Genomic DNA, 72,089 nt, shown 5'->3' with positions numbered 1-72,089 from the left:
AGCTTTGTTGATAGGAATGCTTCCTAAGGCCCACTTGACTTCACACTCCTGGATGTCTGGCTGTAGGTGAGTGACAACACCATCATGGTTATCACAGTCATTAAGAACTTTTTTGTATTGTTCCTCTGTGTATTTTTTGCCACCTCTTCTTACTCTCATTTGCTTCTCTTAGTTCCATACCATATCTGTCCTTTACTGTGCCCATCCCTGCAAGAAATGTTCCCTTGATATCTCCAACTTTCTTAAAGTGATTTTTAGTTTTTCCCATACTATTGTTTTCCTCTATTTCTCTGCATTGTTCACATAAGAAGGCTTTCTTATCTGTCCTTGCTATTCTCTGGAACTCTGCTTTCAGTTGGGTATATCTTTCCCTTTCTTCCTTGATTGTCAGTTCTCTTCATTCTTCAGCTATGTGTAAAGCCTTCTCAAAAAACCACTTTGCATTCTTTCATTTATTTTTCTTTGGCGTGGTTTGGTCACTGCCTCATGTAAAATGTTACAAACCTTTGTCCATAGTTCTTTAATCTGTCTACCAGATCTAATCCCTTGAATCTATCCATTCCTCCCACTGTATAATCATAAGGGATTTGATTCAGGTCAACCCTGAGTGGCCTAGAGCATCTTACACAGATCATAAATAACTTGATGAGTAATATGATCTAAAACGGAAACATAGGGATCATTACTTGGCTGAAAAAATAGCTTCGATGATAATGTGTCCCAATTTAAAATGAGAATTACTTTTTTCCTCTAAGGTACTATCTGGAGCCTGATTTTATATTTGAATATATAACTCAAAATGACCACAACAGTTTTCAACCTCTTCTACTGTATGTGAGTTTCAAATAGTTGTATAAGATTTAGTAAAATCTACATGTCATATCTCATAGCATTTTTCAAAATGCCTAAATATTTTTCTGATTCAAGTGTAACTCATTTTCAGTGTTGAGAAATCTATCTGCATTCTGTTCATATAATTCGTAGAGGACTCCCCCTCTTCATCCAAGCTGCAATATGTTTAAAAACACCCGTGGTGGATTCAGGTCAATGTATGGCAAAAGCAATACAGTATTGTAAAGTAAAATAAAGTAAAAATAAAAAATTAAAAAAATAAATAAAAAATTAAAAAAATAAATAAAAACAAAAAGTATACCTGGACATCATGTGTTTTACCATCTAATAGACAGTGAATAGATATGAAACATATGATTATAACATTAATAGGACCAGAAATATAATGTGAGGGAAGCAGGTGGTATTAGTAGATTTTAGCTTAATGTAAAAAGGTTTTCTTCAATTTTAATTTCCCAGATTCTGTTGGGAGAGGGCAGCAGTGAAGGTTTATGATTAGAGGCTCTGCCATATGTAGAATATGTTACTGGAGAGCTTGCTTGGGTAGAGTCACGACCAAGATCAATGATACAGGATGCCATCTCAAGAAACTACTGGGGGAAAAATAAAGTAGATCCAACTGTTTGAATATGGAAAGATGAAGTAGGAGGTTCTTAGACATACAAGCAGAAGAAATGCAATAGTCTTACTGGAGACTTTTCACAGTTTCAGCAAATATTGGTGTAAACATCTTTTTTTTTTTCTTTTGCCAGACAGTTTACATTGTATTGATTCATATTGACTTAGTGTTCTCAACAACCCCAAGTACTACTTTATAATGATTATATGGGTGGAGAGACCGAGGTGCAGAAAATGGTATAAGATCATAGCAGGGCTGAAATTCAAACCCAAGCTTGTTTTATTCTAATGCTTTCTAGTGCACACACTGCCTCTCAACACCTATGGTATGTTATTTTGAATATTTGAATAACCATTAATGGTCATGTTTCTTGGTTAAAGGTAATCTGTGATTTGAAAATCAGTTCTAAAAAATAGGATAGATGACAATACAGCTTTTGTGAAACAATAAGAACAAAACAAAACAAGGTATCATCAGTTGATACTAGATATATGTGCACCCAAATATATATTCTTTTTCAGATTCTTTTCCATTACAGGTTACTGCAAGACATTGAACATCAAATAATAAGGACCTAATGTATACTACAGGAAGCTGTACTGAGGTCTGTAATTTCAGAAGTTAAAACACTTTTGAGTAGAGAATGTGCTTGCACTCTGAAAGTAGACATGTATTAGGATGAGTTTGCTAAAAGGGAAGAACCTGACTCTTTTGTATCCCTTAGTGGTTCTTGAAAGTCTCAAATATAGCACATAGGACACTGCACTTTATGCTGTGTTTACACATCTACTTCATTTCAATAGAGCCAAAATTCTTTGAAAATAGGGACTCTTTTGGATTGCACACCTCACAGAATGTATGTAACTTCAGAGGAAATAAACAGGTTAAGCAGGTTAGAATTAAACTTGATTCCAAATATTTTATTCTTTCTAATGTTTGTGAAATTATTTCTATTTCTCCTTATTAAACTTTTGGTTCTTTGGAGATAAAACCACGGGTAGTAGACACTAGATTTAGGTTTTCTAGGTGAATGTTTGCCTTTGTTCCCCACCCTATCCTTAATCTAGAAAATTCACAACATTAAAAGCTTTCCAAATTTTCTTTGACCTCTGAGAACAATGTGGTTTTATTTTTAAAAAATATGCTCTGCATGTGTGCCATGTGGACTCCCCACAGCTGCTTGAGCAGTTGATATAGTCTCACTTTTATGCCTTAAGTATGGAATAACAGTTCAGTTCAGTTCAGTCACTCAGTCGTGTCCGACTCTTTGCAAACCCATAGGCTGCAGCATGCCAGATTTTCCTGTTCATCACCGACTTCCGGAGCCTACTCAAACTCATGTGGATCTAGTTGGTAATGACATCCAAGCATCTCATCTTCTGTCGTCCCCTTCTCCTCCTGCCTTCAATCTTTCCCAGCATCAGGGTCTTTTCAAATGAGTCAGTTCTTTGCATCAGGTGGCCAAAATATTGGAGTTTCAGCTTCAGCATCAGCCCTTCCAATGAATATTCAGGACTGATTTCCTTGAGGATGGACTGGTTGGATCTCCTTGCAGTCCAAGGGACTCTCAAGAGTTTTCTCCAACACCACAGTTCACAAGCATCAGTTCTTCGGTGCTCAGCTTTCTTTATAGTCCAACTCTCACATCCATACATGACTACTGGAGAAACCATACCTTTGACTAGTCAGACCTGTGTTGGCAAAGTAATGTCTCTGCTTTTAAATATGCTGTCTTGGTTGGTCATAGCTTTTCTTCCAAATAACAAGCCTTCATTAAATTATAAGCCTACCACTTAAAACATGCAACATATTTTTCAATGATTTCATTTGTGCCACTTGTTTCCCACATGTCAATCGCTAATTGAGAAAGCTGAGCAGAACTGAGCCCTGAATTTTATAATTTGGGTCAAATACAGTGTTTTTCTTTATGTTGTTTTATTTACTTTAGCTCTGAAACAAGCATCTTGTGGTTTCTAAAGCCTATCCCCAAAGGAATAATTGTTTGGGGGCAGTCACGAATATAGTAAACAAAGCACACTGCTTCTTTTCCACTTCACATTTGTCTCTTAATGGTGGCACCATATGATTTTCGTTCACAAGCATCTCCCTCTTCGACATGATTAAGTAATTCATTACTCAGATAAGTGGTGCAAAAGACTGACAAAACATTTATTCTGTTAAAGTATGGAAACACAGTTAGAAAAAATTATACTTAGTTCCAAATGATGTATCAGATTTAATATATTTTCCTTGAACTATTATTTATTAGTTTTCAGTAAAAGTAGTTATTTGTGAGTCCTCCACAAATGTTAGACATGTATGGTTTAGTTTGGCTAGTAAAATGGATGAAGAGAAGTCAGGTGTTGTATGACCAGGCCACCCAACATGGCTTCTGTCTTGCTGTCTGTTCATCACCCTGCTCCACCAATGCATGCTTCACCTACACATACTCGCATGACTGACTTTCCTACATACTTGCCCCCACCTCAGGTGATGACTGTTTTTTATCAAAGGGGACATGAGGTACGTGCCCCTCTGCTGGTTTCCTTGTTTGCCAGTAAGCCAACCTGAGGTCACTTCCCTTTATAACTGATAATCCCCCCTTTCCTATCCCCTCCCCAGCAAAGACTGCCACTATGTCCTGCACCCCATCCATTGCACACAGGGCTGAAGTACTCTGGGAACCTTGCTTCAAACCTTTAATATCCTGCATCCATTAACACTGATGTCTCTCTCTTGCTCACTCTGGGCTCTTTCTTAGGTTTTGAAGTTGGGCAAGTACAGGGCCTGTAGGCCTGTGGGTTGCAGCCCAACAGGTACCTTTTCAGAAGTGATTATTATGTATCTGCAATTCTGTGAGAACATTTAGCAAATTGAGGCTTGTGACGGTCAATAACACTAATCGATCACTCAATCACACTTAGGTGACTGCTAATTAGTTATAACAGATAGGCATAAGCACAAAGAGTAGACTCACTTGATTGGCTACAAAGGGGAAACAAAAGCAGAAGCAGAAGAAAACCTTCTGAATTCATAGTCCAGACTGATATTAACCACAGAGTAGGAAAAAAGGCTTTCAAAACATGATTGTGAGTACAGATGTGTCTAAGTACATGAGACTGTAGATGCAATATTTAACTAGGATTACACCTGTCCCTGTGTTCTCTCCAAAGATAGCTTATTTGGATGCTTGGGGGACCTCCGTGGGAAAGAGGAACATGATAATCTTTCTAATATGTGCAAGAGGAATGTTTTTTTAATTATTCAAAATTAAGATAATTCTGGATTTTCTTTTTTTTTCCCCTTTCCCTATGGTTTCTGCATGAAGTAGGCTTAATGTAATATCTCATCATCTTTTCACTTTTTACATCATTCTGGAATTTAAATTTCTGACTAGAAAATAAGCCAAGTCTATTTTATTTTCTCTGTGCAGTGCTTTCTCTTATATTCTAAGACAGAGGTCAACAAACTATGAACACAGGCCAAATCTGGCCCTGTGGATTTTTTTTTTTTTTTTTGGAAATAAAATTTTATTGGAACTGAGTCAGGTCCTTTCACTTGTGTGTTGTCTATAGCTGCTTTCTTGCTATATCAGCACAGTGGATAAGCTGCATCAAAGACCACAGGGCCCACAAAGCTGGCAGTATTCAGTGTATGACCCAACCAAAAATAATTGTCAATTTCCTGTTCTAAGAGCAAACAGATAAGCTTAGCTGCCAAGAATGAGATTTTTCTGTAAAGATAACTAAGGTAATCTTTAGTTATTGAAAAGGAAAAATGGTTTAGAAATCAAATCCAATTAACATTTTAGGGCACTGTAACCTGTCATTTTCTCATTTCACTCTTCACAATAACCCTATGTAGTGGGTGTGACTAATTCTTTTATACAAAATTGGAAACTGAAACTCAAAGATCTGAAGGTATCCATTTGCCCAAAGTTGCACAGTTATGCAGTGAATAAGGCTGATATTTGAACCCAGACTTGTCTTACATAAAGTGTAGTGCTATTTAAACCACATTTGAAAATCTAACTAGGAATATAGGTGATGAGCAACGGGGGGAATATGAAGCCAAATTTCCTGATTTATTTAGCTGGAAGGATTTTCTATTTTCTTACTACTTAGCAAGAACAAGTAGAAAAGAATGACTGTGTAAACCCCTGTCAGGGAGAAAAGAACAGAGTTGTTGTTAAAGAAGATTTATGGTATCTGATTTATGAATGAAATCTGTACATGTTGCAATAGGAATAACATGATGGGAACATTGATCATGAATTCATTAGGAAACTTGTGAAGGAAGGGGTTCCAAAGAGTCTTGATTCTAGGACTGATGCAGGAAAGGGATCAAAGGAAAGAATTTTTGGAAACTCACCTTAGTGAAAGTGTAGAGCTCTCACACTTCAGAGCATGTGGGGGACACTGCTGCAGGCGTGGCTTCTTAGAAATTCCCTAGTGGTCTAGTGATTAGGACTCCACACACTCACTGCCAAGGGCCCGACTTATGCCTGGCTGAGAAACTAAGATCCCGAAAGCAACATGGCATGGCCAAAAAAAAAAAAAAAAGAGTGGTTTCTTTGTCATTAAGGATGACATCATTTTACTTGTCATCAGTTCAGTCAAGTTACACTAGGTTAGCTCTCCAAATTCCAAGGCTATTTGGGGCTAAAGTGGAGACAGGTGATTCCACTATGCAGCTGATTGAAATTCATAGTCTCAAGCAGAAAGCATCATTCTCATGCTTGCATCAGTGATTTTGTACAGGCTGTCTTGAATGCACTCTCCTCTTCCTCAGTCTGTCAAAACCCTCTTATCCTCCAAGACCAAGATCAAATGTTGTCCCTGACCTTTCTAGTAGAGTGGGTATATTATACATCAGAGTATGTATGGCCTTTTATCTTATTTTATCCAACTGTTGCTCACCCCAGACTGAACTCTGAGGGTGGGAACTGATTCTTATTAATCTCTTTTATTTTTTAACGTTAGACTCTAGGATAATGTTATACATATAGTAAACATTTTATAAATATTTTTTAATGAATTAACACTTTTGAAATAAAATTACTGTATATGTTTAGGCAGATTAAATATAGAATCCTTTATTAAATTGGAACTAGAGTGTCCCTTGGATTGCAAGGAGATCCAACCAGTTCATCCTAAAGGAAATCAGTCCTGAATATTCATTGGAAGAACTGATGCTGAATGTGAAACTCCAATACTTTGGCCACCTGATGTGAAGAACTGACTCATTTGAAAAGACACTGATGATGGGAAAAGTTGAAGACAAGAGGAAAAGGGGATGACAGAGGATGAGATGGTTGGATGGCATCACTGACTCAATGGACATGAGTGTGAGCAAACCCCGGGAGTTGATGATGGGCAGGGAAGCATGGCATGATACAGTCCATGGGGTCGCAAACAGTCAGACATGCCTGGCTGACTAATTGACTGAATACTTTGAATGCCTTGCCCATTCAAATCATGTGAATTTCAGGTGTCCCCCATGCCTAACCCCTCCACATGTGTACAGTGCATAAAGCTTTCTGAAACTATTAGTTGCTCAGTTGTGTCTGACTATTTGCGACCCCATGAATTGTAGCCTGCCAGTCTCCTCTGTCCATGGAATTTCCTGGGCAAAAATACTGGAGTGGGTTGCCATTTTCTTCTCCAGGGAATCTTCCCACCCCAGGGAATCTTCCCACCCCAGGGAATCTTCCCACCCCAGGGATCAAACCTGAGCCTCCTGCATTGTAGGCAGATTTTTTACCATTTGAGCCACCAGGGCCAGATCTATTTTGCCAGGATCAGTTGAGGTTAACTTTTCTTTATATCTTAACTCAGTGCCTGAAAAATACTTCAGGTTAAATAAATATTTCATAAGATATTCAATGGCATCATTGACTCAATGGACATGAATTAGAGTAAGTTCCAGGAGTTGATGACGGACAGGAAAGCCTGGCGTGCTACAGTCCATGGGGCAGCAAAAAGTTGGACACGACTGAGTGAATAAACTGAAGATATTCGTTGAATAAATGAATCAACAGAAGTAATTTTAAGATAAAAGGCACATACCACTGTCTTTGATGATATTTAAAAGCAGAGTTAGGAACCCAAAAAGTGGTTATTTAATAATCCTTAACATTCGTGAGCAGACTATCTGAAAGGGAAGAGCTTTGTGGATACAGAGGAAGTTGCTAATAGGGAATCAGAAATCTGGCAAAAACCAACTGAAAATAGGTTGCAAAGGTAAATGTTTCTGTCTGGCACAGATGCTAGTAATGCAGGCAGTGACTATTTGGAGAGTTACTTGACACATTAAGCTTGCATCTCTGGAAAGTGTCTGAGAAGTATTTGATTAAAGTTCTAGGAATCATTTTTAACTGAATAAAGTATAACTTAAATTTCCACATGCATTCTGCTGCCCCGTAATGCCATGATGACAGTTACTGCTCAGATAGAATCTATTGGGTCTTACTGGAAAGAAGACAAAGGCATATCTCCTCAGACACTGTTCCAAGAGTAAGAAAGATGTCAACAACATTTATGGAAAATTTGTGTGAGATTCCTTCACCATCAGCCTCATTCAGATAAGGCCATTGATTCTCTATACCTGAAAACTTAATCTCTGCACAGTGCCTGAATTAGATTTGAACAGGGCTTATTAAATTGTCACTATACCTGGGATGGGAGTGGTGGTGAATCATTCTGTCGAGTATAAACTGACTACATGGTGGGTATACAAGCCTGGTTTTAAACCAGAGTTTTGTAGCAGAATGATCTGGAGAACTTTTAAATCAAAACTTATTTTAAAATCTCTCATCTTTAACCACTCTCCCATCATCATCTGCCAAAGGGAAATTCTGATACACCCTGTTGAAGAGGGAAGTGAAATTTTAAAACATAAACTTTTATAACAGCAAAAATGACACAGATGTGTATAGCGGACTTTTGGACTCAGAGGGAGAGGGTGGGATGATTTGGGAGAATGGCATTGAAACATGTATACTATCATGTAAGAATTGAATCGCCAGTCTATGTCCGATGCAGGATACAGCATGCTTGGGGCGGGTGCACAGGGATGACCCAGAGGGATGTTATGGGGAGGGAGGTGGGAGGGGGGTTCATGTTTGGGAACGCATGTACACCCGTGGTGGGTTCATGTCAATATATGGCAAAACCAATACAGTATTGTAAAGTAAAATAAAGTAAAAATTAAAAAAAATTTAAATAAATAAATAAAAATAAAACAGAATCTTTTGAATACTCCTCAGGTGATTAAGGTGCATTTTCTTTGTCCTTCTGTTCCTTGAGAACAATTTGCACAGTATGAGTATTCATTCCTACAGGGCTCCCATAATCTCATTTGTGTCACTCACACCCATAATATTACTCTCATAAGCAGTTTTTTATGGTAGGAAAAAGTATGACTCCATATTTGAACCCAGGTTGAGGAATCTATTTGTTGAATGACCTTGGGAAATACCTCTATAACTTCAATTTCTTCATTTCTCAAATGTAAATAATAACATCAATGTTATAAGCTTAACAGGATGATGCCCAGGAGAGTCTGTATCAGCAAGAATTTAGTTGGGAAAATCAAAAGGAAAAGAATAGCTTTTCTTTCTCTTCAGTTTTCTAAATCTTACACAAAGTCCTCCCATTCAGTTCAGTTCAGTCACTCAGTCGTGTCCTACTCTTTGTGACCCCATGAATCGCAACACGCCAGGCCTCCCTATCCATTGCCAACTCCCGGAGTTCATTCAAACTCACGTCCATCGAGTCGGTGATGCCATCCAGCCATCTCATCCTCTGTCGTCCCCTTCTCCTCCTGCCCCCAATCCCTCCCAGCATCAGAGTCTTTTCCAATGAGTCAGCTCTTCTCATGAGGTGGCCAAAGTACTGGAGTTTCAGCTTTAGCATCATTCCTTCCAAAGAAATCCCAGGGCTGATCTCCTTCAGAATGGATTGGTTGGATCTCCTTGCAGTCCAAGGGCCTCTCAAGAGTCTTCTCCAACACCACAGTTCAAAAGCATCAATTCTTCGGTGCTCAGCTTTCTTCATTGTCCAACTCTCACATCCATACATGACTACTGGAAAAACCATAACCTTGACTAGATGGACCTTTGTTGGCAAAGTAATCTCTCTGCTTTTGTTTTTTTTTTTTTTTTGCCTTCTTGTAATGGTTATCTGATGTTTCTTTTTTTTTTTGTTTGTTTTTTTTTTTTAGTTTTTAGTTTTTAAATTTTAAAATCTTTAATTCTTACATGCATTCCCAAACATGAACCCCCTCCCACCTCCCTCCCCACAACATCCTTCTGGGTCATCCCCATGCACCAGCCCCAAGCATGCTGCATCCTGCGTCAGACATAGACTGGCGATTCAATTCACATGATAGTATACATGTTAGAATGTCATTCTCCCAAATCATCCCACCCTCTCTCCCCTCTGAGTCCAAAAGTCCGTTATACACATCTGTGTCTCTTTCCCTGTCTTGCATACAGGGTCGTCATTGCCATCTTCCTAAATTCCATATATGTGTTAGTATACTGTATTGGTGTTTTTCTGGCTTACTTCACTCTGTATAATCGGCTCCAGTTTCATCCATCTCATCAGAACTGATTCAAATGAATTCTTTTAACGGCTGAGTAATACTCCATTGTGTATATGTACCACAGCTTTCTTATCCATTCATCTGCTGATGGACATCTAGGTTGTTTCCATGTCCTGGCTATTATAAACAGTGCTGCGATGAACATTGGGGTACATGTGTCTCTTTCCATTCTGGTTTCTCGGTGTATGCCCAGAAGTGGGATTGCTGGGTCATAAGGTAGTTCTATTTGCAACTTTTTAAGGAATCTCCACACTGTTCTCCATAGTGGTTGTACTAGTTTGCATTCCCACCAACAGTGTAGGAGGGTTCCTTTTCCACACCCTCCAGCATTTATTGCTTGCAGATTTTGGATCGCAGCCATTCTGACTGGTGTGAAGTGGTACCTCATTGTGGTTTTGATTTGCATTTCTCTAATAATGAGTGATGTTGAGCATCTTTTCATGTGTTTGTTAGCCATCCGTATGTCTTCTTTGGAGAAATGTCTATTTAGTTCTTTGGCCCATTTTTGATTGGGTCGTTTATTTTTCTAGAGTTGAGCTGCATAAGTTGCTTGTATATTTTTGAGATTAGTTGTTTGTCAGTTGCTTCATTGGCTATTATTTTCTCCCATTCAGAAGGCTGTCTTTTCACCTTGCTTATATTTTCCTTTGTTGTGCAGAAGCTTTTAATTTTAATTAGATCCCATTTGTTTATTTTTGCTTTTATTTCCAGCATTCTGGGAGGTGGATCATAGAGGATCCTGCTGTGATTTATGTCTGAGAGTGTTTTGCCTATGTTCTCCTCTAGGAGTTTTATAGTTTCTGATCTTACATTTAGATCTTTAATCCATTTTGAGTTTATTTTTGTGTGCGGTGTTAGAAAGTGATCTAGTTTCATTCTTTTACAAGTGGTTGACCAGTTTTCCCAGCACCACTTGTTAAAGAGATTGTCTTTACTCCATTGTATATTCTTGCCTCCTTTGTCAAAGATAAGGTGTCCATATGTGTGGATTTATCTCTGGGCTTTCTATTTTGTTCCATTGATCTATATGTCTGTCTTTGTGCCAGTACCATACTGTCTTGATGACTGTGGCTTTGTAGTAGAGCCTGAAGTCAGGCAAGTTGATTCCTCCAGTTCCATTCTTCTTTCTCAAGATTGCTTTGGCTATTCGAGGTTTTTTGTATTTCCATACAAATCTTGAAATTATTTGTTCTAGTTCTGTGAAAATGCCTGGTAGCTTGATAGGGATTGCATTGAATTTGTAAATTGCTTTGGGTAGTATACTCATTTTCACTATATTGATTCTTCCAATCCATGAACACGGTATATTTCTCCATCTATTAGTGTCCTCTTTGATTTCTTTCATCAGTGTTTTATAGTTTTCTATATATAGGTCTTTAGTTTCTTTAGGTAGATATATTCCTAAGTATTTTATTCTTTTCGTTGCAATGGTGAATGGAATTGTTTCCTTAATTTCTTTTTCTACTTTCTCATTATTCGTGTATAGGAATGCAAGGGATTTCTGTGTGTTGATTTTATATCCTGCAACTTTACTATATTCATTGATTAGCTCTAGTAATTTTCTGGTGGAGTCTTTAGGGTTTTCCATGTAGAGGATCATGTCATCTGCAAACAGTGAGAGTTTTACTTCTTTCCAATTTGGATTCTTTTATTTCTTTTTCTGCTCTGATTGCTGTGGCCAAAACTTCCAGAACTATGTTGAATAGTAGCGGAAAGTGGGCACCCTTGTCTTGTTCCTGACTTTAGGGAAATGCTTTCAATTTTCACCATTGAGGATAATGTTTGCTGTGGGTTTGTCATAGATAGCTTTTATTATGTTGAGATATGTTCCTTCTATTCCTGCTTTCTGAGAGTTTTATCATAAATGGATGTTGAATTTTGTCAAAGGCCTTCTCTGCATCTATTGAGATAATCATATGGTTTTTATTTTCAATTTGTTAATGTGGTGAATTACATTGATTGATTTGCGCATATTGAAGAATCCTTGCATCCCTGGGATAAAGCCCACTTGGTCATGGTGTATGATCTTTTTAATGTGTTGTTGGATTCTGATTGCTAGAATTTTGTTGAGGATTTTTGCATCTATGTTCATCAGAGATATTGGCCTGTAGTTTTTTTGTGACATCTTTGTCAGGTTTTGGTATTAGGGTGATGGTGGCCTCATAGAATGAGTTTGGAAGTTTACCTTCCTCTGCAATTTTCTGGAAGAGTTTGAGTAGGATAGGTGTTAGCTCTTCTCGAAATTTTGGTAGAATTCAGCTGTAGCCATCTGGACCTGGGCTTTTGTTTGCTGGAAGATTTCTGATTACAGTATCAATTTCCGTGCTTGTGATGGGTCTGTTAAGATTTTCGATTTCTTCCTGGTTCAGTTTTGGAAAATTGTACTTTTCTAAGAATTTGTCCATTTCTTCCACGTTGTCCATTTTATTGGCATACAACTGCTGATAGTAGTCTCTTATGATCCTTTGTATTTCTGTGTTGTCTGTTGTGATCTCTCCATTTTCATTTCTAATTTTACTGATTTGATTTTTCTCTTTGCTTCTTGATGAGTCTGGCTAATGGTTTGTCAATTTTATTTATCCTTTCAAAGAACCAGCTTTTGGCTTTGTTGATTTTTGCTATGGTCTCTTTTGTTTCTTTTGCATTTATTTCTGCCCTAATTTTTAAGATTTCTTTCCTTCTACTCACTCTGGGGTTCTCCAACTCTTCCTTTTCTAGTTGCTTTAGTTGTAGAGTTAGGTTATTTATTTGACTTTTTCTTGTTTCTTGAGGTATGCCTGTATTGCTATGAACTTTCCTCTTAGCACTGCTTTTATAGTGTCCCACAGGTTTTGGGTTGTTGTGTTTTCATTTTCATTAGTTTCTATGCATATTTTGATTTCTTTTTAATTTCTTCTGTGATTTGTTGGTTATTCAGAAGTGTGTTGTTCAACCTCCATATGTTGGAATTTTTAATAGTTTTTCTCCTGTAATTGAGATCTAATCTTAATGCATTATGGTCAGAAAAGATGCTTGGAATGATTTCGATTTTTGAATTTATCAAGTTTAGATTTATGGCCCAGGATGTGATCTATCCTGGAGAAGGTTCCATGAGCACTTGAAAAAAGGTGAAATTCGTTGTTTTGGGGTGAAATGTCCTATAGATATCAATTAGGTCTAACTGATCTAATGTATCATTTAAAGTTTGCGTTTCTTTGTTAATTTTCTGTTTAGTTGATCTGTCCATAGGTGTGAGTGGGGTATTAAAGTCTCCCACTATTATTGTGTTATTGTTGATTTCCCTTTCATACTTGTTAGCATTTGTCTTACATATTGCGGTGCTCCTATATTGGGTGCATATATATTTATAATTGTTATATCTTCTTCTTGGATTGTTCCTTTGATCATTATGTAGTGGCCTTCTTTGTCTCTTTTCACAGCCTTTGTTTTAAAGTCTATTTTATCGGATATGAGTATTGCCACTCCTGCTTTCTTTTGGTCTCTATTCGCGTGGTATATCTTTTTCCAGCCCTTCACTTTCAGTCTGTATGTGTCCCTTGTTTTGAGGTGGGTCTCTTGTAAGCAGCATATAGAGGGGTCTTGTTTTTGTATCCATTCGGCCAGTCTTTGTCTTTTGGTTGGGGCGTTCAACCCATTTACGTTTAAGGTAATTATTGATAAGTATGATCCCGTTGCCATTTACTTTATTGTTTTGGGTTCGGGTTTATACACCCTTTCGTGTTTCCTGTCTAGAGAATATCCTTTAGAATTTGTTGGAGAGCTGGTTTGGTGGTGCTGAATTCTCAGCTTTTGCTTGTCTGTAAAGCTTTTGATTTCTCCTTCGTATTTGAATGAGATCCTTGCTGGGTACAGTAATCTGGGCTGTAGGTTATTGTCTTTCATCACTTTAAGTATGTCTTGCCATTCCCTCCTGGCCTGAAGAGTTTCTATTGACAGATCAGCTGTTATCCTGATGGGAATCCCCTTGTGTGTTATTTGTTGTTTTTCCTTGCTGCTTTTAATATTTGTTCTTTGTGTTTGATCTTTGTTAATTTGATTAATATGTGTCTTGGGGTGTTTCGCCTTGGGTTTATCCTATTTGGGACTCTCTGTGTTTCTTGGACTTGGGTGATTATTTCCTTCCCCATTTTAGGAAGTTTTCAACTATTATCTCCTCAAGGATTTTCTCATGATCTTTCTTTCTGTCTTCTTCTGGGACTCCTATAATTCGAATGTTGGAGCGTTTCATATTGTCCTGGAGGTCTCTGAGATTGTCCTCGTTTCTTTTAATTCGTTTTTTCTTGTTTCCTCTCTGATTCATTTATTTCTACCATTCTATCTTCTATTTCACTAATCCTATCTTCTGCCTCTGTTATTCTACTATTTGTTGCCTCCAGAGTGTTCCTGATCTCATTTATTGTGTTATTCATTATATTTTGACTCTTTTTATTTCTTCTAGGTCCTTGTTAAACCTTTCTTGCATCTTCTCGATCCTTGTCTCTAGGCTATTTATCTGTGTTTCCATTTTGATTTCAAGATTTTGGATCATTTTCACTATCAATATTCGGAATTCCTTCTCCGGTAGATTCCCTACTTCTTCCTCTTTTGTTTGATTTGGTGGGCAACTCTCCTGTTCCTTTACCTGCTGAGTATTCCTCTGTCTCTTCATCTTGGTTATATTGCTGCGTTTGGGGTGGCCTTTTTATATTCTGATAATTTGTGGAGTTCTCTTTATTATGGAGCTTCCTCACTTTGGGTGGGGTTCTATCAGTGGCTTGTCAAGGTTTCCTGGTTTGGGAGGCTTGTGTTGGAGTTTTGGTGGGTGGAGCTGGGTTTCTTCTCTCTGGAGTGCAGTGGAGTGACCCGTAATGGGTTATGAGACATCAAAGGTATTGGGATAATTTTGAGCTGCCTGTATATTGAGGCTCAGGGAGTGTTCCTGTGTTGCTGGAGAATTTGCGTGGTATGTCTTGTTTTGGAACTTGTTGGCCCTTGGGTGGAGCTTGGTTTCAGTGTAGGTATGAAGGCTTTGATGAGCTCCTATTGCTTAATGTTCCCTGAATTCAAGAGTTCTCTAATGTTTTAGGCTTTGGGTTTAAGCTTCCTGCTTCTGATTTTCAGTTTTATTTTCACAGTAGCCTCTAGACTTCTCCATCTATACAGCACCGATGATAAAACATCTAGGTTAAAGATGAAAAGTTTCTCCACCTTGAGGGACACTCAGAGAGGTTCACTGAGTTACAAGGAGAAGAGAAGATGGAGGGATAGTTAGAGGTAACTGGAATGAGATGTGGTGAGATCAAGAGAGGAGAGAGCAAGCTAGCCAGTAGTCACTTCCTTATGTGCGCTCTATAGTCTGGACCGCTCAGAGGTATTTACAGAGTTATAAGGGGAAGAGGAGAGGGAGGAAGTAGACAGAGGTGACCAGGAGGATAAGAGAGAGGAATGAGTAGGAGAGAGACAAATCCTGCCAGTAACCAGTTCCTTAGGTGTTCTCTACCGTCTGGAACACACAGAGATTCACAGAGTTGGATAGAGAAGAGATGGGGGAGAAAAGAGACAGAGGCCACCTGGTGGAGAAAAAGGAGAGGCCAGAGGAGGAGAGAGTGGACAAGCCAGTAATCTCGCTCTCAGGTAAACTTGGTTAGTGAAGTTTGGGTTTTTAAATGTACAAAATTGACAACAAAGATTAAAAATCTGGAGTAGAGGTTGGATTTTCAAAGCTAGAATATTAAAGAAAAGCAGAAGGAAAAAGGAAGAAAGAAAAAAAGAATTATTAAAAACAAACAAACAAACAAAAAAAAACATAACAAAACACCAACAACCATCCAAAGAGTATATATGGTGTTTGCCTTAAAAAAAAAAAAAAGTCTTTTTTTTTTAAATAGTAATACTAGGTTATAGAAATAAAAATTAGAGGAGAAATAGAAGATTTAACAATTTAAAAAAAGCTCGGAAAAAAAAGAAAAAAAAAGAAAAAGGCAAAAAAAAAAAAAAGAATGATTTTAAAAATATTAAAAAATTAAAAATATATCTGGCTCTTCTCTGATGTTATGGGCCGTGTGGGCTCACTTCCAAGGTGGTTCCCTCTGTTTAACTTCTTCTGTTTGCTGGTTTTTAGGCTCACTAGTTCAGTCGCGCTGTGGGGAGGGGGGATGCTGCAAACAGATAGCACTGTCGTGTGTACACAGTATCTCTGCCCCGCTTGACCTGTCCTTCCTCGCGGCGCACAAACCGCTCTGGCTCTACGATGCTCAGCCGGGAACCGTCTGGGGCCGGCCCTAGGCTGCGTGCACTTCCCCGGTCCAAGCCGCTCAGGTTCGGCCCTCAGGCAGCCCTCAGAGGCACAAATGCGGCTGGGACTGCGCTTTGTGCCCTTCCCAGGTCCGAGTAGCTCAGGAGTTTGGCGAGCGCAATCGCCGCGGCTTGTCACCTTTTCCGCCGCTGCCGCTCAGCTCTCTGGGTGGACCGCTGGCGCACCCCGTGAGGCAGACTGTGACTGCCCAGCACCCCCAGAAGTCTTAGCAAAGGAGCCTGCTTGCCGTTAGGTAAGTAAAGTCTCTCCGGGTCTGCAATTGCCCCTTTCCAGTCCTTACGGCTCTGGCTGCCTGTCCCCGGCGGGGAATGGTCTGCAGCCAGCTTTTTCTGTTCCGTCCTTTGTTCTGTGCTGGGTCCTGGCGGTGTCTTATGTTCGAGCTTTTCGCGTGGTAGCTATCCCACAGTCTGGTTTGCTAGCCCAAGTTAGATCGTTCTGGTGGAGCGTGGGGCGTTCGTGCCCGATTCTAACAAAGCTCTGCAGCCCGCGCCTCCCGCGCGTCCCTGCCCTGCCCCCACTTCCCAATGGCGGATGCAGGCGTCTGTGCTGCTTTTCCGCTGGGGGAGTTACTGGTGGGCTTGTAATCTCTTGGTTTTAATTATTTATCTATTTTCCTTCCTGTTATGTTGCCTCTGTGTTTCCAAGGCTCGCCACAGACTCGGCAGGAGAGTGTTTCCTGGTGTTTGGAAACCTCTCTTCTTAAAATTCCCTTCCCGGGACGGGCTTCCCTTCCCGGGACGGAGCTCCTCCCCACCTCCTTTGTCTCCTTTTTCGTCTTTTATATTTTTTCCTACCTGATTTTGAAGACAATGGTCTGCTTTTCTGGTTGCCTGATGTCCTCTGCCAGCCTACAGAAGTTGTTTTGCGGAGTTTGCTCGGCGTTGAAATGTTCTTTTGAGGAATTTGTGAGGGAGAACGTGATCTTCCCGTCCTATTCCTCCGCCATCTTTCCCTCCCTCCAATCTCTCTGCTTTTGAATATACTATCTAGGTTGGTCATAACTTTCCTTCCAAGGAGTAAGCGTCTTTTAATTTCATGGCTGCAGTCACCATCTGCAGTGATTTTGTCCTCTCATTAGTAGATTCTAAATTAGAACCCTTGTGATAAGAGGATCTGAGAAATGTGTTTTCTAGACTTCTTACCTCAAAGATACAGGGAAGAGCATAGAAATGAGTGAAAGTAGTATTGAGATGCCAAACATCAATCTAGTATAAAACTCAATATACTGTTAAAAGAAATGATCATTTATACTTATTGGTCTGCCTGTGGATTAGCACTGGGTCCTCTTACTGTACCCTGGATCCAGACCTATTTGACTGAGGTGTGATCACTTCTCAATAGCCTGGAGTAGCAGAAAGATCACCAACTATGGAGGCAGATGTAATGGGGTTGGAACCCTTACACCGGCACATGCCAGCTGGATGTACCTGAACAAGACTGGATTTTTGGTGATTTCTCTATGACCCAGGATTTTAGCTGAGCCTCTCTCTTTCTCTTGACCACTTTCTGACTTCCTTCTACTATTATCTTCCTGTACTTTCTCCAGAAAATCCCATCTTAGTACAATATCTATAATTTATTTTTTTAAACTTCATCAAGTGAGGCTCTTGGAGAAACAAACAAACAAAAGATAGACTGGGAATGAGATATCAGTTGCATCACACAAAATTTATGCACCTTTTAAAGTGTTACTTAATCTTGTACTTCTGTTTCATTGTTTGTAAAATGGCCCCATGAGAAGTTTATTCAAACAATTATGGTATGCTTCATTCACTCTTGTCACTTTGCTATGGCTATAATTCCCTGCACTATACAGTATATCCTTGTTGTTTATCTATTTATAGTTTGCATCTGTTAATCCTGAACCCCTAATTTGTTTCTCCCACCTTCCTTCTTTCTTTTGGTAATCATAAGTTTGTTTTCCATATCTGTGAGTCTGTTTCTGTTCTATATATACATTCCTGAATAGTGAAGATCTGCTGGAGAAGGGATAGGCTACCCATTCCAGTATTCTTGGGTTTCCCTTGTACCTCAACTGGTGAAGAATCCATCTGCAATGCTGGAGACCTGGGTTTGATCCCTGGGTTGGGAAGATCCCCTGGAAAAGGGAATGGCTACCCACTCCAGAATTCTGGCCTGAAGAATTCCATGGAGACTATAGTCCATGGGATCACAAAGAGTTGGACATGACTTTCACTTTCACTTTTCATAAGTGATATCATACAGTACTTATCTTTCTCTAATATCACTAACCATAATATTCTCTAGGTCCATCCACATTCCTGCAAATGGAAGTATTTCATTTTTCATGGCAAAATAATATTCCATTATATATATGTGTGTGTCAGTTCAGTTTAGTCATTCAGTCGTGTCTGAATCTTTGTGACCGCATGAACCACAGCAAGCCAGGCCTTCCTGTCCATCACCAACTCCTGGAGTCCACCCAAACGCATGTCCATTGTGTCAGTGATGCCATCAAACCATCTCATCCTCTGTTGTCCCCTTCTCCTACTGCCCTCAATCTTTCCCAGCATCACGGTCTTTTCAAATGAGTCAACTCTATGTATCAGGTGGCCAAAATATTGGAGTTTCAGCTTCAACATCAGTCCTTCCAATGAACACCCAGGACTGATCTCCTTTAGGATGGACTAATTGGATCTCCTTGCAGGCCTAGGGACTCTCAAGAGTCTTCTCCAACACCACAGTTCACAAGCATCAGTTCTTTGGTGCTCAGCTTTCTTTGTAGTCCAACTCTCATATCCATACATGACTACTGGAAAAACCATAGCTTTGAGTAGATGGACATTTGTTGACAAAGTAATGTCTGTGCTTTTTAATATGCTGTCTAGGTTGGTCATAACTTTCCTTCCACGGAGCAAGTGTTTTTGAATTTCATGGCTGCAGTCAACATCGGCAGTGATTTTGGAGCCCAGAAAAATAAAATCAGCCACTGTTTCCACTGTTTCCCCATCTATTTGCCATTAACTGATGGGACTGGATGCCATGATCTTAGTTTTCTGAATGTTGAGCTTTAAGCCAACTTTTTCACTCTCCTCTTTCACTTTCATCAAGAGGCTCTTTAGTTCTTCTGCACTTTCTGCCATAAGGGTGGTATCGTCTGGATATCTGAGGTTATTGATATTTCTCCCAGCAATGTTGATTTCAGCCTCTCCTTCCTCTAGCCCAGCGTTTTTTATGATGTACTCTGCATAGAAGTTAAATAAGCAGGATGACAATATACAGCATTGACGTACTAATTTTCCTATTTGGAACCAGTCTGTTGTTCCATGTCCAGTTCTAACTGTTGCTTCCTGACCTGCATATAGGTTTCTCAAGAGGCAGGTCAGGTGGTCTGGTATGCCCATCTCTTTCAGAGTTTTCCACAGTTTACTGTGATCCACACAGTCAAAGGCTTTGGCATAGTCAATAAAGCAGAAAGAGATGTTTTTCTGGAACTCTCTTGGTTTTTCAATGATCCAGCAGATGTTGACAATTTGATCTCTGGTTCCTCTGCCTTTTCTAAATCCACTTTGAACATCTGGAAGTTCACGGTTCACATATTGCTGAATCCTGGCTTGGAGATTTTTGAGCTTTGCTTTACTAGTGTGTGAGACTAGTGCAATTGTGATGTAGTTTGAGCATTCTTTAGCATTGCCTTTCTTTGGGTTTGGAATGAAAGCAGACTTCCAGTCCTGTGGTCACTGCTGAGTTTTCCAAATTTGTTGACATATCTAGTGCAGCACTTTCACAGCATCGTCTCTCAGGATTTGAAATAGCTCAACTGGAATTCCATCACCTCCACTAGCTTTGTTTGTAGTGATGCTTTCTAAGGCCCACTTGACTTCACATTCCAGGATGTCTGGCTCTAGGTGAGTGATCACACCATCATGACTATCTGAGTCATGAAGATCTTTCTTGCATAGTTCTTTTGTGTATTCCTGCCACCTCTTCTTAATATATTCTTCTTCTATCATGGCCATACATTTCTGTCCTTTATTTAGCCCATCTTTGCATGAAATATTCCTTTGATATCTCTAATTTTTTTGAAGAGATGTCTAGTCTTTCCCATTCCTTTGTTTTCCTCTATTCCTTGCATTGATTACTGAGGAAGGCTTTCTTATCTTTCCTTGCTATTCTTTGGAACTCTCCATTCAAATGGGCGTAGCTTTCCGTTTTCTCCTTTGCTTTTTGCATCTCTTCTTTTCACAGCTATTTGTAAGGCCTCCTCAGACAGCCACTTTGCTTTTTTGCATTTCTTTTTCTTGGGGATTGTCTTGATCCCTGTCTCCTGTACAATGTCATGAACCTCTGTCCATAGTTCATCAGGCACTCTGTCTATCAGATCTAGACCCTTAAATCTATTTCTCGCTTCTACTGTATAAACATAAGGATCTGATTTAGGTCATACCTGAATGGTCTAGTGGTTTTCCCCACTTTCTTCAATTTAAGTCTGAATTTGGTAATAAGGAGTTCATGATCTGAGCCACAGTCAGCTCCTGGTCTTGTTTTTGCTGACTGTATAGAGCTTCTCCATCTTTGGCTACAAGAATATAATCAGTCTGATTTCGGTGTTGACCATCTGGTGATGTCTATGTGTAGAGTCTTCTCTTGTGTTGTTGGAAGAGGGTGTTTGCTATGACCAGTGCATTCTCTTGGCAAAACTCTATTAGTCTTTGCTCTGCTTCATTCCACATTTCAAGGCCAAATGTGCCTGTTACTCCAGGTATTTCTTGACTTCCTAATTCTGCATTCCAGTCTTAATATTGCACAAAGGGAGAAAAGGGAAAGGTCTACATCCATGTTGCATCCATGTCTTTCTGCTGAATGTAGATCACTTTCCAGTGTCCTTCCAAAGTAAACTACCAGAAACAAAACAGGGATGACAATAACGAGCAGGCACCCCACAGTAATCAGATCAACAGATGCTGCCTTATGTTCCAAGGTCTTGGACAGTGGTTCTTCGGTCATTATTGTTAAATTGCTGTGTTGTATCTGACTCTTTTTGACCCCATGGACTACAGCATGCCAGGCTTCCCTGTCCTTCACCATTTCCTGGAGTTTGCTCAAATTCATGTCCATTGAGTCAGTGATGCCATCCAACCATCTCATCCTCTGTTGCCCCCTTCTTCTTCTTCTTCTTCTTCTTCTTCTTCTTCTTCTTCTTCTTCTTCTGCTGCTGCTGCTGCTGCTGCTGCTGCTGTCTGAAGCTCAGTCTGCTCCATGGACTGCAGCTTACCAGGCTTCTGTTGGGGTGTACTGCCACTCTGTGCAAAATACCCTAATTGACTTGTATAACTGGATCTTGTCAACAGAGACCAGACTTGAGCCACCACAACAGAGCAATGTGAACTCTGGCTCAGTTTTCAAATCTGAGATTGTGAGTTTTCTCCTCATTGCCTTCCACAAAGAATGCTTATAGCTATTTATTGGCACAACAGTATACTAGGGAAAGGTGGCAATCAGAAATTTCAGGCATAACTGAACATTAGAATGAAACTAATTCTAGTTTTTGGGAAGCCAAGATGTGGCCAACATCTATATCATGGTAAGTCCAATTAGACTCTGAATGCTCAGTGTGTATCTATGTGTGTGTACATGTCTATGTGCAAGTGCACTCAGCTTGCCCCATGATCTGGATTTTCCACTGCATCCAAAAGCTGACTAGAGATGCTCAAAAGTCTTCACTCTGCCTTCTGGCCACCTAGGTCAGTTCCTCAAAACAAAATCAACACATGCCTCACTAAGTAACTAATTGACTTGTATAACTGGATCTTGTCAACAGAGACCAGACTTGAGCCACCACAACAGAGCAATGTGAACTCTGGCTCAGTTTTCAAATCTGAGCTATTAAGTAAATCCAGAGTCTCACGAATGCAAAAATAACCTGGCATTACTAAGGACAGACACAAGTGCATTGTGAGTTTTCTCCTCATTGCCTTCCACAAAGAATGCTTATAGCTATTTATTGGCACAACAGTATACTAGGGAAAGGTGGCAATCAGAAATTTCAGGCATAACTGAACATTAGAATGAAACTAATTCTAGTTTTTGGGAAGCCAAGATAATCATAACCCACTAGTAACTGAAATTTATAAGGGTCAGGTGATAAATATAATTCTGGCCAACATCTATATCATGGTAAGTCCAATTAGACTCTGAATGCTCAGTGTGTATCTATGTGTGTGTACATGTCTATGTGCAAGTGCACTCTACCTTTATTAAACTTCACATTTGGGGTTCTAGCTTGCCTAACTGTTACTCTACATTTGATCTGTTTTTGACATGATTATCACACTGCTTTATCCACTCTAACGTATTCCAGCTGAGCTATTTCAAGACCTAGAAGATGATGCTCTTAAAAGTGCTTCACTCAATATGCCTGGAAAACTCAGCAGTGGCCACAGGACTGGAAAAGGTCAGTTTTATACACAATCAATCCCAAAAGAATACTCAAACTAATATACAATACAATGTATAACACACTCTGAGGAAATGTAAATGACTCAAAATTCCCAAGCCAGACTTCAACAGTGCATGAACCAAGAAGTTCCAGATGTTCACGCTGGGTTTAGAAAAGGCAGAGGAACCAGAGGTCAAATTCCCAACATCCATTGGATCATAGAAAAGGCAGGAAAGTTCCAAAGAAACATCTACCTCTGCTTTATTGACTACTTGAAAGGCTTTGACTGTGTGGATCACAACAAACTGTGGAAAATTCTTAAACAGATGGGGATACCAGAACACCTTACCTCCCTCCTGAGAAACCTATATGCAGGTCAAGGACCAAAAGTTCGAAGCTGACATGGAACAACAAACTGGTTCCAAATTTGGTAAAGAGTGTGTCCAGGCTGTGTATTGTCACTCTGCTTACTTAACTTACATGCCGAGTATATCATGTGAAAAGCAAGGCTGGATGAAACACAAATTGGAATCAAGATTGCCAGGAGAAATATCAGTAACCTCAGATATGCAGATGACACTATCCTTATGGCAGAAAGTGAAGAGGACCTGAAGAGCTTCTTGATGAAAATGAAAGAGGAAAGAGAAAAAGCTGGCTTAAAACTCAACATTCAAAAATCAAAGGTCGTGGCATCTGGTCCTTCATTTCATGGCAAATAGATGGGGAAACAATGGAAACAGTGAGAGACTTTATTTTGGGGGGCTCTCAAATCACTGAAAATGGTGACAGCAGCCACAAAATTAAAAGACTCTTGCTCCTTGGAAGAAAAGCTATGACCAACCTAGACAGAATATTAAAAGCAGAGACATTACTTTGTTGGCAAAGGTCTGTCTAGTCAAAGCCATGATTTTTGCCAGCAGTCATGTAGGCATGCAAGAGTTGGACCATAAAGAAAGCGGAGTACCAAAGAATTGATGTTTTTGAACTGTGGTGTTGGAGAAGACTCTTGAGAGTCCCTTGGATGGCAAGGAGATCCATCCAGTCTATCCTAAAGGAAATCAGTCCTGAACATTCATTGGAAGGACTGACGCTGAAACTGAAACTCCAATACTTTGGCCACCTGATGTGAAGAACTGACTCACTTGAAAAGACCCTGATGCTGGGAAAAATGGAAGGTAGGAAGAGAAGGGTACAACAGAGGATGGAATGGTTTAATGGCATTACTGATTCGATGGATATGAGTTTGAGCAACCTCCAGGAGTTGGTGATGAATAGAGAAGCCTGGCGTGCTGGAGTCCATGGGGTCACAAAATGTTCGACATGACTGAGTGACTGAACTGAACTGATCCACTTTAACTTAATAATTTTAATACCTACTATGCCTAGCCCTTTATATTCAGTTTTGTTCCCCATCTCCACCTCAGTTGCATGTTCACATTTTAATTTTCCAAAATCAGTTGCAGTTTTTTTAAAGAGTAAGATTATAATTTTGATTAGGTTGAAATTAACCTTATGGATTAATTTAAGAACATTGGCAGTTTTACAATATGTAGTCTTCCTAACCAAATATAAGGGGTTTTGTTCTATTTATTTATCTATAATTTGTGTCCCTCAGAGTTTCAAATTTTTCTCTAAATAAGTTCTCCATATTTCTTGTAAACTTAGTTTCTGGTTATTTTGTTCTCTTACTGCTATTGTAAATGTTATTTCTTTGATTTTCTGCAAATTGAATATGATATGACTAGTTGTATTTTTGTTTGTTTATTTGTTCTTCTTGATTGATGTTCTCCAAGCTTCCTGGATCTATGGTTTGTTGTCTGTATTATTTCTGCATAGTTTCCATCCAGATTTAATTCAAGTAGTTTTTCTGTACTGTTCTCTTTTTATTCTCATTCTGATTTTCCATTTATTCATGTTGCACACCTTTTGGGATTTTCTCACAATTCTTCAATGTTTCAGTTTTTTAAATTATTTATTTCTTCTTTTAATTTCTTGTTTGTAAGTTTCTATTGACCTATCTTTAACCTCACAGATTCTTTCTTTGGACATGTCAAGTCTATTGATGAGCCCTTTAGAGGCATTTCTTATTCTTGTTACAGTGTTTTGATTTCTAGCATTTCCTTTTGATTCTTAGAGTTTCCATTTCTCTGCCTCCATCACCCATATGTTTCTGTATGTTGTCCCATTTTTCCATTACAGACCTTTGTGTATTAATCATAGTTACTTAAAATTCCCCATCTGACAATAACAAAATCTGTGCCATATTTTGCTCTGGTAATTTTGTTTGCTCAGACTGCATTTTTATTATTATTTTTTCTCCTTTTGGCATGCATTCTAATTTTTATTTAAATGTCCCACTTGATATACTGGGTTATAGGGGCTGAAACAAATAGGTCTTCTGTGTGAGGTTTTATGTTTATCTGGCTAGAAGTTCAACTTGTGTTTGATATTTGCAGTAGATGTAAGAGATAGGGCCTTCAATCTCCCCTAGCACACTCTTTTTTTCTCCCCTCTTCACATTGGATTTCCCTGACTATTCTTCTGCAGAGAGTTTGTGTCCTGCAGCTCTTTCAGCTACAATACACAGCTATTACACTGGAGCCCTGATGATGAGGTGGTAAGATGTCAGGGATGGGGCATTCCATAATCTGATTATATCTCAACCAATTGGCCAGCCTGTCTCTGGGTGGTGATCTTCACAAGAATTGCTTCAGGCATACAGATTTTTTTTTTCTCTTCATGTCTTCTTCTCCAAACCTTGGCTTCAGCATTTCCAGTTTATTTCTTTGAAACCCTGACCCCTCTTGACTAAATTTTTTCCTCCCTTAGGTGAGGTAAGACTACTGGAAGATGCTGAAGTGGGGAGAATTATCTTCTGCCTCTAGGATAAAGCTCTGGCAAACTTTTCCTAGAAAGTTATTTTTTTATGGAAAAGATTATGGACATATTTCATAATGACTATTCTTCTTCTCACCAAGACAGAGCCAAGAGAAGATTTTTCTCAGATCCTCATCTTGAGAATTTGGTAGAATTCCTGTAGTGAAAGCCCATATAAAGGTAAGAGAACCTCCTAAGCTTTTGACCCCTTTCTCACTCCTATCTTAGTCTATACTCAGTGTATAGCAATTTATCAAAGGAACCATTTAAAAGTGCCTACAGCTTTTGGATTTCAGAAGCTTTTTCTCCATGGAACTAAATCTTGGGTCCTGTCTCTCTCTAGATGTTCTTTGTCTTTCTGGGTATTGAAGTAACATATTTTAAGAACACAGTTCTCTGAAAGTCATTGAGTTTATCTTACATGCATTTTATTGCAATATATTGTGAACTTCCAGATGCTCAAGCTGGATTTACAAAAGGCAGAGGAACCAGAAATCAATATGCCAACATCTGCTGGATCATCAAAAAAGCAAGAGAGTTCCAGAAAAACACCTACTTTTGCTTTATTGACTATGCCAAAGCCTTTGACTGTGTGGATCACAACAGACTGTGGAAAATTCTTCAAGAGATGGGAATAGCAGACCACCTGACCTGCCTCCTGAGAAATCTGTATGCAGGTCAAGAAACAACAGTTAGAACTGGATGTGGGAAAACAGACTGATTCTGAATCGGGAAAGGAGTACATCAAGGCTGTATATTGTCACCCTGCTTATTCAACTTCTAGGCAGAGTACATCATGAGAAATGCTGGGCTGGATGGAGCACAAGTTGGAATCAAGATTTCTGGGAGAAATATCAATAACCTCAGATACACAGGTGATACCACCCTAATGGCAGAAAGTGAAGAGGAACTGAAGAGCTTCTTGATGAAAGTGAAAGAGGAGAGTGAAAAAGCTGTCTTAAAACTCAACATTCAGAAAACTAAGATCATGGCATTCTATCCCATTACTTCATGGCAAATAGATGGGGAAACAATGGAAACAGTGAAAGACTTTATTTTCTTGGCTCCCAAATCACTGCAGATGGTGACTGTAGCCATGAAATTAAAAGATGCTTACTCCTTGGAAGAAAAGTTATGACCAACCTAGACAGCATATTAAAAAGCAGACACATTACTTTACCAACAAAGGTCTGTCTAGTCAAAGCTATGATTTTTCCAGTGGTCATGTATGAATGTAAGAGTTGGACTTCAAAGAAAGCTGAGCACCAAAGAATTGATGCTTTTGAACTGTGGTGTTGGAGAAGACTTTTGAGAGTCCCTTGGACTGCAAGGAGATCAAACCAGTCAATCCTGTAGGAAACCAGCCCTGAATATTCATTGGAAGGACTAATGCTCAAGCTGAAACTCCAATACTTTGGCCATCTGACACGAAGAACTGACTTCGTTGGAAAAGACCCTGATACTGGGAAAAATTGAAGGCAGGAGGAGAAGGGGATGACAGAGGATGAGATGGTTGGATGTCATCACCGAGTCAATGGACATGAGTTTGAGTAAGCTCTGGGAGTTGGTGATGGACTGGGAAGCCTGGCGTGCTGGAGTCCATGGGGTCACAAAGAGTCAGACAGGACTGAGTGACTGAACTAAACTGATTTTATCTTATATGCATTGAATGCATTGAATTTTATCTTATATGTATTTTATTGCAATAAAAGCATTACAAAGTTACTATATGTGCAACAAGGCAAGAAAATGTGACCATTATGGCTGTGGTCGGGATAGCAATCAATTGAAACATTCCTTGGGGTAGCTTAGAGTTGAATTAGAAGATGGAGACTTTAAAAATACCTATTATAAATAGGTCCCACTCCAGTGTTCTTGCCTGGAGAATCCCAGGGATGCAGGAGCCTGGTGGGCTGCAGTCTATGGGGTCACACAGAGTTGGACATGACTGAAGAGACTTAGCAGCAGCAGCAACTTAAAGGAAAAGACGGGTATAATGAGAGAAGTCCATGTGCAATATCAGCAGAAGAGTGAGAACTATTAAAAAAAAAAAAAGAATAAATGAACATTCAAGAACTTAAAAGTAGAATATTTGAAATAAAAATAGAACACTGGAGTTATTCAAATTAATAGGAGAATGGAGATGGCAGAAGAAAAGATCAATGGAAAGGAAGATGAATCAATAAATATATTGCTTAAAAATCTGAAAAAGAGAGAAATGATTGAAAAATAAAACAGAGAGACCCTCAGTGATTTGTGAGATAATGTCATCTAACATACATATACGTGTACACACACACACACATATACACACAATATTTTACATGCATATACTTCTTCCAATTGAAAAGAGAGAATAGTGAGAAAAAGAAATGGTTAAAGAGAAAATAACTAAAAATTTCCCATATTGGTTGGAGAACTTCAAACTACATTGTTAAACGGTATAGCATGAATTGTAAGTAGAACATTTTCAGAATAGTCAGAGAAAAATCAGAAATTGTATACGGGGGAACAATGATATGAATATCAAGAGATTTCACATCAGAAATAATGGAGGCCCTAAAACAAATTGATAGAGAAGCCTCCCATTGTAGCAACCAAAAATGTCTCTAGAGATTGTCAAGTGTCCCCTCAGGGACGAAGTCACCACCCAATTGAAAACCACTGCATTAAATGTTGATGCTATAATAGGAAAAGGTTTAAAATCACTCATCCAAGCTTTTATCTTATCTTAAGAAGTTAGAAAAAGAAAAGCAAATCAAAGCAAAATATATAAAAGTAATTAAAATGTTACGCATAAATAAATGAAATAGAAAACCAAAATCAGTAAAATTAATGCACATTTGGTTCTTCGAAAAAGTTAACCAAGAAGTTAATTTCCTAGCGATATTGACCAAAAACAGTAAAACCAAACACAGATTAAAAATATCAGGAATGAAGGGAGGAACTTTGCTGTGAGTCCTATACTGATTAAAATGATGATAAAAAGATTTATGCACAACTTCGGGCTTTCCTGGTGGCTCAGATGGTAAAGCATCTGCCCACAATGTGGAAGACCCGGGTTCAATCCCTGGGTTGGGAAGATACCCTGGAGAAGGAAATGGCAACCCACTCCAGTACTCTTGCTTAGAAAATCCCATGGGCAGAGGACCCTGGTAAGCCACAGTCCATGGGGTCACAAAGAGTCTGACACGACTGAGCGATTTCACTTTCTTTTTTTTATGCACAACTTTACACTAATAAATGTAGCAATTTAGATGAAATGAGATAGTCGTTGGGAAACACAATTTGCCAAAACTGACTCAAGATGAAAGAGAAAATTTAAATAACATGAATTCATAATTAACCTTCTCAGAAAAACAAACTCCATGTCCAGATAGTTTTAACAGTAAATACTATGAAACATATAATGTAGAAACAACATGAGTCTTACGCAACATTTTTGTGAGGATAGAATAATTAAAACATCTCAACTTGCTTTTTGACAACATAATCTTGAATCCAAAACTGATAGATTTGTCATGAAACAAAACAAAACAAACAAAAACATCTCTCCTGAACATAGATGCAAGAATCCTAAATAAAATACTATCTAATGCTTCATGTCTAAGTGGAATTTGTTCCAGGAATACAGTTTCGATTCAACATAGGAAGAGCAGTCATTGTCACTCCGTACATTAAAAGAAGAAAAATCATATCGTTACCTCAAAAGATGGAGAAAAAAAACATTGAAAAATTCAACAGTAATCTGTGAGAAAAATACTCAACAAACAATGAATATAAGGGAACTTCTTTCCCCTCATTAAAGGTACTGATGAAATTTCTAGCACTAATTTCATACTTAGTGAGTAATGGTAAACACATTTCCCTTGAGATCAAAGACAAGACAAAACTGCATGATCTCACCACTTTTGTTCAATATTGTGTTAGATATTCTAGCCAATGCAGTATAGCTAGAAACAAAATGTTAAAGAGGATAAACTGAAGAGAAGTAAAATTATCTTTATTTGCAAATTTATTGATTGCATGGAAAGCCCTAAGAAATTTACAAAAAAATTAAGCTAGCAATTAAATATATCACATTTTCAGGATATGAGGTCAGTATAAAAATTTCATATATTTTCATTCCAGTGAGGATGAGATGGTTGGATGGCATCACTCACTCAGTGGATGAATTTGAGCAAACTGCGGGAGATAGTGAAGGACAGGGAAGCCTGGGGTGCTGCAATCCATGGGGTCGCTGAGTTGGACACAACTGAATGACTGAACAACAACAACAAATTCTAACAGAAGATAATTAAAAACTAAAATAACTAGCACTTTTAATAGCATTAAATAATAAAAAGTACGGAGAAGGTAATGGCATCCCACTCCAGTACTCTTGCCTGAAAAATCAAGGTACTTAGAACTAAATCTAGAAGAAGGCACCCAAAACCTGCAAAACATTGCTGAGAAAAATAGTCAAATAAATGGAGAGACAAATCCTGTACAAGACTTGAAAGATTCAGTGGGAGTAAGATGCCCGTTATTTTCAAGTTAATCTATATATCTCTCTCACTATCTTAATCAAAATCCCAGCATGGTTTTTGGTACAAATCGGAAAACTGATTTTAACTGTGTATGGAAATGTAGTGGATCTTGAGTAATGAAAGCAAGTTTTAAAAGATAATTTGAAAATTCACACTCTCTGGTTTCAATACTTACCATAAAGCTATAGCAATTAAGACAGGATCACATTGTCCTAAGGATATAGATATAAAACAAGATTAAAGGAACAGTATAGAGTACAGAAATATACTCAAATACATGGTGAATTGATTTTGTTAAAATTTTCTAGGCAATTTGGCTAGAACTGTAAAGTATTTTCAACAAATGGTGCTAGAAAAATCTAAATATTCATGCAAGGAAGAAAAAATTTTTCAATATTACCTATCATCCTAGACAAAAGTCTTCCCAGGTGGAAATGTGTAAAGAATTCGTCTACAATGCAGGATATGTGGGTTTGATCCCTGGGTCAGAAAGATACCCTGGAGTAGAATATGGCAACTCACTTCAGTATTCTTGCCTGGAAAATCCCATGGACAGCAGAGCCTGGTGGGCTACAGTCCATGGGCTTGCAAAGAGTCAGACATGATGGAGAAACTGAGCACAAGCACTACACAAAAATTAATTTGTGATTAATCATGGACCCAATTATACAAGCTAAAACCATACTTTATAAAGAAAATGCAGTAAATCATCTTTACAAGTTAAGCAAAGATTTCTTAGGATAAACACTTTGTATAAAATAAAAAGTAATAATAAAATGAACTATATTAAATAAAGAATTTTTCTTTATCAAAAGTCATAATTAAGAAAATTAAAAGATAATCCATGGAGTATGTCAAGATATTGTTTGGGCTTCCCAGGTAGTGCTACTGGTAAAAAATCCACTTGCCAATGCAGGAGACGTAAGAGACGTAGGTTCATTTCCTGGATCGGGAAGATCCCCTGGAAAAGGAAATGGCAAGGCATTCCAGTATTCTTCCCTAGAGAATCCCATGGTCGGAGGAGCTTGGTGGGCTACAGTTTATGGGGTCACGAAGAGTCAGATATGACTGAGCATCTGAGCACATAACTAATAAAATATTCACAACAGTGGTACATAAAGTATTACTTCATTAAATAAGAAAATCCAGACAACTTTTCAACAAAATATACGAATATACACTTAACCAAAAGAAGACATAAATTGGCAATAAGTTCATGAAAAGTTGCTTGAGTCATCAGGTAATGCAAATTCAAAACATAATGAGATACCACTTCACACCCACTGGAATGGCTAAAATTAAAGACTGACAGCTTTGAATGTTGCCAAGGATGAGAAGCATCCACCTGTTTAATACACTGATGATGGGAATGCAGAATGTTGTCCTCATTGGGAGAAACAATTTAGCATTTTCTTATAAAGTTAAGGGCTTCTTCTCTGATGGCTCAGATGGTAAAGAATCTGCCTGCAATGCGGTAGACTTGGGTTCAATTCCTGGGTCAGGAAGATCCCCTGAAGAAAGGAATGGCAATCCACTCCAGTATTCTTGCCTTGAGAATTCCATGGACAGAGGTATTTTTACCTGGAGATTTCCATGGGGAAAAGCTACAGTCCATGGAGTCACAAAGAGTCAGACATGACTGAGAGACTAACACTGACGCTATAAATTTAAAGGGCTTCTCAGGTGGTGCTAAATATGTACTTTATAAATGATACTGGAAATCATCATGATAGTATCTCTCCTAGAAAAATAAAAGTATCTGCCCACAAAGAGACTCTTAGAAGTATGATTTATAGAAGCATTATTCGTCATGCTTGAAAAGTGAAAAAAAAAAAAAGTCCATCAACAAGAAAATGGATAAATAACTTGTATATTTGTAAAATGAAATTATATAGAAAGAGTTAACTACTGATATGTACAGATGTGTGAATGAACTGAAAATATCTTGTTAGTTAGAGAATCTGACAATAGAATATACATATATGTATAAATTTTACATGTATATATATACATATATATGTATAAAATTTATACATTTTTATGGACTTCAAGAACAGAGGATTCTAATCTATAATTATAGAAATCAGAACAGAGATTATTTATAGGGGTAGGAATTGGCTACAACGAGGCACTGGACAATTTTCTAGGTTGATGAAACTATTTCCTAAGTTAATTCCTATTGGGTTACATGGATGTACTAAGGGTATGCTGGCATCAGCTCTTAACAGCTTGAGAAAGCCAATAGTGCACATCTTTTTTCCAAATCTGCTTTCAAGGTTATCACATCAGTAGGTTGAAGTAGGCCATTGCTGGGAGTGTTTTCATCCTAAAAATCAGCAAAAGTTTCATATCATGGCTCTGCTATTCAGAGAGCTGTGTTTTTCAGCACATCACTGAATTCTATAAAGTTGCAAGCTGTTTATCAAACTGTTCACTTAAGATTTATGATATTGAACACATAGGGACTCTTCACCAACTGAAACATTTCAATATGTCCTAAATTATTTCCACCCTAGAAGGACAAATGATATGTCTTTCCTCAGTTCTTACATATAGTTTATCTTGGGCCAAACATCAAGTTTGTATTCAAACCAGGATTGTGCTTTGTTCAAGGAAAAGAAGTGTAAGACCATATTTTTAAGTTATTTTTTCCACTCCATATACATAGATGCATGTGTCCTGGAATTTCTGACTCTTTTCTGTTAATCAGGATGTTGACTAAACTCCTTTCTCCTTCAGCTATCTTTATTCTCTTCCTTCATATATTCAAAATAAATAAGTGTTTCATCTCAAAACCTATAAGCAAACACTTTCTTTGCAACATATTAAATCACCATAAGGGGTGAATGTGTCTGTGTGCATGTGTGTGTATGTTCTTTTTTTAATTGCACAAAGCAAGATGATTAGGAAACATTTAACCAAAGTAGTGTTGCTATTTATATTATCACACTTTGAGCAAATAACAAGCATAGCTTTGTTTGTTGATTTTTTTAAAGTCAGATCCCCTATTTTACAAAGGAGAATTAAAACCTTTTTAAAATAGTGCCTCTAATTGTACTTGAGCCTGGAAAATACTCGTATGATTTTATTGCTTTGCTAAAATTATGCTTAAAATTAGTTTGAACAGAACATTCTCTGCAAGTGAATTTTTTTACTCTTCACTTCAGGTTCAAAATAAGACAGACTGAAACAAGGAGACCTATGGTCCACAAATGAGATGCTTTCAGAAAATAACTAATAGATTGAAATGTGCCGAGATATGTTCTCAGCCTTAATAAAAATAAAAGCATTGGGAAAATATTAAGATTGATAATGGTATTATAAAAGTATTTCATCTTTTTATTTCAGATGAAGTGAAAGTCTTAGTCACTCAGTCATGTCTGACTCTCTGCAACCCTATGGACTTCATGCTGTCAGGCTCCTCTGCCCATGGGATTCTCCAGGCCAGAATACTGGAGTGGGTAACCACACACTTCTCCAGGGGGTCTTCCTGACCCAGGGATTAAATACAGGTTGACCACATTGCAGGCAGGTTCTTTACCATCTGAGCCACCAGGGAAGCCCCTTACTTCAGGTGGACAGGGTTAATTTACTCATTTGAAGCAGATGATACACATAAATTGTATAGAGATCATTTGCTTCTGTTTAATCCTACAGATGATGCATGTTTGAGGCTAATGTCTGTAAGGAATGCTGTTTGAGAACTGGAATTGGTAGACAACGTTACTTTTTGTGACTTTGTACAGAAAAAATCAGTAGAGCCCCCTCGTTAAACAAAGACGTTTTCTTCTAGGGATGCAGTAACTATGGACTCGATATATAACTTAACGTTTCAGTTCAGTGGCTCAGTCGTGTCCGACTCTTTGTGACCCCATGGACTGCAGCACACCAAGCTTCCCTGTCCATCATCAACTCCCAGAGCCTGCTCAAACTCATGTTCAATGAGTTGATGATGCCATCCAGCCATCTCATCCTCTGTTGCCCCTTCTCCTGCCTTCAATCTTTCCCAGCATCAGGGTCTTTTCAAATGAGTCAGTTCTTCACATTAGGTAGCCAAAGTATTGGAGTTTAAGCATTAGTCCTTCCGATGAGTATTCAGGACTGATTTCCTATAGAATGAACTGTTTGGATCTCCTTGCTGTCCAAGGGACTCTCAAGAGTCTTCTTCAACACCACAGTTCGAAAGTATCAATTCTTCGATGCTCAGCTTTCTTTATAGGCCAACTCTCACATGCATACATGACCAGTGGAAAAAACATAGCTTTGACTAGACGGACTTTGCTGACGAAGTAATGTCTCTGCTTTCTAACATGCTATCTAGGTTGGTCATAACTTTTCTTTTCTTCCAAGAAGTAAGTGTCTTTTAATTTCATGGCTGCAGTCACCATCTGGATCATGTAATTGGGAGTTTATAGGACCTCAGCTTGAATCTATGCTCAGTCAGTTTCAAGTTCTATGGCATTATTCAAGTCAACGAAGTTCTCTGAGCCTCTGTTAGTCCTGGCACATAATAAGTGATATGTAAGTATTTTATAGCTTATTATTGTTTTTTAATATAAACTTATTTATTTTAATTGGAGGTTAATTACTTTACAATATTGTATTGGTTTTGCCATACATCAACATGATTCTGCCACAGGTATACACGTGTTCCCCATCCTGAACCTCCCTCCGTCCTCCCTTTTCAAACCCACTAAGTTATTAACATTCACACTAGTATAATGGCTTATTTAGCTTTTCCTCAGTGAATAGAATAGGGTCTGAGGTATTTTCAATGCTCAATAAATGTCATGTATTCATATACTATAGACTGTGCTTCATTTAGTTTTTGAAATGGCTTTATATTATGGACAATTTCAAACATAAAACTGTAAAGAGAAGAGTACAGTGACTTTGTGTGTGTTGCTGCTGCTGCTCTATGTGTGCTTAGTTGTCTCTGACTCTTTGGGACCCCATGGACTGTAGACCATCAGGCTCCTCTGTCCAAGGGATTCTCCAGGCAAGAATACTGGAGTAGGTTACCATTTCCTTCTCCAGGAATGGAACCTGCTCCTGTTGCATCTCCTGCATTGGCAGGTGGACTCTTTACCACTGTGCCACCTGGGAAGCCCCATGTATCAAAACCCAGCTTTACAATTCTCAACTCACAGTCAGTTTTGTTTCACCAATGTCCCTTCCCATCCCATCTTTCTTGAAGCAAATTGAGTTCATTTTGAATCCAGTCTGCCATGGACTCCATTGCCTTTCCCCTGCTGGCATGCTCAGGAATACAATGACATTTGAAAAGGTGCATAAACAAAACAGAAAGGTGAACTGATATCTACTGCTATGATCATAGAAAACGTTTCCCAAGCTTAAGAGAAAACATGGATTTTCTGCCGCTGTTTTTGTCCCTTAAGGTAGATATTCAAGGCTCAATCAGGAAACAAGGGACAGCTGGTTAGAGTTTTGAGTCTTTCTGAAAATGATATTACAGTGATCGGTTTTTCTCTCTTGGATTGAAAGGAACTAGCTGCTTTTCTTGTACAAGCACATAGAGAATATGGAATTTGCCCAGCAGTCGAAGGGCTAAATTAATTTATGGGTATTTATAGCAGATAAAGTAGCTATTCACCATACAGCTGTGAGCCAAGAGAAAGGTTAAGGATGTTCTAGTTGGTACCAGTCATTAAATATAAAATCAATAAAAACATCTCAAATTATCCTTGATGATTATTACCCACCAAGTCCCCTCTTTCTTGTGAAATTCATGTTGCTGTTGTTTATCGGGCTCTATCACTTTTAGCACCAGGGAACAGATTTCATTAGTTATATGTAAGAAAGGTGGAGTACAGCAGAAGTCCCAATAGCAATATTATCCTAATCACAAGCAATATTCTGACAGCTCCATATTTCCTTGCAGAGATGCAGGCAGCAATGGCAGTAGCAACTATGTAATGGTTTAGGGAGAAATTTGACAATATTTTCCTGATGTAATAGCATGTTTCCTTAAAGGTTATTTGAACTTGCCTTGTGTGATACAAGGAAAGGGCAGAGTAATTTTTGTTGCGGCAGGATTCATTGATTTGGGGTGGCTCTATCGATTTCATGTGCATCTCAGATTATTACAAATAGAAACCTTGCAAGCATATCTTGGTTTTATTGGCAGGTGTCTAATATGCCAAAGGTATCTCTGAGCAACACAGAAAACAAGCTTATTTTATAACTGAGAAAGATGTTAAAGTGTCTACCTAGTATTCATTCTTTTACAGATTGATATCCATATTAATATTCATTTTATCATTCAATTATTTATCCAATACATATTTATTACCAATTTATGCTATACTTAGTCTTTTCATAGGCTGTGGGAATGTACATGAATCAAGCCCAGTTTCTTCCCTTAACATCACACAGTCTGATCAGATATCTATACAGAAAGCAGTCATAGTCTGACAAACAGAGGACCAAATGAACCTTACTTTTAGCTAATTTGGAAATAATTGTATGGTGTGTAGTTATTAGCAGACTATTTAATATCCACATTGATTGATTTTGAGAAGAATTGCTCCATAGAATAAAAAAATTGAAGATTTTATTCATTAATTCTTGACATTCAACAAAACATTTTCAGATTGGAGTCTCATGGTAAGCCTATAAAATAAACCTTAGTATGTTGATCTCTATTTCTCTGCTGCTTTTTTCAAACAAAACAAAAACAAAAATTCATTTAGTTATCTACACCCATTGATTTCCACTTCACTTTTTTTTTTCTTGATATCATTTCAATCAGGATTTCACCAACAGTACTCTGCAAAATGGAGAAGGCAATGGCACCCCACTCCAGTACTCTTGCCTGGAAAATCCCATGGATGGAGGAGCCTGGTAGGCTGCAGTCCATGGGGTCGCTAAGAGTCAGACACGACTGAGCGACTTCACTTTGACTTTTCACTTTCAGGCATTGGAGAAGGAAATGGCAACCCACTCCAGTATTCTTGCCTAGAGAATCCCAGGGATGGGGGAGCCCAGTGGGCTGCCGTCTATGGGGTCGCACAGAGTCGGACACGACTGAAGTGACTTAGCAGCAGCAGCAGCAGCAGCAGCACTCTGCAAAATATGCTGTTACCATGCCACTGACAACTTCTTTGTCATCCAATACAATGTTCAATTCTTAGTCTTCATCTCACTTTCTCCTCCTTTTTACACTTTCTTTATTTAGCTCTCAGGACCCATTCTTGTGGTCCTCTTCTTACCTCGCTGGTGGTGCCTTCTGTTTCCTTGGCTGGCTTCCCTTCTTTTCTCCAACCTCCTAATAGCAGGGCCTCAATGTTCAGTCATCAGATTATTTATCTTTTTTTATTAACTTTTGATCCGTTCATGACTCAATCCAATTCTATTACTTTAAATGTCATGTATATACTGCTGACAACTCCCTAATATATAATAGAGACCTCTCCATTGAAATCCCAAGTCATATATTTAACTGTCTACTTGATACTCAATTTAAATTTCTAGTAGATACTTGAAAGTTTACATTATAAGGCAGTTCAGTTCAGTTCAGTTCAGTCGCTCAGTCGTGTCCGACTCTTTGTGACATTATAAGGCAGGAAATTTTAATTTCCAGTTCCCCAAGGCATGCAATAACCTTTGTGACCCTCATATTCATAAATGGCAACTTTATTCTTTTGCTTACTCTAGTCAATAACTACAGTTATATTTGACTCTTAACTTTCACATAAAATTCATATTTCATCAACTGGCAGGTTAGTTTGGCTCTTCATTCAACTTACATATTTATTGAGTGCTTACTAAATGTCAAACGCTGCTTGACTCACTGGGGATAAGGCAGTACCAAAATGGACAAATTTCTCAACTCTCATGGAGTTCACATTCTAGTCGGTAGCTTACAACTGAGTGTCTCTACCTTCAAAATATATTCAGAAACTGAGTATATATATTCTCACCACTTCTACCACTACCTCCCTAGTGTGATTCACTATCAGTTTTTACTGTAATGACTCTCTAACTGGTCTGCCTGTTTCTTCCCTTGACTCTCTACTATCTATTCTCAACAAAGCAGTCAGAATGATTCTATAAAAATGCCAGTCAGATAATTTCACTTCTACATTCAAAATAAAAAACATTCTTAGGGCCTACTGTATAGCACATGGAACTCTGCTCAGTGTTATGTGGCAATCTGGATGGGAGGGGAGTTTGGGAGAGAATGGATACATGAATTAATATATGTATGGCTGAGTCTCTTCCTTGTTCACCTAAAACTATCATAACACTATTAACCTGTTATGTGTGAGCATGTGTTCAATCGCTTCAGTCGTGTCCGACTCTTTGACCTTGTGGACTATAACCCACAAGACTCTTCTGTCCACAAGATTATCCAGGCAAGAATACTGGAGTGGGTTGCCATGCCCTCCTCCATGGGATCCTCCCGACCCAGGGATTGAACCTGAGTCTCCTGCCTCTTCTGCATTTCAAGTGGATTCTTTACTGCTGAGCCACTGGGGAAGCCTGTTCATTGGTTATACTGCAAAGCAAAATAAAAAGCTTAAACATTAATAATAAAAATATTCTTCCTCCAGATATTCACATGGCTCACCCTTTCACTTCCTTTTATTTTTCCTGCTCAAATGCCATCTTATTGGAAATGTCTACCTTGACTACACTATAAAAGGAACATATGGTTGTATAGATACACATGTACAGACAGATACCAATTACTCATTGTCCCTTTACCTTGTTTTAGTTTACCTATCACAGAGCCGTTTATTTAGTTGTCAAGGTTTTTCTTCCCTTCCTGAAAGGTAAGCTTCATGAAAGTAGGGGCTTTTTCTGTTTTGTTTAATCAAGTGTCTACACTCAAGGAGAAATCCATCTAGTGGAAAAGCTAGCCATATATTTTGTAACACAAGACACAGTCAAATTATAGAAGCAAGAATTCTTCATTCTGACTAAGAGGCTCAGTGAAAATGTCACTCACTTACTAGGTGGCATTACATCTTGACTTTGAAGGATACTAATCATTTTGATAGCTAGAGAATGATGGCAGGAGTGGCTCAGGTCAAAGAAATAACAATAGGGTAAGAGAGTATACGAATTCATTAACACACTGTGCATTCAAGGTTGTTGGATTGGAGAGTCATAAATAAATCTGGAAGAACTTAGGGAAAACAATGCTGAAAGTATAGATGATGTGATAACTAGGAAAGGCTTTGTGTGATTTTTTAAAAGTTTGGACATTATTTTGTAGGACACAGAAATCCATTATTGGGCTTTACAGGAAGGGGATAGGCATGGTCTCATTTGTATAATAGGAAGATTAACCTAACAATAAGACCAAAGCTGGATTAAAGAAGCAAGATGCATATTATGAACCTTTGAAATAGTCTAGATGGAAAAAATGAGGATTTCGATTTCTCTGCTCACTGGCAGTGTAATCTTTGCATACAGGTCTTTCTGAACTCAGATGGGGGATGAGGGTTCAGCTTTGTATTTGCATGCTTTACTCCTGTATTGCAATATTGGGTGGAAAGCAGGGAGAGGGGAGAAAGATGTATTTGGCTTAGAAGAGAGTATATATAATGAAATAATTTAAAAATCCATATACCAGTGTCAAATACAAATCTAAAACAAAGGAATGAATGATTAGGTAAACTATAGTCACTCCACTTATGGGATGTTATGCAATTACTAGAAAGAAAGTTTATGAAGAATTTTTATAGATTGCCAATATCTGCTGGATCATGGAAAAAGCAAGAGAGTTCCAGAAAAAAAAAAAAAAAAAAAACATCTATTTCTGCTTTATTGACTATGCCAAAGCCTTTGACTGTATGGATCACAATAAACTGTGGAAAATTCTGAAAGAGATGGGCATACCAGACCACCTGACCTGCCTCTTGAGAAACCTGTATGCAGGTCAGGAAGCAACAGTTAGAACTGGACATGGAACAACAGACTGGTTCCAAATAGGAAAAGGAGTACATCAAGGCTGTATATTGTCACCCTGCATATTTAACTTACATACAGAGTACATCGTGAGAAACACTGGGCTGGAGGAAGCACAAGCTGGAATCAAGATTGCTGGGAGAAATATCAATCACCTCAGATATGCAGATGACACCACCTTTATGGCAGAAAGCAAAGAAGAACTAAAGAGCCTCTTGATGAAAGTGGAAAAGGAGAGTGAAAAAGCTGGCTTAAAGCTCAACATTCAGAAAAATAAGATACTGGGATCTGGTCCCATCACTTCATGGGAAATAGATGGGGAAACAGTGGAAATAGTGTCAGACTTTATTTTTGGGGGCTCCAAAATCACTGCAGATGAAATCAAATGACTGCAGCCATGAAATTAAAAGACAGTTACTCCTTGTAAGGAAAATTATGACCAACCTAAACAGAATATTGAAAAGCAGAAACATTACTTTGGCAACAAAGTTCCATCTAGTCAAAGCTATGATTTTTCCAGTGTTCATGTATGGATGTGATTGGCCTATAAAGAAAGGTGAGTGCTGAAGAATTGATGCTTTTGAACTGTGGTGTTGGAGAAGACTCTTGAGAGTCCCTTGGACTGCAAGGAGATCCAACCAGTCCATCCTAAAGAAGATCAGTCCTGGATATTCATTGGAACCACTGATGTTGAAGCTGAAACTCCAATACTTTGGCCACTTGATGTGAAGAGCTGACTCATTTGAAAAGACCGTGATGCTGGGAAAGATTGAGGGCAGGAGAAGATGATGACAGAGGATGAGATTTTTGGATGGCATCACTGACACAATGGACATGGATTTAGGTGGACTCAGGGAGTTGGTGATGGACAGGGAGGCCTGGCGTGCTGCGGTTCATGGGATCGCCAAGAGTCAGACACGACTGAGAGACTGAACTGAACTGAACTGAAAACATGAATTAATTCAACCATTTATTCAACAAATATGTACTTAGATGCTACTATGTCTCTGGCACTATTACAGATGCTGGGGCTGTACTAATGATTAAAACAAAGTCCCTGCTTTTAAGGAACTCACTTCCAAGGGGCAGAACGCTTATGTTATGACTCTCCGTGAGAAATACAGAATGCAAACTTGTAAATGCACTTTCTAAGATAATCTAGGATAGATATAGACTATATATAGGAAAGACTCAGAGAAACTGTACTAAAATGTTTAAAATAGTATTTTCTGCATAGCAGAATTATACATGATTTTAAAATTATTCTTATTTAAACATTTTTGAATTTTCAACAAATGTTGCTTTTTTGACAGAGCGTTAGATTTTAATAATTGTGTAACAAACTGTCCCCAAATCAGTGGCTTAAATACATACATTTGTTATATCACAATTTGTGAGGATCAGGAGTTCAGGTCTGGCATAGCTAGCTCTTCTGCTCAGAGTCTCACAAGGTTGAAATCAATGTGTCAGATGGACTGTGTTCTTATCTTGGGGCTCAAACACTGAAAAATCTGTTTTGTAGGTCATTTACATTGTTAGAAGAATTAATTTCCTTACATTTGTAATACAGAGTGCCCTTCTTATGGACTGTTGGAGGAAGGCCCCTTAACAATTAGAGGCCACTTTCAGCTCCTAGAGGGCTTCCCTGATTGCTCACTTGATAAAGAATCTGCCTGCAAGGCAGTCGATTCCTGGGCTGGGAAGATCCCCTGGAGAAGGGGATGGCCTCCCACCCTACTATTCTGGCTTAGAGAATTCCATAGACTGTATAGTCCATGGAGTTGCAAAGAGTTGGACACTACTGAGCGACTTTCTCTTTCACTTTCAGCTCCTAGAAGCTTCTTGCAATGTTTGGAAGTTGTCTACTGTCCTTTCTGCATTGGCTTCCCCAAACTGGTCACTTACTACAGCAAACCAGCAAGCAGGAATCTCTATGGCAAATATTACACAATGGAACCATCATGGGAGAGACCATCTATCACATTTTCTATATTCTATTGTTTAAAACAGATTATAGATCTTGCCCACAAAGCAGAAGGTATTACATAGGATCAGTGATTATTAGTGGCCATATAACATTTTCAGCCTAAATCAGAAATACTAAGTATTTAAGAAAATTGGATAGCAATTAGAAAATAAGTTTTATTATTTAGCTTTTTTCTATTTTTGCTTAGGTAATAAAAAACTCCAAATCTGAAGGTTTTAAGGAAAGGGATTATTTCTCTTCCTCTTTACATGTTGGGTACAGGTGAAGCTTATTGTTTTGTATCTTTCTTTACTCCAGGATCCAGGCTGCAAGAAGCAGGCAGCATCTGAGATATGCCATTCTCTTGCCAAAGGATAAACAAGAGAGCTGGCAGAAACTCAATATGCCTGTTAAGTAATTAACCTCCAATTAAAATAAATAAATTTATATTAAAGAAAAACAGCCTCCCGCCCCAAAAAAAACTTCTGAACTGAAGTGGCACACATCATCTTGGTTTACATTTCATTGGCCAAAACAAGTTTTATGATCAAGTTTGATGGCAAGGGAACAGGAAAGTATACTCCTGCCACAGGTGGCCAGTGCCAGATGTATAATGTAAGATGTATAATTGGAAATATTTAATATACTTATTATCTATCTGTTTAACAAGGGTTATCATTGAGTGAATAAAATCAGAATCATAATTTTCCAATAATACAATAAAGTCTAAACACACAAAAAAATAGTCCAACATATAAAATCAATTGTTGATTCAAAAAGCTGAAAGTACTTTGAAGCCTTATTTCATTAAGTAAGAATACCTGGTTCCTCTTTTCCATGAGTAAACCTCAACGTCTCCCTTGATGCCTTAATTTGCTCTAATGTTACTTTGGGGGATAAATAGTGAAATATTCACTTCATAATAAAGTTTGCAATGATATTCTATTAATTTAATCTGTAGGAAAGATATCCCACACTATTTACTGATTTTCAAAAGAAGGAAAGAAATAGGACGAAAAATGTGTCTACCCAATGGAGCGCCAGTTGAATAAGCAGTAAGAGTTTTATTGTGTCAGAGATGTCATCTAAATTGTCTTAGAGAAACCCTTTACAAATGCCCCATTTGGTTTTAGTTCAATCAAGTAAGATATTATTGAGCTTTCCCCATGTGTCCAAGGATGTGTTTAGTATGTGATATAGGTAGGGGTAGGGGAGGGAGGTTAAAGTTCCTGCTTACAGGTCATAAGTGGCCTTGTGGTGGAAAGAGGGGAATTGGAATGATAGTTGATCTAAGGATTTGTATGTTATAAGTCACAGCTGGCCATTGGGATGACACAACAGACTCCTGTATTAGACCAGAACTTCCTCTACTTTAATGTATGGATAAACTACCTGAGATCTTGCTCAAATGCAGATTTGATTTGGTAGAACCAGGATAGGGCCTGCTACACAGCATTTTTAACAAGCTTCCAGATCATACCAATGTTGCTGGTCCAAAGATTAGACTTTGGGAAAGTTTCAGATAGACCCTTGTCCCCTGCTCACTAGGAGACTGGATTAAAGGGAAAGGAGAACAAAGGCACCTATTAACCCAAATTCACTATCTTTTATCTTTTAGGTGGTCTTTGTAACTTGTGATCATTACTTATCCACTTTGAGAAAACATCCAAATATTGCTATCAACTACTCCCTAAGTAAGTCTTTTCTAAAGTGTGATTTTGGCCCTGGCTGAATACTAAATCAGATTTGAAATCTGCAAATACCATGATTCTGCAAGTTTTCTGATTTAAAAATGGATAAGAAAAAAGATGTTGGAAACTACCAAAGCAAACCAAGTTGAAATAGAAGCAAGGTCAAGTAGTCATGACCTGAAAGGGGAAGAGCTCTGTATTGAAGTGGAAAAGCTGTTGTGGAGTGAGGGAAAGAGAAATTAGGAAGGAAGTGGGTGAACTAAGGAGATGGGCACAAAGAATCCAAATGTATTGTCATTGCGGTTCTATACATTTCTTTCAGTCCTTAAAAATGTTCATTAATTTTTGTATTCTTTATATTTTTTGTCTTTGCAAATAACAGTACCCTTACCTGAAGACTGACTTTCTAAAATGCCCTGACCTCTAGAATTGTCCTCTAAAAGATAATCAACGCCTAATAGAACATTGTGGCAATCATCTAGTGATGTATTTGTTTTATAGATGAGGAAACTGAGGCACATTGGAGAGGCTGGGACCCAGTCATCTGCCCCTTTGTTCAGTGCACGTGGCCTAGCACTAATAGAAATGCATAACTGTTGACCCTAAGGTCACTGCGATGCTTTGTTTAACTTGTTTATAGAAGTTATAATATTTATAAAAATGCATTAAATTTATAAAAATGCATTTATAAAAATGCATGAGATATTTTACTTAAATGCATATTTGTCAGCCCTGAAAATGAAAAATAGTTTGCTGTGACAAGCTAATATGAAAGTTATCATTTTAATATATTCAGTTTGACATATTTCCATAAAAGCAACCTGTCCATAACTTCAGATTTATTGCTCATGTCTCAATGTTGTGTGTCACTGAAATCTGCAGTTTCAAACTCAAAAATAGGAAAGAAACGTATCATCATTATGTAATGATAATCCAGATCAACTTGGAAATTTTCTTCAGGGACAGGAGGAGAAGGAGGAGATGACTGTATGCTAATTCCAAAACAGCATGTGCCTGTATTTCCAATGATGTATTGCTTGCTTGCCAAAGGCTCCAGACAAAGTAGTTCTCCTAGAGCTTAATTGAAAATAACCTGTATGTATTTGCAATGCGAATATTGCAAGCTCATAACTTTTTAACTGGGTGCAAAAGGAAGTGTTTTAGTGAATTTCTATACATAATTATATATCTATGTGCATGCATTTTTTCTTTGCTTTGCCTTTTAAAAATAAAATAAGTAGTATAATCTATCAGACTTGTTATAGAATATATACCTAAGAAAAATTAATTGCTCTTTTCTGGGCATTTATAATAATTCCTCTGATTTTGAATAATCAAATTTTTATAAATTGAAGTTGTTGTTTGAGATAATTTTCTGGTTAATTCAGATCAGTTAAAAATAGCATTTGAAAGCAAAAAAAAAAAAAGACTGGGATCAAAATTCCTATGATGGCTTCTTTACATTGATTAAAATAATGAAAGTTATTTAACTTATTGCATACTTGTTGTTAAGTAGGGACTGGATTTGCAGTCATCGGTACCACTGTGCTATTTTGAAGGCTGGTAAGACTATTAGAGTTCTCAACTCTGTATCCTCTGCTGAAACATCAAAGACTATTTATGGGATCTGTGAGCAAACTCTGCTGGGGACAGTTTAGTTCAAAAGTTCTCAGTGGAGGAGGGAGTCCTTTGACAAATACTTGAGAACTAATTTTTTGGTTTTCTTCAAAGTAGTGAGTGTGCTACTAACCTTTTACTAGACAGTAACCATAAGAAAATATTGACTTCAAATATCCTACTGTACCTTATAATTTCATCCTAATTATCTGAACCTAGAAGCTAACTCAATTTTTCTTCTAAACATTAAGTATTTTTGCATGGATTTAATATATGTGTGCTGAAATTTCCAGGAATGTAACTAGTGGGTAAACCACAGAAAGATTATAGTTTGCTAAAAGTTTTGTGTGTTCTTTAAGAAAATGATGTCCCTGATAACAGTACTGTTCATGGTATTAAGTTAGACTCTCCAGGCCAGAATACTGAAGTGGGTAGCTGTTCCCTTCTCCAGGGGAGCTGACTAACCCAGGGATCGAACCTAGGTCTCCAGCATTGCAGGTGGATTCTTTACCAGCTGAGCCACCAGGGAAACCCAAGAATACTGGAGTGGGTAGCCTATATCCCTTCTCCAGGGGATCTTCCTGACCCAGGAATCAACCTGGGGTCTCCTACATTACAGGCAGATTCTTTACCAGCTGAGCTACCAGGAAAGCCCTTAAATTGTTACACAGTCCAATACAACTGCATATGTGCCTGAATGCAAGTCGCTCAGTTGTGTCCAGTTCTATGCGACACCATGGACGGTAGTCTGCCAGGCTCCTCTGTCCATGGGATTCTCTAGGCAGAAACACTGAAGTGGGTTGCCATGCTCTCCTTGTGGGGATCTTCCCAACCCAGGGATCAAACCTGAGTCTCCTGCAGTGCAGGTGGATTCCTTACTGCTGAGCCACCGGGGAAGCCCAATACAACTGCATTAGTCTGCATTTTAAGCTATCACTTTGTCAGTGTTTCTAGATGTGTGTGCAAATTTACAACCATTTCATCTTCATTGATTTTCTCTACTATAGCTGTGTATGAGCAATGTATGAAAGTATATCTATGTGTTTTAAAATAATTTTATTTTTCTTTCATCTTACAATTAGGATAATACGTTATGTTAATGTTTATGAAATAATTTATAAATTCAACCAATATTAGTTGAATGGCCACTTTATACCAGACATTGTCCTACACAGTGGGATATACAATTAAAACCAAAGGTCAGTTTTCATTCCAATCCAAAAGAAGAGCAATGCCAAAGAATGATCAAACTACTACACAATTGCATTCATTTCGCATGCTAGCAAAGTAATGCTTAATATCCTTCAAGTTAGTCTTCAAAGTACATGAACTGAGAAGTTCCAGATCCAAGCTGGATTTAGAAAAGGTAGAGGAACCAGAGATCAACTTGCCAAAATCTGCTGGATCATAGAAAAAAGCTAGGGAATTCCAGAAAAAATATATATATCTACTTCTGCTTCATTGACTACGCTAAAGCATTGACTGTGTAGATCACAGCAAACTGCAAAATTCGTTAAGAGATGGGAATACCAGATCACCTTACCTGCCTCCTGAGAAACCTGTATGCAGGTCAAGAAGCAAGTATGAAATGAGTCCCAAAGTAATTAGTGGATACACATAACAGAGATTAGTATTTTCAATATCAGAAGAATTTTTTTGGCTGGTTGCACACACAAAATTTAAAGAGCTTGCGTCAGATTTTTGGCAGGAAAGATTGTATGCTACACTTAAGTAATCATCTCTGAAAAGATTCTATCATTGTTCCTTCAGTTTGCAACTGTATAACCAAAAATAACAGACTTCTTTTTTTCCCAAAATGTATTTTGATCAAATCAATAAAACCCAAAGGAAGAGAGTAGAATGTTGAATAGTTTATAATAAACCTGAAGCTGTCTGTCCATTCATCCTCCTCTGTAAATTAATGGGAGATATTTTGTAGGAACAGAAACAGTTGCCTGTTCCCTCCACCAGTTTTGTATGGCTGACAATCAAATATCAAGACCATCATCATAGCCAGGGTGACAATTTAAAATCCAGCTCACCCTTTTGAGAGACATACATGTTGTACTGAACCAAACCAATTTAGGAGAAAACAACAGAGCTGATGCGATGTGAGTATGGAAACAGGTGGACAAAGGGTAAGACTTAACATATAAGTCGAGTTACTGGTACCCATGGTGGCATTTAATGAGACCCCAGTGGTATCGAAGTGTTGGCTTGCAACACTATGCTCTCTTCTATTGAAGGGGCTGATCACTGAAACTACTGGTCTCAATGCCTCATTCCCTCATTAACTATTTCAGGTGACCTTCAGTAATTTATTTAAATTCTTTGAGTCTCAGTTTCTTTATCTGTAAAATGGGAATCATGATTTATCCAGAGCATAAATCAGGAGTTTTTGAAACAACTGGATGAGGAGATATCAGGAAGTACTTTGAAAGCTTTGCATTGCTTCATAATTAAGAAGCATTTTTATATGAAATTATTCGTTCTTGAACATAGGACAGGTAGGACAGTGTTTGTACTGGGTACATTTATTGTCTTGGAGATATCTTTATTATGACTTGGTTATGAGTTGTCAACATTTATATACAGAACACCAAGCTTATTGTACTCTTTCCCAGGCATCTAGCCAATGGCTTTTCATGGAATACTGTCTTTGTCATCATATACTCCTCCCTCTGTAAAAACTACTAAAATACCCAAACTGTGACACAGGAATTATTGTCATATTTTTGCTATCAGAATAGTTGTTTATTTGAGAGGAAATAATGTGAAAAAATCTTAATATTCAAATGGAACTTTATATATCTGCCCCAGAACCCCAATATTGCAGTCAATAGACTGCAGCTAGCAGAGTCAGTGCCTCAATAGTCAGGTTTCTCACTTGTCAGATTTACTCTCCATCGTTCCACAATGTCTCTGCTCTCAAGGGCTGTCTTCAACTTTGTGCTTGGTACTCTGGCATGTTTTAAGTGCTGTTCACATCTCAGTCTTACATGGGAGAGAAAAAGAGAGTTCCTGCTACCATTCTTCTCACCACTGCATATTATTGTCTTCCCCTTCTCTTTACTGCTTTTCATTAGATGCTCTGATAGGTCCTTCTGGCCTTGCTTGGCAGTGTATATTCCCAATGAATATGCTAACTCCTCTGTTTACTCAAGACCGAACTTGTTTAGTTAATCAATCATGAATTTGCTTCATTTTGACCACTTATCTTCAAGTTATATATAATTCTACTTGCGGTCACATGCATATTGTAAGCTGTATGGATGGATACTAAACCAGATAGTTTTCCATTAGTTATTAAGGCCAGATTTAGAACAAGAAGCTATCTCAAACTCAGCAAAGAACAGATTTTTGCCTATGGGGCCTGTTAAAATTAACCTTCTTCTGCCATTCAAATGAGGAGAAGCACAGATATTCTTTAATTGGACCAGATGTTCTGAAGCGGCAATAAAGGTTCTAGCTAAACAGGGTGATTTAGATGACAAAAGAAATTTGAGTGTCTCCACTGCCACCTCAATTAAAAGATGCTAAGTTTCTGTTTGAAAAGAGCTTGTCAGCTACACAAAAGGATGATTGCAATGCTATGACAAATCAAAAGACACTTTTAACCAGACTTAGATGTGCATGGTACACAGATATATGCTTGTCCGTGTTAGCCTTAGAGAACCCTCAAACTGTAGGTTGTACAAGTGACATGGTAAGACTTCAGGGCTTTTCCTGAACTCATGACTGTGTTCAAAACAGAGAAAGCTTCCTTATTCTCTGAAATACTTTTATTACCCACCTCAGTCAACATGTCACAGGATGGATACTATGCATTTTGAAAAGCTTAAGTACAGCAAATAGTCTTGAGGTTGAAATGAAGGCTCTTAGGCTGGCCACTTTGATCTGAACCTCACCAAGATAGATAGTGTGAGCTTAGGCTTGGTGAATCTCTGACAACTATCAATTGTCCATTTGAGAGGAGCACAATTAGTGCAATTTGTCAAGCCATGTGTAATCTAAAGTGGAAATCCTAAATAGGAAATGAGGGCGAGGGGGAAGGAAGCTAAAATAAGCCTGTTTCCTATGATTTTTTTTAAACTGTAAGTAAGTCTAAAAAACATAGGCTCTGCAAGGAAACAACACTCTGTTATCAGTTCCTATCACCAGCTGCAATTATATGGAATGGTGGCTGATTTAGGCAATTTCAGATGTAGTTTATGTCTGTGTTTACCTAGGTCCAGAGTCTCTGAGGTATCTATGCCCATTGTGCTTGAGTGCTGCCTGTATTTTGCTAATGTGGACTAGACAGTATACTTTTTATTAATCTTACTAATCAGATATTTTTATTTTTATTTTCTAATCAGATATTTTTAAACAAGTTATTAATACAATCTTCACATATGAGGATATATAACTGTATTTTCTACATTTCGATTTAGTCAGAAGAGTAATTAGCAACTTGTTACAAACAGATATTCAACATGTACTTATATTAATAATATGGGCATGCATGTCATTTCTTTATATCATCAAAAGAATTTGGGATTCAAGTGTAGAAATACAAATATCATCTCCTGAAAGGCATTTATACCATAATTAACTGACAAAATACAAATGGCTTGTGTTTCAAATATTTGTTTATGACCCATCACAGCTAACCTTTGAACAACACTTTAGAAAATGTATTTGCAGAGCACTTTAGAAAACAGTGGTGCACTTGTAGTCTTATTTTCCACTTATAGGACCTCTCTGAATGATAAATGGTGGATATTATCATACTCATTACAAAAAGACTGCATATCTGAAGTCCTGCTTTATTTTTCTATCCCATACTGTTTCTGTGAATTCAGATACAAAAGTATTGGTATTATAAATTATGATTGGGAACCTAAGGTTATAAAAATTTAGAATCCAAAATTTTTGACAAATTACACATGTATCGATATAAAAAACAACTGTTTAAAGCTGCCTAACACTTTAGCTATACTACTATTGACTCCTCTGTGGCATTGATTAATGAAGTACGTCATCACATTTCCCAAATAGCCATCATTAATAGTTTGAGTCACAATTCTGACCATTGGCAATATGAGCTGTAGCCAGCTTCCAAAATGTTAGCTGTCATTTGGTATAATTTTACCAACCCTATTCATCTCATGTTTCTGGAAGTGGCTGGATTACCCCTCTTCCATGACCACATCCTCTCTTCCTCTCATCCATCTCTTACCAGGCTCTGATAAACTAGTTTTTATCCCTTTTCCTTTCCTGTTTACAGGTGCTAAGGTCTTCTTGCTTTTGCTAGTCCCTGAGTACTTCCCCATTTATTGTCGCTTCCTTTAACCCTGAGCTCAACTCTGAATACTCCATGATTAAATTATCTTTGAATCACAGTTGAGTCTGCCTTATGTTTCTTACTGATACTCTGACTAATGTTGTTCCAGGCCATTTATTTAAGCTTCTCTTATATCCCATGGTAAGATTCCATGTTTTTAGATAAAAGATTACATGCTTTATTTTAGATTAAATTTTATGTATTTTTATAATGTTGTCTTAATTAATGGAACTTTTTTTTTTAAAATTTGTAACTGGCTATACTGATTTATAGTCCTGAATAGATATAATGACATTGAGAAATGTTCACAATATAATGTGAAGCTGGATAAAAGAGAATTAAAAACTATGTAAACACATATATAAAATATCATCCCAATATTTGGGGTGGTTTTTAAATAGAAGTAGCTGTTATCTAAAAATTGACCATTGAAGACAGCTATAACTGAAATTTGTAGAAAAATATGCAGGGCATATAGTGACCTATATGTGGAAAATTGTTAAGTTGGAACTTCTACTTTCCTGGCCGTACCAACCACTATAATCTTGACATTAAATCAAGTGAGAGCTGGACTCATAAATACCTTGCCATCTTTTGTCAGTTCTTCCCCTTGGCTAAACACAATCAGAAGCCAGAGGTTAAGGCTGCCCAGCTCATAGTCTCCTAGCAGAAAGCAGTATGAAAATGGATAGAGTATAGGGTGGGATTTAGCACAAACAAGGGTGAAACAAGAGAGATTTAATAATTTTTTAAAGGACCCAATTCCCTACCAATTTAAGTCATAAATTTAACACTATCCTAATCAAACTCCTAATGGGAAAAAAATTGAGGGAGGGAAGACCCTAACAAAAATGTTTCCAAAGTTTACTACTAAGGAATGGGAATATTCAAGAAAACACCAGGGGTACAAAAAATAAGCAGTAATGACAGAAGAATTTTCTCTCTTACCCAGTAAAATATGTTAGAGAGTAGGCTTGTTCAAATGTGTAATGAAACAATAGAAAATTCACTTATGATTCCTGTTTTATTCAATTAATAATAATGAATATTTATCCTTTGTCACCACAGAGACAAGTGCTCAGTATGCAATTGGGAACCAAAAGGGCAGGGTCCCTGCACTTATGGTATATTCAAACTCACGATTCAAGACAATATTAACCCAAGAGAAGAAATGCAAACTGAAGAAACACTTTGAAGCTGACTGATTACAGAGAATGATAAATTCCAGAAATGGAGGGTCCATGAAAGCATATTCACTTGTAGATCTTTACACGCTAGCCACAGAACAAATTCTCATTGTGTAGTATAATCTTTATTTTAAAATATGCATCTCATTTGGCCCAGGAAATACTCTTCTGATAGTGAATATGTATCAGTTAGGGTACATTAAAGAAAACAGAGCCAGAGGATTCATTAAAAACATTTTGGATGGCTGAGAAGATAAATGGGAAAGTGAGACAATCTAAGAACTTGCAACAGCAAAAAGCTGCTAGCAGCCCTAGGGCTGGAGGGACACAGGGCAGAAGTAGTGTTGGTACAGCTCAGGCTGCTGATGGGAACTGCAGTCATAAAGGGAGAGATTGTGCAAGCTGGAGCCGGAAAAGTGGAAATGAACTACTCTACCAGAGAGACCACCTGACGTAGGCAGAGAGAGGAAGAAATGACCTGAATTCTCCCCTCTTTCTAGCTTCCATGTTATTCTAGTGTCACTCATTAGCTAAAACACACTGGAAGGTAGTTGGCAATGGAACCTGGAAAATGCAGTTTTCATGGATTAGCCTCCTCTTCATCCCCCCATCTTCCCATCCTGCACTGGCTACCGTACAGAACTGATGGGACAGGGGAGAAAAGGACATGAGGGCAAACAAATAAGCGACTAGCAGTACCCCTTAGTGAAGAACATTGCAAACATGTAAAATTAGAAAAATTCTAGCTTTTTTTTAAATAATGGGGATGAAATGATGCTATAAAATAATATTTTAGCTTATTTTAAATGGCTAGAAAAGTATATATAGTAGAAAGGATATGGTTGTTGTTCAATTGCTAAGTCGTGTCCAAATATTTGCCACACCATGCACTGCAACATGCCAGGCTTTTCTGTCCTTCACTATTTCCCAGAGCTTGCTCAGACTCATATCTATTGAGTTGGTAATGCCATCCAACCATCTTATTGTCTGTCACCCCTTTCTCCTCCTGCCCTCAGTCTTTCCCAGGATCAGGAACGGTGATCCTGAGTCAGCTCTTTGCATCAAGTGGCCAAAGTATTGGGGTTTCAGCTTTAGCATCAGTCCTCGCAATGAATATTCAGAGTTGATTTCCTTTAGGATTGACTAGTTTGATTTCCTTGCTGTCCAAGGGACTCTCAAGAGTCTTCTCCAACACCACAGTTTGAAAGCATCAGTTCTTTGGCGCTCAGCCTTCTTTATGGTCCAACTATCAGATCCTTAGATCCTTACACGACTACTGGAAAAATCATAGTTTTTACTATTGACCTTTGTAGGCAAAGTGATGTCTCTGCTTTTCATTACAAATCTAGACAATGTATTAAAAAGGGAGTAAATAAAATCTGTCACTGATTCCACTTTTCCCCCCATCTATTTGCCATGAAATGATGGGACCAGATGTCATGATCTTAGTTTTTTGAATGTTGAGTTTTAAGCCAGCTTTTTCACTTACCTCTTTCACGCTCCTCAGGATCCTGAGACTCCTGAGGAGTCTCTTTGCTTTCTGCCATTAGAGTGGTGTGCCATGTGCTAAATTGCTTCAGTTGTGTCCGTCTGACTTTTTGTGATGCCATGGACTGTAACTTGCCATGCTTCTCTGTCTGTGGGATTCTCCAGGCAAGAATACTGGAGTGGGTTGCCACTTCCTTCTTCAGGGGATCTTCCTGACCCAGGGATTCAACCCACATCTCTATGTCTCCTGCATTGTCAGGTGGGTTCTTTACCACTAGCACCACCTGGGAAGAAGTCCCATTAGAGTGATATCATCTGCATATCTGAGACTGTTGATATTTCCCCTTGCAAACTTGATTCCAGCTTGTGATTAATTCAGTCCAGCATTTCACATGATATACTCTGAAAAGAAGTTAAATAAACAGGGTGGCAATATACAGTCCTGTTGTACTCCATTCCCAATTTAAAACTGTTCCTTTTTCTATGTCCAGTTCTAACTGTTGCTTCTTGATCTGCATACAGGTTTCTCAGGAGACAAATGATCTGGTTTTCCCATCTCTTTAAGAATTTCCCATAGGTTGTTGTGATCCACACAGTCAAAGGCTTTAACAGAAATATATATTTTTCTGGAATTCCCTTGCTTTTTCTATGATCTAATGGATGTTGGCAATTTGATCTCTAGTTCCTCTGTCTTTTCTAAACCTAGGTTATACATCTGGAAGCTCTTGGTTCACATACTATTGAAGCCTGGCTTGAAGGATTTTGAGTATTACCTTGCTAGCATGTGAAATGAGAGGAATTGTCCAGTAGTTTGAGAATTCTTTGGCATTGCTTTTCTTTGGGATGGGAATAAAAACTGACACTTTCTAGTCCTGTGGCCACTGTTGAGTTTTCCAAATTTGCTGGCATACTGAGTGCAGCACCTTCACAGCATCATCCTTTAGGATTTGAAATAGCTCAGCTGCAGTTTCATCACCTCCACTAGCTTTGTTCGCAGTGGTGCTTCCTAAGACCCACTTGACTTTACACTCCAGAATGTCTGGTTCTAGGTGAGTGACCACACCATTGTGGTTATCTGCATTACTAAGACCTTTTCTTGTATAGTTCTTCTGTATATTCTTGTCACCTCGTCTTCATGTCTTCTGCTTCTGTTAGGTCCTTGCTGTTTCTGTCCTTCATTGTGCCTATTTTTGCATGAAATGTTCCCTTGGTATCTCCAAGGGAAAGAAAGGATACACCTTTATTTAATGTTATATAATAATATTTAGATATCATTATCACTGTTACTGTCATCATCAAGTGGAAAAAATGAAGAAATTAGGATGTATTGTCACCAGATTAACATAAACTGTTGCTTGGTGGAATTCGCGTCACTTTCATTTTCTTCTGTGCACTTTTATATGAAAGTGTTAGTCACTCAGTCATGTCAGACTCTTTGTGACCCCATGGACTGTAGCCCACCAGGCTCCTCTGTCCATGGGATTCTCCAAGCAAGAATACTGGATCGGGCTGCCATTCCCTTCTCCAGGGGATCTTTCCAACCCAAGGATCGAACCCAGGTCTCCCACATTGCAGGCAGATTCTTTACCATTTGAGCCCAATATATACCCTCCAAATGACTTTCAAAACAATATGTAGTGACTTTACTATGAGGTAAAAAAGCTCTTCTTTGTCTTATAAAACATTTTATTAGCTTTATATTATTCATTTTTATATGTATTTAATTATTTAATTGCTCACTTTTTGTTGGACCTTTCAGCTGATTCCAACACTCTTCTGTTATAAACAATATTCTTTCACAGAGATTAAAGTTATATGAAGGCTTGTGGGTAAATTTCTGTCCCCAGCATCTTCCCAATTAAAGGAGTCCTTATAGAATTTATGAGCTATGTTTTCTTCTTGTATGACAACACAATCTCAGATAATCGTTCTCAACTTTATTTGACTCACCTTGGCAGCTTTTTAAAAGTACCGTTCCTAGGACACACTGCAAACCAATTGAATCATAATCTCCAGGGACTGAATCTGCAAATCAGTATATTTTCAAGGTTACCTAGATAACATCAATATGTAGTTGGGATGAGAATCCCCACTTCAGGTTTCAACTAGAACAGAACTGAACGTCTTCTAAGCTGCAGGTAAATAGAAGTGCTGAAAGGAACTTGATACCCCAACAATGGATGTCATTAGCCAAGTTAAGTAGAAGACATGTATTGAAGCAATGGCATATCTATCCATAAAACAGAACAGAGATTTGAAGAAATACCTACATGTATCAGAGTAGGTTAAAGATACGCAATTTTAAACAATTATGGAAGGACCAAGAAGATCCATGTGTCAGGAAAATCCTGAATTATACATGCTTAAGTACTGATTTAATAAGTCCTTTTCTTCTAAACTAAAGAACAAGAAAAAAAAAGACAAAAAATGACCTATGGTTTTTGGTCCAAAGAGTTTATTTGAGTAAAAGCTCAACTGTTTTTAGGTTTTTCAGAGCTTACTTCATTAGTAGTTAACTTATGAATTCCTGCTTGTTAGATTACTCAGACAATCAAATAACTAAAGATATTGAACATTTGGGAAACAAAAAACTTTGTATTCTATTTAGATGTAAATGTTCTAATTACTGTGAGAAACATTTTATAGTCCCCAAAGTGTTTTGAATTGGTTTAACCTTGTATATCCCCCTCCTGGGATCTTTTGTTATAGGTAGCTGATATTTGATGGTTATTTGTTTCACAGACAGTTTGAACAATTTCTGAGAATGAATTTGTAATTCTATTAATTTAAATTTACACAATGGATTCCTTTTTTATGAAAAAAAATCATAATTTTTTGTTTGTGAAAAAATAAATAAGCATTGGGACATTATACAGCCTTGATGTACTCCTTTCCCAATTTGGAACCAGTCTGTTGTTCCATGCCCAGTTCTAACTGTTGCTTCCTGAACTGCATACAGATTTCTCAGGAGGCAGGTAAGGTCGTCTGGTATTCCCATCTCTTGAAGAATTTTCCACAGTTTGTTATGATCTACACAAAGGCTTTGACATAGTCACTAAAGCAGATGTAGATTTTTTTTGAACTCTCTTGCTTTATGTATGACCCAATGGATGTTGGCAATTTGATCTCTGGTTCCTCAACCTTTTCTAAATCCAGCTTAAATATCTGCAAGTTCAGGGTTCACATACTATTGAAATCCGGCTTGGAGAATTTTGAGCATTAATTTGCTAGCATGTGAGATGAGTGAAATTGTGAGATAGTTTGAACATTCTTTGGCATTGCCCTTTTTTGGGACTGAGAATGAAAACTAACCCTCTCCATTTCTGTGGCCACTGCTGAGTTTTCCAAATTTGCTGACATATTTAGTTCAGCAGTTTCACAGCATCATCTCTTAGGATTTGAAATAGCTCAGCTGGAATTCCATCACCTCTACTAGCTTTGTTTGTAGTGATGCTTCCTAAGGCCCACTTGACTTCACATTCCAGGATGTCTGGCTCTAGGTAAGTGATCACACTGTCGTGGTTATCTGGATCATGAAGATCTTTTTTGTACAGTTCTGTGTATTCTGGCCACCTCTAGTTAATATCTTCTGCTTCTGTTAGGTCCATACCATTTCTGTCATTTTTTTGTGCCCATCTTTGCATGAAATATTCCCTTGGTATTTCTAATTTTTTGAAGAGATCTCTAGTCTTTCCCATTCTTTTGTTATCCTCTATTTCTTTGCATTGATCACTGAGGTAGGTTTTCTTATCTCTCCACACAATTCTTTGGAACTCTGCATTCAAATGGGTACTTCTTTCCTTTTCTCCTTTGCCTTTAGCTTCTCTTCTTTTCTTAGCTATTTGTAAGGCCTATTCACACTACCATTTTGCCTTTTTGCATTTCTTTTGGGGGGTGATGGTCTTGATCAATGCCTCCTGTACAATGTCAAGAACCTCCGTCCATAGTTCTTCAGGCATTCTATCAGATCTAATCCCTTGAATTTATTTGTCACTTTCACTGTATATTCATAAAGGATTTGATTTAGGTCATACCTGAATGGTCTAGTGGTTTTCCCTACTTTCTTCAATTTAAGTCTAAATTTGGCAATAAGGAGTTCAAGATCTGAGCCACAGTCAGCTCCTGGTCTTGTTTTTGCTGACTGTATGGAACTTCTTTTTCTTTGGCTGCACAGAATATAATCACTCTGATTTTGGTATTGACCGTGTGGTGATGTCCATGTGTAGTGTCATCTCTTGTGTTGTTGGAAGAGAGTGTTGGCTGTGACCAGTGTGTTCTCTTGGCAAAACTCTATTAGCCTTTGCTCTGCTTCATTTTGTACTCCGAGGCCAAATTTGCCTGTTACTCCAGGTTATCTCTTGACTTCTTACTTTTGCATTACAGTCCCCTATTATGAAAAGGATATCTTTTTTGGGGGGGCGGGATGTTAATTCTAGAAGATCTTGTAGGTCAGCATAGAACCTTTTAACTTCAGCTTCTTCAGCATTACTGGTTGGAGCATAGACTTGGATTACTATGGTATTGAATGGTTTGCCTTGCAAATGACAGAGATCTTTCTGTCGTTTTTGAGATTGCATTCAGGTGCTGCATTTCAGACTCTCTTGTTGACTATGTGGGCTATTCCATTTCTTCTAAGGGATTCTTGCCCACAGTAGTGGATATAATGGTCATCTGAATTAAATTTGTCCATTCCAGTCCATTTTAGTTCACTGATTCCTAATATGTTGATGTTCACTCTTGTCATCTCCTGTTTGACCACTTCTAATTTACCTCAATTCATGGACCTAACATTCCAGGTTCCTTTGCAATATTGCTGTTTAGGGCATCACACTTTACTTCCACAACCAGTCATGTCCACAACTGGCCATTGTTTTTGCTTAGGCTCCATTTATTTATTATTTCTGCAGTTATTTCTCCACTTTTCTCCAGTAGCATATTGGCTAGTGACTGTAGCCATGAAATTAAAAGATGCTTTCTCCTTGGAAGAAAAGTTATGACAAATTTAGACAACGTATTAAAAAGCAGATACATCACTTTGCTGACAAGATCCACATAGTCAAAGCTATGGTTTTTCCAGCAGTCATGCATGAATATGAGAGTTGGACCATAAAGAAGGCTGAGTACTGAAGAACTGATGCTTTCAAACTGTGATGTTGGAGAAGATTCTTGAGAGTTCTTTAAACAGCAAGGACATCAAACCAGTGTATCCTAAAGGAAATCAACCCTGAGTATTCATTGGAAGAACTTATGCTGAAGCTGAATTTTTAATACTTTGGCCAACTAATGAAAACAGCTGACTCATTGGAAAAAAAAAAAAAAAACTGATGCTGGCAATGACTGAGGGCAGGAGAAGGGGGTGACTGAGGATGAGGTGGTTAGATAGTATCACCAACTCATGTCAATGGACATGAGTTTGAATAAACTCCAGGAGGTATTGAAGGTCAGGGAAGCACAGCATGCTGCAGTTTATGGGGTTGCAAAGAGGTAGATACAACTTAGTGACTGAAAAACAACAACAACAACAAAGTCTATGTGGACCTCAAGATTCTGCATTTCTAACAAATTCCCAGGTTTGAGAAAAGATGAACTAAAATTATTATTGATTCTTTTTTTTTCTCTTCTCTTAAATTCAAACTTGATCCAAGAGGGTATTGTATAATCTGTGTTCTTACACTCTACAAAAAATATAACAGTATATGGAACTAATGTTTCCTTGAAAGCATTTTTCTTTGTTGAAAAGAGTATTAGTGAGCACCTAATCTGTAGAGTGGGCTTCTCCAGTGGCTCAGCAGTAAAGAATCCACTTGCAATTTAGGAGACACAGTAGACACGGGTTTGATCCCTGGGTCAGGAAGATCCCCTAGAGGAAAAAATGGCAACCCACTCCAATATTCTTGCTGGGAAAATCCTATGAACAGAGTAGCCTGGCAGGCTACAGTTCATAGGTCAAAAAGAGTCGGACACAACTGAGCGACTGAACATACAACACGTAAATCTTCAGTACATGGTGCTATAGAGGATCTTGAGGTACATAAGACCCAGCGCTTGTCCTCAAGGTGGCTCTGTGACTTCATACAGGAGGAAAAGTCCAATTCTAGGATGGGCCAGGAATAAGTTATGGCTTAAGAAGTGGTGGGGTTGAGGAAGCTTCAGTACATCTATAGATGTGTTCCAGAAGTAGTTATATTGATGAGCTTCTGTTAATTGTCAACCAATTCTAATAATTTTGGGCACATATAAGTAACTTCTGAAATTTTAAATATTATTTTTAATATGATTCTGTGTAGTAATAGGACATCTGGGATTCTTTTCTAATTTATTTTTTATCTGAGCTATTATTAATTACAATGATGCTTGAGGCCTGAAGAGATAATTAACAATCTTTGTAAGTGGGGAAAAGCATTCTGTGTGCTGGAATTTCTGCCAGTTCATTTGGCAGAAGTGGAACTAATTCCAAACATGGGAATCCAATAACTAATACATAAGCAAATTAATGACTTTAACAAGGATTCTTTTTGGCTATCATTTAGATATTTGTAACTAGGGTCCATGGACCCGTGGGGGCTGTATATATGAGCCTTAAGGTCCTGACTCCCATGAAACTGTATGCAAAAATGCTTGGGTACAATATTGCTTTGTTGTTGTTGTTGTTGTTGCTTTAGAAAATCTAGTGGTTTTATCAGATTCTCAAAGGAGTTAACCACTTTCCTATGGAGATACAAGGAGAGTAACAAAATAATTGTGGCCCCAAAACTCTGAATTAACTTTTGTTCTTGTATCACACCTATGGCACATCCTACCTAGGATTTTTACTCTTATATCTTCACCATATGTCATGAGGGGCCTTGTTCCTTACTATTTTCATGGAAAGAAGGGGTAGAAGAATATTAGTAAATAGAAACCATCCCCAGAAGGCAACCCAGATCTTTTTCACCATCTGCATCATCATCTGGATTAGTTGCTTGCTGATCTCATATGTTCACTTAATCACTATTCATTTGACTGCCATTTAATATAGATAAATAATAACCACAGCAGCCAGAAAACTCCCTGGTCAAAGTAGATGCAGATTTGTAATTTTGAATGAATATTCCTGGAACAAATACCTATGAGTTCTGTTTCCCTCCTCCCTTCTATCTATCTAAATTGTACCATCTGACAAGACCCAACTAAAATCCCTCTTCCCCAATGAAATCTTCAATAGTTACATCCAGAGCTCTTTTGTACTCTTCCTGATAGTACAGCATTGTTTGGGACTGTATTAGCCATTTTGTTACTCTTTTATACAAGGAGAATGAATGGCTGATATGTACATACTGTGATTCAAGCACAGTGATCTGAACAGAGCCGGCTCTTAAAAATCATTGTTGAATAAATGTAGGAAATGGTCACAGTTTGTCAACATTATTCTCTGTATTTGAGAAATAAAAACCCTGCCATTCTCAATTTTGTTCCTTCATAGCACTTATCAGTAGTTCTAAGCACATTGATGTCCCATAAATTCATGGAAGTAAAACAGCAAAAAAACTGGAGTGTGGCACAGAATTTGTGACTTCTAGGGAGAATGAGTCAGCAGCTGACATTGCCAATTTCTTCTATATCTGTTGCAATCCAATAGCTTTTACATTATGGATTCATCCAACAGTTTCAGTGGATAAGAAGCATTTGAATTTTCAGCTTTGCTGCTACGAGCCATATGGACAGATTTAATCTCCAAAGAATGTGTTTATCGACATGATATAAGTTAAATGTTGAAGATATTTGCTCTCTGAAATCTCATTAATTCAGAAGCATGTAGTTATCATCCACCATTGAAGATGCAGATTCACAGCAAATGACTTAACAATTGAAGTACAGCAAATACTTTCACCTGCTTTATCTCATTGATCTTTATAAGAGCCCAATGAGACATATGAGTTGCTCAAGGTCATTCAAGGACTTCATGACCTTTCCACTAAACTAGGCTACCATTCGAATTCATATATCCTTGCCTATTATACACGAAGTTCAAAAGGAAACTTCTCTTCTGAAAAATCACTGTTCCTTGGCAGCTATATGATATAACTGTACTACCTTAAAACAACAGAGTGAAGATAAAGCACAGACAAAATTAGATTTGACAACCTAATGGAGCACCTTTCTTTGTTATTTGAAAATAGCATTATTCAAGCATCATCATTCAACAGTTTTGAGTTTCAGCAAGAAAGGGGCATCTTTATTTGACATTTGAAGGAGAGTTGAAACCACCAAATTACACAGTAGAAGGCAACACAGAATTCTACTTGGACTAGTTTTGTTTCCTACTGGTCCTTGATTTGAAAGGCCTAAGATCTAGTAGACAGTACCTTATATATTCTTTTTAATTGTTAGAAATAAAAACTGTCCAATAGTCCTAATTTATTAGATTTAATTACATTGTTTATTATATTTTCCTTATTTTTGATACTTCTCATGTTACATAGGCTTGCAAAATAATTTTCTAGTAAGTCCCTTGGCATGAATGATTTAGTTTTCCTGTATAAAGATAGCTTATTTGAGCCTTCAGTTCAGTTCAGTTCAGTTACTCAGTCGTGTCCCACTCTTTGCGACCTGATGAACTGAAGCACGCCAGGCCTCCCTGTCCATCACCAACTCCCAGAGTTCACTCAAACTCATGTCCATCGAGTCGGTGATGCCATCCAGCCATCTCATCCTCTGTCGTCCCCTTCTCTTCCTGCCCCCAATCACTCCCAGCATCAGAGTCTTTTCCAGTGAGTCAGCTCTTCTCATCAGATGGCCAGAGGATTGGAGTTTCAGCTTTAACATCATTCCTTCCAAAGAACACCCAGGACTGATCTCCTTTAGGATGGACTGGTTGGATCTCCTTGCAGTCCAAGGGACACTCAAGAGTCTTCTCCAACATCACAGTTCAAAAGCATCAATTTTATGGTGCTCAGCTTTCTTCACAGTCCAACTCTCATATCCATACATGACTGCTGGAAAAACTATGGCCTTGACTAGATGGACCTTAGTCGGCAAAGTAATGTCTCTGCTTTTGAATATGCTATTTAGGTTGCTCATAACTTTCATTTCAAGGACTAAGCATCTTTTAATTTCATGGCTGAAATCACCATCTGCAGTGATTTTGGAGCCCCAAAAAATAAAGTCTGACACTATTTCCACCGTTTCCCCATCTATTTCCCATGCAGTGTTGGGGCCAGATGCCATGATCTTAGTTTTCTGAATGTTGAACTTTAAGCCAATTTTTTCACTCCCCTCTTTCACTTTCATCAAGAGGCTTTTTAGTTCCTCTTCACTTTCTGCCATAAGGGTGGTGTCATCTGCATATCTGAGGTTATTGATATTTCTCCCAGCAATCTTGATTCCAGCTTGTGCTTCCTCCAGCCCAGTGTTTCTCATGATGTGCTCTGTATATAAGTTAAATAAGCAGGATGACAATATACAGCCTTGATGTACTTCTTTTCCTATTTGGAACCAGTCTGTTGTTCCATGTACAGTTCTAACTGCTGTTTCCTGACCTGCATATAGGTTTCTCAAGAGGTGGATTAGGTGGTCTGTTATTGCTGTCTCTTTCAGAATTTTCCAGTTTATTGTGATCCACACAGTGAAAGGCTTTGGCATAGTCAATAAAGCAGAAATAAATGTTTTTCTGGAACTCTCTTGCTTTTTCCATGATCCAGTGGATGTTGGCAATTTAATCTCTGGTTCCTCTGCCTTTTCTAAAACCAGCTTGAGTATCTGGAAGTTCACGGTTCACATATTGCTGAAGCCTGGTTTGGAGAATTTTGAGCATTACTTTACTAGCATGTGAGATGAGTGCAATTGTGCAGTAGTTTGAGCATTCTTTGGCATTGCCTTTCTTTGGGATTGGAATGAAAACTGACCTTTTCCAGTCCTGTGACCACTGCTGAGTTTTCCAAATTCTGCTGGCATATTGAGTGCAGTACTTTCACAGCATCATACCTCAGAATTTGAAAAAGCTCAACTGGAATTCCATCACTTCCACTAGTTTTGTTCATAGTGATGCTTTCTAAGGCCCACTTGACTTCACTTTCCAGGATATTTGAGCCTAAGAACTCCCAATGCTGATAGTCTCCTCTGAAGTATATTATTTTCCTAAAGCTCATGAACAAAGGAAAAACAGAACTTTCATAATCCTATCCTTTTTGTACCTATTATTTCTATCAGGAATGAGTTTTCTTTTTACCTAGTAATGTCTAAATTACCTCATGACCCATGCTAGGACCTCAGTGAATTTCCTTGATTCCTGCAAGCAAAATGATCCTTTTCCTGCTCTATGTTCCCATAATATTTTATTCATTCCTTTATCCTATACTTACTGAATTCTACTGTGGACAAAAAATGTCACCCGCTATATCAGTAAACAGAAGATGTTGTAGCCAGCAAACCATCAGCTTCTACAGCTGCCCCCACCCCTGTGATGCATCCTGAGGGGATTAAGGATGGAGAAAAATGGATACTAGCACTACATAGTTAAGGTGCATATTAAAGGAAGGGTTTCAGTGAGCCCAGACACTTGCATCTTCCCATACACAGAAAAGTGGTAAACTCATTAGATTGGGATGTCGGCTTTTTCTTTAATTAACAATAATCTTTTGATGTTTCTACTACTCAATTTTTTTTTTTTAGTTTTTATGTTCTTTTTTTGTTTTGTTTTGTTTTGTTTTTTGTTTTTTTGTAGAAACTCCTGGCTCCTTTCTTACCTCTTTGGAACAGACCTTCTGAGCTATCCGAGAGGCTGTCTTCTGGGCTTGAGTTCTCAGGAAGTCTGCCAAATGAGGCATAATTGCCAAACTTTATGCTGCACTTTTTTTTCTTCTTTGTCCCCAGTGGACACAATCAAAAGTCAGTGTTTACTTCTCTGTTACCCCATATTGACCATGAACAACTTGAGGTCATGGCCCGTTTTTTTACTTCTTTCTGTTCAAGGTATCATTCCTCCTTTCCTCACCCCTGTATAGCATGTAACTATAACCATATAGACTTTCAAATATCTTGTAAAGGACCTTACAGATGTTAATCAATGAGACAACAAGTGTTATCCCAATTTATACTGTTAACGAGGAAGAAATTTTCCTCTATTCTTCTAGGTTCTTCTGGCTGGTTAAAGAATGAAATTGACAAGGAACAGACTAACAGGAAAAAAATCAAACAAAGTTAAGAATATGTATACATGAGAGAGATCCAGGAGAACTGAGTAGCTTGCCAAAATGGCTGAAATCCTCACTTTAAACAACATCTTCAGCTAAAGACACAGGAGGATGTTGGGGGTAGTGGTCTGGGTCTTCAAAGCTGAAGAAGGCAATTGACATGGAGATGGAAAAGCAAACATTTGGTAAACAAATGTTAGCTGGGCCAGGCAGAGGCAATGGAACACAGAGTAGGTCCTGTTCCCCCCACCACAGCTGGCCTGTGGTGTGCAGATATTTATGGCGATAGCTTTTCCTCTTTGGGGCCTTCATTATTTTCAATCAAAGTATATCTGTGCATGTGCTCAGTCTAGTCTGACTCTTTGCAACTCCTTGGACTGTAGCCCACCAGGCTGCTCTCTTCATAAAATTCTTCAGGCAAGAATATTGGAGCAGGTTGCCATTCCCTTCTTCAGGGGATCTCCCCGACCCACGGATCAAACCTGCATCTCCTGCTTTGGCAGGTAGGTTCTTTACCACACAGCCACCTGAGATGACCCTGCCTAAAATAATACACATGACAAAGAGGTATTAATATTTAGCAGTGGCAAGTTTTGCTCCTAAAATTCTCTGAGAAGCTGAAAGGTACAAGGAGGCTCATAAAACTTGTCTAAGATCATGCAACTACAGAGTTGAGAAGTTTGGATTTTATGGTGGATTCATGTCAATGTATGGAAAAACCAATACAATATTGTAAAGTAAAAATAAATAAATAAAAGAGAAAGAGGAAAAAAATTAAAAAATAAAATTGAATAATTTTTTTTTCTGAGATAAGATTAACTTAGCAATAAAGTTAATCATTTTAACATCAAAACTTAGCAATAAAGTTAATCATTTTAACATCAAAACTTCAGAGAGATTTAGTTCATTTACAATCTTGTGCAACCTTCACATCTATCTAGTTTCAAAACATTTTCATCACCGCAAAATGAATGCCCATTCCCCTTTCCCACTGCTGGCAATAACTAATCTGCTTTCTGTCTCTTGTTGTTGCTCAGTCACTCAGTCATGTCCAACTATTTGCCACCCCATGGACTGCAACATGCCAGGATTCCCTGTCCTTCACCATCCATCTTGCTCAAAATCATGTTCATTGAGTCAGTAATGCCATCCAACCATCTCTTCCTCTGTTGCCCCCTTCTCCTCCTGCCTTCAGTCTTCCCTACCATCACGGTCTCTTTCAGTGAGTCGGCTCTTCCCATCAGGTGGCCAAAACATAGGAGCTTCAGCTTCAGCATCAGTCCTTCCAATGAATATTCAGGGTTTTTATTTCCTTTAGGATCAACTGGTTTGACCTCCTTACAGTCCAAAGGACTCTCAAAAGTTTTCTCCAACACCACAGTTCAAAAGTATCAGTTCTTCAGTGCTCAACTTTCTTTATGGTCCCAACTCTCACATCCATACTAGCAGAGAAACCATAGCATTGACTATGTGGACTTTTGTCAGCAAAGGATGACTCTGCTTTTTAATATGCTGTCTAGGTTTGTCATAGCTTTTCTTCCAAGGAGCAAGAGTCTTTTAATTTCATGTCTGCAGTCACAGTCCACAGTGATTTTGGAGCCCAAGAAAATAAGGTCTGTCTGTTTTCATTGTTTCCCCATCTATTTGCCATGAAGTGATGGGACCAGATGCCATGATCTTAGTTTTTTGAATATTGAGTTTTAAGCCAGCTTTTTCAATCTCGTCTTTCATCCTCATCACTAGACTCTTTAGTTCCTCTTTGCTTTCTGCCATAAAGGTGGTGTCATCTGCATATCTGAGGTTATTAATATTTCTGCCAGCAACTTTGATTCCAGCTTGTGCTTTATCTGTCATGGCATTTCCCATGATGTACTCTGAATAAAAGTTAAATAAGTAAAGTTACAATATACAGTTTTGACTTACTCCTTCCCCAATTTCAACAAGTCTGTCTCTAGGGATATGCCTATTCTGGACATTCATATAAATGGAATCATGCAAGCTATGACCTTTTGTATCTGAAAAGCCTGGCTCTTATTTCAATTCTCCCTAAATTTAGAGTCCATTCCCTTACTTACTACATTTTTTTTTTTTTTTGGTTTTACACGATTGTGTTAGCACCAGTTAGTATGCCAGAGGCACAGTGAGGCCAACAAATCAAAATGTTGCAGTTTGGAGCAGGAAAAAACGTTCATTGCAGGGCCATGCACCAAGATGTGTGGTTCATGTCCTAAAATCCCAAGCTCCCTGAAGATTTTCAACACAACATTTTTAAAAGCCAGGTTGGGGGTGGGGAATGTCACACAGTCTGTGATCAGCTTATGCACAGTTCTCTGATTGGCTAATGATGAGAGTACAGAGTGGTGTCACAGAAGTTAACATTGTCAGTCCTTAGGCTCCAGGAGGCCTGGGGCTATGTGCTATGTGCTTGATGCTATCAAGTAGATAACATCTTAAATATTTTTGTTCCGGGTTTTCACACCTGTAAAACAACTCAGGAAAGGTGCATCTGTGCATCAGATACTATTATCTAGGTACTTTCAGTTCAATTTCAGCTCCCTGTCCATCACCAACTCCCGGAGCCTACTCAAACTCATGTCCATCACATTGGTGATCCTATCCAGTGATATAAGGGAAGGCATGTCCCAAGATGGCCCCATAGGGTCCTGCTGGATTACAATAGATGCCCACTGTATATTGGATGGATGAATAAATAAATGAAGGCTTATAGAGAGGACACTGATCAGATAACTTACTACAGAACCCAGTTATTTATGATTTAATTTACTTTCATAAAATGTCCTTTGGGCAAAACCAATACAGTATTGTAAAGTTAAAAAAAAAAAAAAGAAAAAGAAAAAGAAAGAAAAGAGAGAAAAGCTCTCTGAAAGAAAAAAAATAACTTTAAAAAAAAGTGTAGTCACTCAGTCCTGTCTGACTCTTTCCAGTCCCATGGACTGTAGCCCATCAGGCTTCTCTGTCCATGGGATTCTCTAGGCAAGAATACTGGAGTGGGTTGCCATTCCCTTCTCCAGGGGATATTCGTAACCCAGGAACTGGGTGAAGCTCAGAGTGAAGCTCACCAGCTGCATTGTATGTGAGTGGATTTTCATGAATTTGGTTGCCAGGACTAGAGACTCAGCTTCTGCAGGGGAAATGAATACAGTTTTTCCTTAGTAACTACTTTTCTCCAACATGTGAACTATTTTTTTTGGATAGAAACTGGGCTGGGTAAACTGGTTTCTAAGGGATGCCAAGAAGATTTGAGTAGGGCCTCCTTGCTTGAAGGCAGTCTGACTTGTTAGTGGAGGTGTTAAGAGTGTTTTCTTTCTTTCTTTCTTTCTTTCTTTTTTTTGGATTCGCAATGTGGGAGGTGACTTATGATACTACTTGAAAAGTAATTAAGTGCATGACATTTAATCTTTAATAACCAAACTGTCTAGTTATAACTAAGGAAATTCTAAATATTTCTTACTTTTTGATGTTTCTGTCCAAATGTACATTATTTTTATATTTCTTATATGCTGTGTGTCTCAGGAAGGTTTCTTAATGATGGCTTCATTTTTATGGGAAATTTAATTATACCATCATGGATATGACAACAGAAAATTAGTACACAACTCTTAGACCATCTGCTCTTTGGGGCACTATTTCAAATCTGGCACTTCTTGTTTTGTGATACCAAGGGAAATTCTGTTTTAGTAACATTTATTTCCAGGAAAAAAAGGAAATAAAACCCAGAGTCATAATTTTAAATGGTTTTCTACTGTTTATACAGGGATTTGGGGAAAGGACAATTATCATCACAGTTTTAAGCATGGCTAGTTGTTTGTATATGACTATCTATAGCACTGTATATATAGGAAGGTCTTCCATTTCACTTAAATTCATATTTTTATTTAGAGGTAATTGTAAATTCAGGTACAATCATAAGAAATAATACAGAGAAACCCAGTCTACTTTTCACATAATTCCCCCCAATGTCTTGCAAAGCTATCGTACAATATCCCAAGAAGACAGGCATTTACCCAGTCAACATACAGAACAATTCCATCACCACAGGGATCCCTTGTGTTACCCATCTATAACCACACTCACCTTCACTCAGTCTCCATCCCTAATCTCTAGCAACCATTAATCTGTTCTCTCTTATAATTTTTGAATTTCATTTTTGGTATATAAATGCAATCATATAGTATGTAAATTTTTGAAGTTGTTTTTTTTTAACTGATTATAATTCTTCAGAGATTCATCCAGGTTGTCATGTATGGCATTTTATCTTTTAATTGAAAACCAAATCACAGATATTTTATAGGCAAAATGAGATAATTGAAAATGTTCAGATCTCTATATTGTGTTTTTCGAGAGCTTCTTCACTATAAAACAATTTTTAAAAGGGAAATTAATCATATTCATTATGAATAGGTGTCTACTCCTTTCTTCCATTCTATTTCTGTGTGAACACTTATTCCAGCAACATAAACTCTTCAAGGGCAGTGACCATGCTGTGCTTACCCATCAGTATTGATTTTCTGTTGTGGATTGCACTTACCACAAAATCAAGAAGCTACAAAGATAACCTGAGGGTTTGAAAAGTGGCAAGTTGTGTTTACTCTCCTGGTTGACACTCAGAGAAATCTGTAAAGGGTCATTTATCATGTGTAGTTTTCCACTGAGATTATAAAAAATAAATCTAAAGGTCTTAGTGTGATATATGAATTAAATAAAGCAGGAGATAAAAATTAAGTTCCCATTCTTTTACTATTTTTAAGTCAATCAAAAGGTTTTGTTGAGATTTTGTGGCTAAACCAAATGCGATGCAGAGCTTTCACATTCAGCAAATCCACTAGTTATTTCCTCTGTGTTTCTGCTGTTTTCTCAGCTCTGTTTAATAAAGGCACTATATGCCTTGATTATCAACGTAATGGGTTGAAAATTTAAGTTTCCTTCCTAAAATACTGTGGTGTGGTGGGAAAGTCAGTCAGTCATGTCCAACTCTTTGAGACCTCATGGACCGTAGCTTGCCAAGCTCCTCTGCCCATGGAATTTCCCAAGCAAGAATACTGGAGTGGGTTGCCATTCCTTTCTCCAGGGTATCTTCCCTTCCCAGGGATGAAACCCAGGTCTCCTGCATTGAAGGCAGGTTCTTTACCATCTGAGCTACCAGAGAAGCCTCCTAGAATATTATGTAAAAAGAAATACTTTTATAGAATTAAAATGGCTTTTGTATGTTGAAGGTTAGTTTTTCAGGCTGAACTGTTCACACATACATTGCAGCATAGTATAGTGGAAATAATGTGATTTGAGATCAGAAAGACTTGGATTTGAGTCCCATATCTTATAGTTTGTTAACAGTCACACATAGGCAAGATACTCCAAACCTCAGTTCTGCACATAAAATATAGGATATTATTAATATTTATCCTATTTTAGCATTATCCCCATTTCTCTGATTCTCTTTGCAACAACATTTCTTGAAAGAGTTGCCTAGAATTTGTCTTCACTTCCTTACATCTGTTTATCAGCCTCTCTGGAAGGTTTCCATATCTGTCATTCTGGTGAGATTTATCGTATCAGGATTATTAGTGATCTCAAAGTTTCAGTTTTGGAGTTGTAGCTGGTCTAGAGGACCAGTAGTGCCATGTCTAAAAAAGGTCTATTTACTTAAGAATCTGTGTGGCATCTTGGCAAAGGACTCTTCCACTGGAAGGAGAGCTGTGCGTTGCAAATGCTGCCCAATATTAGCTTGGGAGAGGAAAGGAGAAAATGAAGGAAAGACTATAAGAACATAATAATGTCTATGACTCAGACTGTCCTCAAACCCAGCTCTGAAACACCTGATTTCTGGGGTCTAAACGCATCATAATATGTGACTGAAAAAAATAGAAATAGAAAAACTGTATTACTCAAGTCTTTGTAGGATCTAAACAGATCTCTGGTGTTTGGTATTCTGTGTATGTACTGGAATATAACACCTAAGTGCTAAGATGCAGTACCTAGAGGGACAAGACGGGGCACCTTCCTCATTTGGGGTAACTTTGTAGCACAGTGTTGCAGATACTGGAGCACAGAGCACATACATCCCTGTGAGTCAAAATCATTTGGAGTGCAAACAGGCCATCACTCTTTAGTGCTTGGCAATGAATTTTGTAACCTCAAGGCAGCCTTGAGGTTTGTGACATAGCGGTGTTATTGTGGTCATTTATGTTATAGGTGAAACTGTAGCAGCTGGAGCAGGAAAAGACTGGAAAAAAAATGGCAAGTGCTATTTGGTAGCCAAGAGGGCTAATTGACAAGCACAGGAAACACATACTTTGACATTTCCTAGAGCTCTCTCTAAGGAATTTGAGAAGGAGCAAAGATAGCTTTGTTTTCTATTTAATTGAAAATGAAATCCACACTCCTTCTCTAACTTCCCAGGATCTGCAAAACCTCACCTGTACAGCCCTTATTTCTCTAAGTGCATCTCATACAACCTTCTTTGTCCCTCGAACATTCCATTCACATTGTCCTTCTTTACATTTCATGAACACTTTAAGCTTGTTTATACCCTGTGGCCTTAAACTCTCAATTTATGTTCCCGGAATACCCTTCTGACTGTCCTCTTGACATTTATGTCTCATCTCAAATGTCACGTCTACAGAAAGGCCTAACTAGACCTCTCTATTCTGAAGTTAATCTCTGTTACATTTCCAGGTTTTGTTTTACTACATATATATATATATATTTTTTTCTTTTATTATTTTTATTTTTTAAATTTTAAAATCTTTAATTCTTACATGCATTCCCAAACATGAACCCCCCTCCCACCTCCCTTATTTTTTAATGTAACAGCTTGTTATCTGCTTCCTTCCCTACAATTGCAAGCTTAATGAGGGCAGAGTTCTCGCCTAATCTGTTCAAGAGAGAACACCCAGCACTTAGAACAGTGTTTGACAAGGAGCAGGAATTCAAAGAATGCTTAATAAATAATACTTATAAATAATAGTCATTTTGTTTGACATAGCAAACTATGTATTATCTGATTACATAGTATAAATATTTAATTATAGATGATCATTTTATGGGTTGTGCTGATAATAATTATAATTGTTTAATAATTAATGTTTAATGAATGGGGCCAATATTCATGAATACTATGAATATCATGAATCTCAATATCATGTGCATGCTCTTGATGTCATAGTAACAAAGCACTGCTATCTGGCTTCTGCCTAGCTTCCTGGCCAGACTGAACAATGAGCTCCACCTTGTGTCTTTCCCATAGGCTGTCCCTCTTCATAGAACACTCTTGCTTCCCTATTCCCATGCCCCTCCTCTGACTGACTAATTTTAGCCAGCTTTCAGCTGAGAGATCACATTTTTTAGGAGACCTGGGTTATACATGTAGAGAAAGATTCCCTGCATCCATGTGATACAAATACAGAGCTGACTTGAACATCCAGTCTTCCTCAGCGATCCTGCCTAGGGTAAGGTCACTTTTGCGTTGCTGTATCTGTCCACTCAGTGTGTAAAAGGGCAATGTTCT

Source organism: Ovis aries, chromosome X (assembly GCF_016772045.2).
Source record: "Ovis aries strain OAR_USU_Benz2616 breed Rambouillet chromosome X, ARS-UI_Ramb_v3.0, whole genome shotgun sequence".
In the NCBI taxonomy this organism is placed as follows: Eukaryota; Metazoa; Chordata; class Mammalia; order Artiodactyla; family Bovidae; genus Ovis; species Ovis aries.
Note: the sequence above shows the minus strand (reverse complement) of the source record.